Below are 67822 nucleotides of genomic sequence, written 5' to 3'. Positions count from 1 at the left end.
ACATAGAAGACATAATTGAGTAATTAGAATTATAATAGAATAAAAAAAATAAAAAAATAAAAAACCTAATTATATTTTTAAAAAAAGGTCTAAAGCCATACTTGACCAGATGTCCTAAAAGGCCTTAGCCAGTCTTATTTATATTTTATTCTATCATCCTAGACTTTCTAGAATGTTCTTAGATAATGGACTCCACTTAAATAACTGCCTTTAATTCTTTTTAGAAGGTTTTATGGTAGATCTTACGTAGATAACTATCCTAAATTCTTTCTAGAATGTTCCACAATGGATCCTATCTAGTCTACTAACTTAACTTCAATTCTAGAAACTTCTATAACTTCTCAAATATGATTCTAACTATCTATTCTTATGTGTCAATAATACAAATATCTTATCTATACCTTGTTACAACTTGACACTTTTGACTTTTCAAAAGTTGATAATCTTGTAGTAGAAGATTTGACAAATTATTTATTAGACCTATATTCAACAATAAAGACATAATTAAAGGAAGCTCAAGAACAAAAAAAAATTAATATAAATATCTATTACAAAGAACAACTACAATTCAACGTAAGTGACTATGTATAGTTACTTTGTCACTATATTAAAATTAACCACCTTTGTGACAAGTTGGATTATTTTTGACTTGGATCTTTCTCTATTTGTAAATAAATCAATTATGTTGTTTATCAATTATATCTATTTGAGTCTATGAAGATCCATCATATATTTTACTTATTTCTTTTTGAACTATATGAGACAATAAATATCTCAAGAAGAAGATAAATATCACTTTTTTTTTAAAAGTGGATAATAACTAAAAATTTGAGGAAAAAGAAGTTTTAGATTCAATGTAATGTTGTAAAGAAGACAAGCCTCTTTAGGAGAATATAGGATCTTTAATTACAAGTAGGTTACAAGAAGGCATAATATTGTCTCAAATAAAATCAAATATAAAGAATAGTCCAAAGGCTAGATACAGTTTATAGATTAATTTTTTTCTTGTACAAAGATATATCCAACTCTTAACTCTTAACTCTAATCTCAAATCCAAACCTCTTTTTACTAAAATATCTATAATTTATTTTTTACTAATTAAACCTAAAAAAAAATTAGTTTATAAAAAATAAAAATAAAGAAAAAAAATCCAATAAATGGCATAGAAAATTCCAAACCAATCTTAAAATTTACTACTTGAAAACTCCAACAACCTCTTCTCACAAATTTACTTGGATCTCCCTCATTATAGTTCTATTTCTTGCTTGCTATAGCTCACAATTAGATCTTTCCAAATATCAACACAAAAAGATAAAAATGCAAGAAGTGGCATAGAAAAATCTAAACTAGTATTGAATCTCTTTTTTTAAAATTCCAACAAAAAAAAAAAAAAAAAAAAAAAAAAAAAACTATTTGATTCCAAAACCTCTATCTTAACCTTCTCTCAATATCCACCTTGAACCACTATATAGTTGAGTATCTATTCTAAAAGACAATATCTTCAAGCTTAAATAGTCCATTTAAACCAAAAATCTTTATTCTAAATTCTATTCAAATTTATAAATATATTAGAATTATATTCTTCCTCTCCTATCAAAGAAATTAATTACCTTCTAAATAATTTTGATGCACTTAAATTAAGTGCATCATGGCAATGCCAAAATAGATTGAAATATGATGTTCATTAGATTGGATATGATATTAATGAATGTATATAGAAGTTAGCAAAAAAATCTTGCAAATGTAATAAAAAAAATTGAGGCTTTTCATTAACAACATTCATTAAAATCAAGATAAAGAATAGTAAGATCTATAATAGATGATACTCACTACTTATCAAACTTACTCCTAGAAGACAAAGTAATTTCATGGACATATATATTTATTCTAATAATTACCTACATGATTAGGTAAAAGTAAGTAAAATTAGATTAATTTTATAATATCTTATAGACTACCTTTTTAAAAGCTTTATAGACATGGTTTTGATTTTATATATATTTGTAATTAATTGATATGTTAAAAACTTGGTGAAGAAGTTAACCACATGTCACATATATTGGTAGTTTGTGGAAAAAGCTATATATGTGGCATACATGCAAAAACTTGCTTTACAAGTTAAAATATGTGTTTTACAAAGTCAACACATATTTAAGGTCCTATAGAATATTGCCACATAGTTCCTAATAGATACTATATATAGAAATAAAAGTGAAGTCTTTTTCATTCTTATTAATATTTTTTTAATATTTAATCTTATTTCAATATTTTTTAATCTTCTTATCTTTGACAATAGCTATTTAAGTTCAATATATTACTATTCTTGTATGACACAAGAGTATATTGAAGATTTTTTTCTTATAGATTCATGTCCTTGATAATTTATAATAATTGATTATTTAAATTACAAAAAAAAAAAAAAACAAAAACAAAAACAAAAACAATTGGGTTTTGGTAATGAATATCATAATATCAATTCTATTTCTTCAAGAATATTAAGGAAGCATTCAATAGACCTTGAATCTATGTGAATTGATACAACTTAATTTAAGCCACTCTCACTAATAAAAAAAAACATGTCTTGGCAAGAAAATTTATATTTATACTATAGAAAGCCAAATCACAAAGTAACAAATCATCTAAAAAAATTTAGATATTCAAAGCACAAAATATGACATCAATTCTAGAATTCGCTAAATTGGAAAATAAAGATATCTAATCTAGTAAGAAATATGTAGCTGGACACTAAAAAATTTTAGATACTAGAAAAATATTTCTTTTTATATTTAGATCCTACATCTTATTTTATACTTCTTTTATATATAAAAATCCAAAGTTTTAAGATTTTTATTAAAAATCTTTTGGATATACAAGCCTTAGTATATTTTATAGATATATATTTTATAACTAAATATAACCTAATATTTGTGAAGAAGATTCATCTTGCACTTATTGAAGTCATCAACAAACAAACTCTTGCATTAAGAGATATTATTAAAGAAATATAATTCTTAGAAGTGATATTAAGAGATCAAGTATTACATGTTGGCTTCAATATCATTCAATATCTTGCAAATCATGTTGTCATTAGACTTTCTTAATTTAAATTATATAATTTTGATATTGATTGGAATTTGTGCAAAATTTCTTCAAGATCAAAATATTAAAGGAAGAAACAAGCTATATTATTTCTTGGAGCTACTATCTTTATACATGTAAAAAATAATGGTATTACATTTGTGGTCTATGTTACTTCAATAAAAAAAATCCTTTGAAAAAAATTATAAGATATTTCAATTCAATAGAAAAATTTTAAGGATATTTAAAAAATAAATAAATAAATAAATAAATAAATAAATACATACTATCAAAGTATTGATCTTATGGTTTTGCCATAAAATTACAAAAAAGAATTCAACTACCATTTGAACTAATATATAATCTTTTATAAATAGAATTAATGGCCTTTTGAAAATACATCAAAAAATTCTTTTTAAAAACTTCATTTAACATTCAAAATCATGCATTAGAGCACCTATATTTTTTGTAAAAAAGAAAGATAGATCTTTAAAAATATGCATTAATTATTAAGGTTTAAATAAGGAAATAATAAAAAATTATTATCTATTAATATTGAAATTAAAATTCCTTAAAAAATAAAGAATATCATTTATATGATTATAATATTAATGACTATACATAAAAACTTACTTAAAATTTAGTAAATGCACCTCAAAAGGTACAAGATTTTTTTACCAACAACACCCTTCCAAACTAAAAGCAACAACACTTATAATTACTACTACATAATATTGCTATGTTATTTAGTCTATAAGGATGAATATTGTGGTTTCAAAGTTTTCTAGAATTCTTCATAGAAATAAAAAAAAATAAAAATAAAAATAAAAATAAGACTCTACAGACAATATAAGTAGAAACTTAAATCTATTTAATTGTATCTTGAATTTGGTAGTCTACTATATTTCAGTTTAGTAGTTTCAATTATGAATAGTCAAAAAAAAATGATAGTTTTTATTTAAGACCATCTCAACCAAATACTTTTAATTGCCAATCTTAAAAGGAATAATTTTATGAATTGTGAAGACGTTAAAGAATACCTAGCTATTGATCATTAATAATTGTCATTGAAGTAGAACCTACTCATGAAGATCATTCAAAAGTGCTGTTTGAAGGACACTTTTACAATGAAGATACTAAAAATATATATTTGGACTTAAATAGAAGATGTTCATTATTATTATTGGTTGCAATGACCAATAAGATTTTAGACTCATAAAAAAACAACTAAAATATGTTGCATAATCTATAAGGCATATCTTTAATCTTTATTGCCTTTGAGAAATTATAGCTTAATTGCTTCTCAACAAACTTGAAGTTAAAAGAGTAGGTGATGTCACAAACATCCATCTAGAGAAGATTTTTAAAGATTTTTAAAGATTCTAAAAAGTTCTAGAATATCTTAGAAGATTCTTAAAAGCTCTAGAGAAGGATTTTAAGGTTTTTAATTTTTAAGAAATATAAAAATTTATAAAAGAAGATTCTTGAAGTTATTTCATAATGAAGTAATAATCAAATTGTTCAAGAAGCATCCTAAAATGACTTGGATGAAAAGCCTTCTATAAGAAATTATCTAGAAGTTTTTTGAATTCTAGTATATATAGATGTTGACGTTGAGAGGCTCTTTAGTTTCAACAACACATGTCTTATGGTCTAATTTTGGACCTTTTAATCTTATTTTTATTCTATTATTTTGTTATTTGATATTAAGATTCATATATCTTTCATAATATTATATAAACTTTGGACTTTGTTTGTAACAATATCTAACAAAGTCCCGAAAGATATATCTTATATTTTTTGTATATCTTTTTTAGCCATATAAAATAGTTGATATATTTAGAAGAAAAAAATCTACATCTTTGTATTAAAAAAGATGATAATCTAGAATTTAAGATTAAAAATATCTTAGATTTAAGGTGGTATCAAAATGGATTAAAATATCTTAAATATTGGCATAGATATTATATTAATAAGTATACATAAGAATCATCTAAAAATATTGAATATACAAAATAATAATAATAATAATAATAATAATAATAATAATTTCATTAATAACATCTATTAAAATAAAGATACAAGGTTAAGAAATTCCTTACTATAAAGAAAATAAATTTTAATAAAGATAGCATTCTATTTTTTATCTTTCTTTGTGGATTTTATATATTTGTAGTACTAAAAAAATAAAGAATTAATAATTGATAAATTTAAGCCAACAGCTATCATTATTGAATTAGTAAATAAAGCATTGAGATTGTCATATCTTTCAAGATAATATAATAAAAATAAAGACTCTTTAAATTAATATACTCTTCTTTAAATAAATGGTGAAATATAATATATTTGCTATCATGACTATGGAAGAAATTCTTAATATTTTGTGATATTATTAGAGATAGAAACCACCTCTAAAGATATTTCAAATGATTTATTTGAAGGAAGTTACAAAGAACTTAACAATAATCAAATAATAGGGTGTTCTAGTATGAGATATCATCAATAGCTAAGAGGACCTATCAACTACCTCCAAAGGGAGCAAAGACTAGAATATGTAGTAAATATAGCTTATTGCATCTTAAACTTTCTTAACATGTGATTACCACTCTTTAAGGAATTTCTATCTAAAAATAAGATAATATTATAAACATACATATTTACTAATATTAAATAAATTAAATAAAAATAAATATAAGTAATTAAATTTTATAATATTTAAAAAAAATAAAAATAAAAATAAAAATAAATCTTAGAAGCTTAATAGAGACAAGTTTGGCTTTGTATATGCTTGTAGTTAATTAATAGGTTGAAAACTTAGCCAACTAATTTGCCATGTCTTATATATGTTGGTAATTTGTGATAGAAGTATCAAAAATATATATATATATATATATATATATATATATAATTATTATTTAAGTATATAAATAGATAAAAGTTAATAAAAATAGATTAATTTTATAATATCTTCTAAGAAAGCTTCTTAAAAGCTTTATAGATACTACTTTGACTTTACATGTATTTATAGCTGTTTGGTAGGTTAGAAACTTGGTCAACTAGTTAACCACATACCACACATATTAATAGCTTACAGAACAAGCTAACTATTTGGCACCCATATTAAAAAATTACTTTGCAAGTCAAGATATTTGTTATAAAAATTCAATATATTTTAGAGGTCCTATAGAATGTCGCCTTGTAGCTCCTAGATAGATAGTATATATATCTCTTGTCAATTCTTTTCTTACTTTTAATCTAATTTCAAGAAATCTCTAATTTTTTTGTCTTTCAGCAATAGTCATTTTAATTTCTTTTTAATATATTTACTTCCTTATTTCTATTTTGTTATACTTATTTGAAAAAAATTCACTTATTTATTTAATTTCATCAAGTTCTTGCTATTAACAACAAATTAATTATATGGCAGAGATATAAGAAACTTATCTTACAAGTTAAACATGTAACTTGCAAGTTGAATACATGTCAAAGGTCTTATAAAACATTGCTACATAGCTCTTAGTTAGATAATATATATAGAAGCAAGAATGAATCTTACTTTACTCTTATCAATGCTTTTTTTTTTCAAAGTTTTACTTCAAGAGTTTTCAGTATTTTTAGCTTTGGCAATAGTCATTTTAGACTTAATATTATATTATCTTTGAATGAATAGCTATTCTTTTCTAATGACAAAATAGTATATTAAACTTTTGATTTTTGTAATTCATATCTTTAACAAGTTGCTTCCAATATTTTTTTTTTAATCTTTAATTACCACTCTACTATATTACATTATTTGTTAATTTTTCTACTTAAAATCTTCTAAATATCAATTATTTTTTATTATTTTAACACTCAACTATTCAATACTTCAAGTCATTTTAAATCTATTAATATTTGCAATCAATTATCTTTGTTTTTTTTGTCCCTACTTGAGTAAATATTTCTTTGACCATTCTTTCAAATCAAACTTAATATAGGCATCATTAACAAATCTAGAATTTTAAAGAAATGGATTACACATAGATTATACCTCATTTTGCCAACTTAGTCATTTATCACCTCGCAGCACTTTAATTCTATCTAAATACATATTTTTCACTTTGTTTTATTTCAATCTATACATATATTTGATGCCATTACAATTTATCTTATTAAATATTATCAAGAGTGAACATATAGTTAAGACTTCTTATTACCAAATATTACTTGGTATACAAGTTTGTTCAATGTCAAATCAAACTTTTGTCTTAATTCTAATAAGTTATATCTATTAATTGATTGTCATTTTTTAAGTATTATTGACACATATATTTATTTAAATAAGAAGTATTAGATAGAAAATAAATATAGGTAGATTTGATAATATCTTGTAGCTTAATTCTTAGAAATTTTATAAACAAGGCTTTGATTTTATATGTATTTGCAGTTGATTAGTAGGTTAAAAACTTTGCCAAAAAATTATGTACGTGTCACATATATTAATAGCTTGTAATACAAATTAATTATATAACACACATAAAAAAAGCTTATCTTGTAAGTTGGACATGTGTCAAAAGTCCTATAAAACATTGCCATATAGCTTCTAATTACATAATATATATAAAAATAAAAATAAAGCCTTCATCATTCTTATCAACATCTTTTTAATCCTTATTTTTTAAGTAAAAATAGATTTATAACTATTACGAATCTTCACAAGCTTCTTAATACTCTTAAAGTATAAATCTCATATATTTCTAATATCAACCATGGAGGTATTATTTCTATGCTTATAGAAGAAGTCAACAATGAAGTTAAAAGTCTATACTAAAAAGTTGTGCAACTGAAAGAAGCAAGTACATTAAGTTCACTAAAGAATCCAAGAAGTCTTCCTATAATAAATATAAATAAAGCAAGGATAAGTATGTTGGAGAAGTTTAATGGAATAAGTTTAAAGTTTGAAGATTTCTACAATAAGTGAAGCTCTATCTATAGTTGCATCTTTTTCCATACTTTGATGGATTTGCTCAAGTTGAATTCATAGATGCACTTCTATTTAGAAGTTTTATTTTTTAGTTTGTATCTTTAATAAAATATATATATATATATATATATATTCACAACTCCTCTATAATTTGAATTCATTTTTAAAAGTATTTATGGCCATATCCAAAAAAATATGATTGAAAAAGGATAGCAAAAATCAAGCTCTTATTTTTATAATAAGAATTACATTCAACTAGCATATATACTATTGAATTCCAAAACCTTGCTTATAACATAGATTGAAATGACAAAGCTTTAATCAATTAATTTTGATATGAGTTAAAAGTTAATATTAAAGATTTATTGTTGACAATGTTAAGAATAGACTCAATCAAATAATTTATTACTCAAGCTATTACATATAACAATAACTTAACTAAACCTAATATGCATTAAAGAAAGAGATGAATATAAGATTACATTTTAAACCAAGTATAGATATTTTGAATGTAATGTCATGCCTTTTGGACTTACAAATTCACCATCTACATTTTAACATCTAATGAATGATATTTTTTGAGATTTTTTTGATAATTTTATTATTTATTATTTAAATAATATTTCAATCTACTCTAAAAATATAAAAAAAACATGAATTTCATGTTTGTCATATATTACAAAAATTTAGAGATATATGATTATATACTAAGATAGAAAAGTGAGTATTTTATACTATTCAAGTTAACTTCTTAGGATATATTATTTCAAATGATGGCCTTATGATGGATTCTAAAAATATTTAGACTATCATAAGATTAAAAGATTGGAAGATTTTAAGATCAATAAAAGATTGGAAGATTCTAAAAATAATAAAACATGTACAATATTTTTTAGGATTTACTAATTATTATTGCATCTATATTAAAAATATTTTTTAAGTTGTAGCTCTACTTACACGTTTGACTTGTAAAGACAAACTTGAGTAGAATAAAAAAGCAAAAGCATTGTTTGAAGCTTTAAAATACAATATTTATTTTTACACCAATTTCTTATTTTGTCAATTTCTTGAAGGCATTCTTTATAAAAATAGATGCATCAGAGTTTACATTTGATGCAATACTGTTACAAATGGAAGCAAATAACAAACTCTACTTAGTTATTTTTTATTTTAGAAAGTTTTCAACAGCCAAGGTCAACTATGAAATCCACCACAAAGAATTTTTTGCAATCATGGATTCATTTTAAGAATGGCATCATCATCTAAAATGTGCTTCTAGTCCAATCATTGTATATACAAATCAAGAAAACCTTGAGTATTTCATGTTGGCATGTGTTTTGAATTATTGCCAAGGCCATTGGAGTATGTCTTTATCAAGATTTGATTTTAAGATCACTTATTGACTAAAAAAACAACAAGGTTTGTTAAACCTCTTTTTTAGACATTCTTATCTTGTACCATACATTAAAGCAATAACCACTTTAATAATTATAAAAATATATATATTTAAAATCACTTAAAAGTTTAGCTAATCACAAGTTGTTATTAAATGTTGTATTATATGGATCACATAAATCTCTTCTTATCTCATATAATATATATTTTTAAATCCAATATTATTATAAAAAATTAAAAATCATTGGAATTTTTTTATATTATGTAAATGCATTCATGAAATTATATGAAACTTTAAATGAAATATTCAATCATGTATTTGTATTGTGATAGTTTTACAAAACAAAAACAAAGAAAAACCAAATTCCTTTCAAATATTGACTAACTCTTCATGTTCCAAAAAATATGTAATAATTTATATACACAAATACATATATTGATATATGTATACATGACATACAACCAATGGAATTCATTCATCCTACACCATACATTCATCCAAACGGATGATGCGAGGCGCCATCGACGAAGACGAACGAATATTCAACGAAGGCGAATTCGACGAGGCAAGAGCGTGGTCCGGAGTCGGCAGCGAGGGAGCGTGGAGAAGCTCTCGCAACATCGCTTCCAGGGAAGAGGAGAGGGATGGATGGGGGGCCTTATCCGGATCGTAGCGTGATTGTTGTTGCCTTGGTTGCGAACCCCACACCCTTCGACCCTCTTCACCATTTTGCTGTTAGCTCTTCGAGCATTCTCCCCCCTTGTTGTCTCTCTCCCCTCGTACCCCCTTCCCTCGTCTCGGTAGGGTTTTGTTGCCTCAGTTTCAGCTATGGCGTGTGTTGCTGATGTGAGTCGCGCTGCAGTGTGCGCCTCGGGGGCCTCTGTTTCCAGCAGCATTGTCAAGGCCAACGCCACCCCCCGTGTGTCCATCTCGGCATCGCCCTTCTTTTGTCCGGGAGTGAAGTCGCTGTCTGCTTCCGCCTCCCCTGCTCGTGGCGTCGTGCGAACTGGAGCACCCCTGGTTGTGGAGATGGCGAAGCGCGAGGAGGAGCTCGTGGCCATTCGGAATATGAGCGACGAGGACATTAACCAGACGGTGGTAGACTTGAAGGGAGAGATGTTCTTGTTGAGAACCAAGCAAGCTACCCGACAGGAGTACAAGAGCAGCGAGTTCCGCCGCATTCGTAAATATGTACGTGATGGGACAGCACATCTTGCTTCTGAATTTGATTGTGAATTGTTGGTTTGAGACTTTGCAGAATTCGTTTTGCACTCCACGTATATGTAGTGGGTAGTGGGTAATTGAGTTCGGCTGGTGAGCATTGCGTCAGATTCCGACTGTCTGTCGGATTACTAATTCATGTATGCACATTGTTACCTCAGTGACAGCTAGCAAGTTCCTTGCTTGCCATATTAATATTCCCGGCAGCAGGTCTGTCACGACTTGTGCTATTACGTAGTGGGTTTTCGTGTAGCCTGATTATACAGTAATGTGTAGGTTGATATTTTTGCTTAATTTGGTGATGACAGATTGCAAGGATGTTGACCGTAAAGCGTGAGAGGGAAATCGAAAGAGGCGTTTCAATTAGGGAGTCGAGGAAACTCGACAGGGAATGGAAGAGGAACATTGTTATCAGGCCTCCTCCATCGTACGCTGCCAGCTTAGCTGAGCAAGAGAAAAAGTAAATTTTTTCATCTGATGGGCGCAAGGCCTGCATAGCTGTATTAGTTGACATTCATTAGTCACGTGTTTCAGAATCCATGACGCGAAGCATTCTCATATTTCAGTTGATTGAATCCTGTACTACTTGTATTCTTGGAGAATTCTTCATTATCCGAAGATGATGCTATTGCATAATAGCCCATTGCTTACGATCTCTTTTAGGTCGAAATCCTTTTTGCAATGTATCTGATGTCATACAGTGTGTTTCCCAAAAAGCATTCATGAATTCCGGTTATTGGCGGTTTCCTACATGGCTCAGCGTTCGATATGGTTTTTCATGTTCCTAGCGACAGCGTGAAGAGTCTGCTTTAAATTTGTACGTTGGCTCAAGGGATGTGTATCTGCTTAGACTGTGGGTACAGAAGGAAGTTCATTGACTAAGATGCATGAGTTTTCGCTTTGGAAACGAGGTTACCATTGTTCTACGGTATATTATATTGCTACGTATGCCAAAGTCTATTTGGAACATGGGTGATAATCCTCAATGAGTTTGGAGGTTTACGAGGTCCGACCTCCTGCTCCAAATCTTTCTGAATACCCATGAGTAATACGCATCGACTGTGCTGGTCAACGAAAAACCCCGCCAGTGATTATTATTTTGCCTTTGTATATGTAATTTAAGTTGCAGATATTAGAACTGCGTCTCGGAAGCGGGGCAAATACACATCTCCGGGACCTGGTGAGAAACTTGCAACGAACTAGCAAAATCATGGAAATGAAACGGCGAACTACGTCAGCAGACCTCTCAAAAACTTGCTCTAAAACCGTGCAATCCAGGGTAGTTGGCAATGCCGCCGCAATCACTGTTCTTCTATAGGATTTGTGTCAGGCGAAGAACTTCCAGTGCAATTATACAAATAATTAGGTTCTAGCCTTTCTAGCTTTTCACTTGCAAATAACAGACACAACACCTCTTTCTGAAAACAGACTGGAAAATGGATAGTTAAACATCCTCATGATAGACCAACCAGTGTTACTTGACAGTACCACCGCATTTACTGCATTCAAAGTGTGCACATACGTCCCCAGAACATAATTATGCGAGCAGAATCAGTTCTTATGAATACGATTAATTGGGGTAACAAACAAGTCCATCGGCTCTCTTAAGAAAAACAACAGTATGTAAGTTAAGTTTAGAGTACACAGAATATTTTTGTTTATCAAATGCAAGGACAGTAGGCAAGATTGTTCGACCAATATTGCTTTGAATATATATTCAACGTATAAGAAATATTGCTGCTACAAAAATGTGGTGCTCTATGCAATCTTATGACGTGTCTCCATTAGGAAGAGATTCAGTGAACTTGTCGAATGTTCACATTAATTCGTGAGCTTTCAAGATACTTCACGATTGATCTCGGTTGAATTCCGTCCACATCTGACATAGATGTAAAGTCTGGCAACTCTGATTCCTTCGCTTCACTAAATATACGAGGTACACCTAGACAGAGAAAGAAATAGGTATTTATGTTCAGACAAGGTCAACATACCACCACGTACTGCATCTTCTTCTGTTGCTCATGAAGTTTCTGCAAGAGCACTCAATAAGACAAGGGCATAGACGTACCGTGAAAACAGTGTCGTGCGGGACCAGCCATGAGCACAACATCTCCACTTCTTACGAACATGGCTGCTGGAGGTTCATCCCGTGTTGTACCTCCTAGTAGAAATATAGCTTTGCATCCCAAGCTGTAAGCTCCCAGGAGTTTACAAATCTCAGCATCAGTACGAAAAAATACATGGATACAAAATCGAATTTAATATTTTGTTCACCAGTTCCTGCAACCGCAAGATGGAATCTAAATGGCGGAGGCTAACAAAACTCTCAAATTACACCAAGGCGAATTAATCGAATAAGCAAGTATTCAAGACATGCCGCTCATTGCGATTACGAAACTCGAGTTGGGAGTCACCTGATACTGACGATGGGCTTACTCATGTCTGCCTCCATATCGTCAACATGCCCCCCCAACATATCATCTGCCATCCACGTCCAGCATCACTCATGAAATGCTGTGCAGACAATCAAGCTGTACATTCTCAACCATTCAACCAATACACCAATTGCTCGAAGTGTACTTAAAGCTCAAGGAGCTCTCATTCCTACAAGAACCCTTCTCCAGATGAACCAATGCTACAGAAACTCTCGAGCGCACCCTTGGAAGGCTATAATATTTTGCATAAACAGTCGAAGCAGGCAAAAAAGAATGTGGGTTCTTATTGTCATTGCATTTCCTAACATGATTCTATAATGTTCATTATTTAATGTACAAATCCAGCGAAATTTCAGATGATCATTCAAAAAGTCTACAAATACCAACACATACCAGGACCATAAAAATTTACGATAGCTGCTTCTGCTTTGAAGTCTTCATTCTCCATAGCTGGCTTGGCAAGCCGCCTCGCTAAGTCTGCCAGTTTGGGAGGAATTTCTTGAAACGGAAGAGCTTCGTTGTATGCTCGCTGCCACAGTACGAAACCAGTTAGTTGAAAGTATCCAGACGCATCATAGACACTACACTGTCCTCATACGACTGTTTCTTGATTCACAACGCGTGTAAATCCAAATCTATAGATGTGCTTCAAAAGAAGCTTAGCAAATAATTCCATATTAGAAGCGAAGTGCAAAACAAAAAGTTTGCACATAACACTCATGTTCTTAAGCTTACGTGCAAGTAAGACCACCCTATCTCCTCATCTGTCTAAGCACAGAAATAAACAAAATGCGGTTCTCCACTAGTTTGAACCGTATAATTGCAATAGGAACAGTTGGAAATACTTTGGACCAATCGAACTGGATGCCGACTGTAGCCCATCTCAACTTCCTCACAAGAGTTTCCGATGAAACCGTTTTTGCTGATGACGTTTTCAGAAAATCTGTGGAACAATCACGAAACTCCCAGCTATTTCCACCATCTGGCACAACATTCATATTGTAATCATTAGATGCTATGCAATTAGAACATCCAACTATAACCAGAAAGCATTGCAAATTTCAATTTGAAGAGACAGAAGTATCTAAGTATTAAGAAAGCACAAAAAACACATAATCTGAGCAGTCACACACATATGTCCTGATTTATAACATTTGAGCGCATTACCTCCTCCTGAAGTTGTGATTCCATTATCGTGAAATCTATTCTTTTCAACTACCGTGATGTCATCAGAGACTTCTGCTCTAACACTTTCAATACTGTCGGATATCTTCTCGTCAACACTACGAGTTTCTGCTGAGTTGGAAATTAAATCGCGTTCTTGTTTTCCAGAAGCAACCTCCACAAGTATTTTGTTCTCTTGAAAAGCCGCCCATAGATTAGCGATTGGACCATACATGGCATTGTGGTTGGTACGATTTGGGGGTTGTGGAAATGTTGTCAAGCATTCAGTAGCCCAATAAAGTTGTTCAGCCTTGTTTAGAGCTTCAGGGATGAAGTAAAATCCTGCAATTCCATGAATGAGATTGACGAAAACAGTCAGAATTAAAATCAAAATAACACATTAAAAAATTAAAACTGCCACCTCCAGTAGAAATCCGTGAAAGCGAAATGTCAGACACCAGAGCCCTAACAGACGGAGAATTCGGCATCACTCACCAGGATGCTTATCAATAGTATAGACAGGCCATCCAGATCCTTCCACACGCGACACTCCTTCAATGTTGTACTCCCCATCTTCGCCAAGCTTCTTAAAATCTAAAACCTTCGAAACATCCGTTGCAGGAACTTGTGCCCTATTAACATCCTATCGTCAGCATCTAACAAGTGGCATCTAATGCGCTGAATTCCATTCAAGAGACACATAAACTACTGGGAAAAAAGAAAAAAAACTAAAACTAAAACTAAAACTAAAAAAAACTAAAAACTAAAAAATTGAAAAAACACAAACCAAGCTCACAAACCTAAATACCAGGGACCTGCGCTTGCAACAAAACAGTACATATTACAGGAACAAGTCGAGGCGTAAGAAGAATACCGGCGAGAGTGCTGGTTGCGAGACTTGGCAGACGAGACATGCGTGTAGCGTTTGTAGGCCTTTTCGGTGGAGCGGAAGGCAGTTCGAGAAAACGCGCCTTCCTGGGCGTCAGCGTAGCCCATCACTCGAAAAACTTGCCAATAATCAAAACCCAATTCAATATTCAATAAAATAAGATGGAAAATCTCAAATCACCACCTTCAGCGAGGAGAGACAGCAGCAACCCCAAAGCACCAGTGCAAGTGACGACGAGGCTGGAACATCACACCCACCACACAATGGTAGACATTGAATTGACTGAGTTTTACATGGAGGGACTGAAGCAATTGCAGCTCCGCAGTTGAGCATCGCTTCCGACGCTCAAGCCTCACCAGTCCAGATGCGATGCGACGAAGCATAAGCGGTTATGGGGTTCCTCGGTCAAGGGTTCCTCGGTCAAGGGTTCCTCGGTCATGGATCACACGGTCATTATCGGTGTTGTGCAGGGACACCTTTAATTAATGTGGCTTATAGTTAATTAAAACTTCAGACATTCCACTCCACTGACCCTCAAGCGTGTGGAAGTCATCCATTATGGAACCTCAATAGCTATTCACACCACTTTCATAGTTTTTTTTAGTGCATCCTGTTGTGACTTTTTGGAAGTAAAACACTTAGATTTACATTTTGGGGAATTTTATTTTGTGGTTTTTATCTACCTCTTTTTTATTCTCTCAAATTTAAAGATGTCAATGAGTAAATAAATGAAAAACACACTTCTTTTCTTCTTTATTTTCTGTGATAACATTTCTGTGTAGTTTTTTTGTGTAAGAAATCCAAAATCGTAATTTATCTGATATTGCTTCAAATGACACAAGTAATGTATTTGTTGTAATTCTGTACTTTTCAAATGAGTCTTATTAAATGATTGTTTAAAATCATCATCAACTTTGTGGCTTGTGCTTTGACTAAGACTTCTAAGTAATGCCGCATTGGCATTCTAAACTTTTGTGTTTATTACAATTTAAATTAGTAACACTCTTAATATTTTGCAAAAATAATAAGAAATAAAAAAATTATTAAATATATATAAATATATATATAATAATAGAAATATTATTTCATGGCTAATGGAGTGTTAAGAGTTTTACAACTAAAAACTTGAAAATTGAAATTCAATTGTCTTGTATCATAAATTATTATTATTACAAAATTTGTTGATCTTATCACTCTTTTTCTGTTTAAATTATATGTTTTTAATAACTTTTTCTTGTCCTCCACGTTTATCAATATATATATGTATATATATATTCTCTGTAAGTAATATTAAAATACAACTGTAAATACATCCATTTTTTATTTTAAAAAATACATTGATAAGTTTTGTATGGGAAGATCCATCTTGTTAAATATTCCCTCATTGTAACAAGTATTTTTTAAAAGATTAATATGAATACAATTTAATGATGAATGTTAAGCATGAAATCACAGTATATAACATTTATTTTGAAATTCATTGTTAAAAGATAGAAATTACAAATATGAGAAATATACTGATATATTCGAACATTCAATTGTAAACTAGAGTTCTCCTGCCATAGCGCTTGTTTGTTTCATGTTTATATTTACTGGATCTGAAATCAAAACCCTTCACCTTTTACACATAATACTTGTAGTGAATGATGGGCTTGTTTAATACCACAGGCAATTTTTTAAGCATCAAAATGTACATTCATGGTAATAAGTGAAGTCTCCAATGCATTTGTAAAAAATGACGAAATATGCAAACAATGAGTAAACATCATGATATTTCATCCTTGGTAATAATAAACTTATTAAGAGCTTCAATTGTTAATAAAACATAAGGAAAATTCAAGATTTTCAAAAAGTGTTGTGTGTTAAAGGGATTGGTCATGCTTTTAGAAACTAGAAGTGGAATCTTAAATACACATAATTTTTGGTGCTTACAATGTAAAAAAATAAAAGATAACATTATTAATTTTTATATAATTTTATTAGAAAAATAAATAAGAAAAAAAAACAAAATTTAATTTGTGCTTATACAAGATTGTCAATTTTAACATGACAATTGTTAAAACAATCTTAAAATCAACGTAGCTACTTCACCATGCAACAATTCCAAGACTCACAACAAATTACACTACTATTATACAAATAAAATCTTGGTAAAAAAGTCCAAATCCACATCCAACTGAACATAAATAATAACAAACATTTATGAATTGAAAATAAATAACTAACAAACACAAACACCACCCCTACCCTCCTCCCTTTTCTTAAGATTTCAATACAAACATTCCAAACAAATCAAATTCACATCAACTCCACGACAAAAAAGAAAAGCAACCCCAGAATCACAACATTCACTCACAACCCACAAATTTCAATGTATCTTGTTGTGCAAAATCATACACACCTACATACATCATAATAATACTAATAACAATAATACCACCACAATAAGAGCAGCAGTCCGACCCCAATCACACCACCAATTAATACGCAACCGCATACATAGAAAAGAAGATACACATACACAATGACGACGAAAGACAGAGACGTACGAGTACGTAGCTCCCCCGATATTGGTACGCGTATGGAAGAAAGGAAGGAAGGGAGGGCCCATGCAGGGCAAGGAAGGGCCAGAGGAAGAAGAAAAGCGAGCGAGAGAGCGAGGGAGGGATCGAGTGAGGCATATACACAGAGAGACTGCAACGCAGAGCGAAAGGAAAGGCAAGGGAGGGAGTGAGGGACCAAGTGTGGGAGAAGAAGAAGCAGAAGAGCAAGAGCAAGAGTAAGTGCGAGAGCAAGAGCGAGAGCGAGAGGGGTTTCTTTCTCTTCACAGTGGCAGTGGAGTAGAGTAGAGGAGCATCACTCACTCACTCTCTCAGGCAACGCAACGCACCGGACAGTTCTCGTCCTCGGCCTCGTCCTCGATCTTACACACACACTCGCGAGTCATGTTCATGTCGTGAGGGAAACAGAGTGCGAGTGCGAGAGAGAGAGAGAAGTTGGTTACTCGACCGCATCGATTCCTCGCTGAATCGATTACCACTACTTCTGCCTCCCTCCACAGGCAGTTTCTCTATCGCCTACAACGCGGCCAACTTGCTTCAGGTTTCTCACTCTCTACCGTAAGACTGGTAGTTGGTTGCCTCGGGTGCTGCTAGTGGGTGTTGATTGGTGTTGTGTGCATCGAGAGAGAGATGGGTCGCGCGTTTGTTGTAAATTTCACTTGATTGGGGATTTTTGTTTTTGTTTTTGTTTTTTTGGGTAGGAGTGGTGTGACGGTTTTTGGCGAATTCGATTGTTGGTTTTTGGAAGGTTTGTGTAAGGGAATTGATGCTGGAATGGTTTTGAGCTGTCTGGTCGATGTGTGAAGTGGGGTTGTTTTGATTGGTTGATTGGTAGGGGAGACTGTATCTGGAGGGATGAGAGATAGGTGGGGTGGAGCATTTGCTAATTGGTTAGGTGGCTTTGAGTTATCTATTTAGTACTGTTGTTATAGTTATTATCGTTTTTGGAGGGGTGACGATTGGAGTAGAGTGGTTGCGCGAAGATTGGTTGATTGCTGTATGCAGGTGATTGTGTGGGGTGTGTTTTCATGTGCGATTCAGAGATGTGGAGATGGGTTGGTTTGCTCTTGCCTAATTCTGGTGTTTCTAGTTTTAGGGTTGCTGTGGGTTTTTAGGGCAAAAGTTCAGGTCACTTTGCGCTATTGAGTCATTTCAAAGCTGGAAATGGCGTGAATTAGGGACATGGAATGCAGTTGAGCGCATGAAACAGCGGCGTTTGTCTTTGCCGTAATGATCGTTTTATTTGCACGTTTGTTATGATATGATCGAAATGTTACTTTTGTTTGTCTTTCTTGTCTGAGGTTGATTGGCGAGCTGGACGTCAATCAATTGAAGTTCAATTTTGGAAAGGTCTTCAGGGTTTCAGTGGTTCTACTCCATAGAGGAAATTTAATATGGGATATGAGGACACAACCCTTATTTTTATTGAAAGAGTTTGAGCAATGAGTATGTCTCAGCTAAGCAGGCTGTATTGTGTCTGGTGTAATGTTGGTTGGTAACCTGTCGTCGAGCTTGTTTGTGTAACTTTAAAATTCAACAGGCTCACAGTCATGCTTCTTTCCTCTTGTAGATATGGCGTATCTGTTATCTGAGCCTGGTTATAGGTAACACGCATCGAATCCTTTCTCAGTAAAGCATAAGGTCAATTTCCACTCAGGCTCCTCTCAAGTTAGAGATTGAGCAAGCAAGTGGTGTCTGGCGTTGGCTGGTGGTGGTTGTGCATGCGGCTGAAGCCATTAGAAACATGGCACAGCCCAGGGCAGGAAGGAGTTTGGCGGATCTCGAAGATGCAGTTCTGCGACGGGTGTTGCTAGTCACAGTAAGACCTGGAAGCGAAGAGGGCTCTGGTTTACCAGTTTACTTGGAACAGCTTTCTGCGGAGCTGATGAGCGAAGGGCGTCAAACTCTTCTCTCTCGAGATGTTCTTGAGAGGGTGTTGATGGAAAGATTGAGCACTCTATACGAGGGTTCCGAACCGCCCTTTCTGTATCTTGTCAACTGTTATCGTCGAGCATTTGGAGAGAGCCGCAAGGCACAGACAATGAAGGATAAAGCAGCTCTTGCCGTGATCCAGGACGCTTTGCAACAAGTAAAAGACTTGTCAGTGTCTTACTCTGTGCTCATGTTGGTGCATGCCAAGGACAACATGTTCCCCCAGCCTCCTGATGCATCATTTTCTCCAAACGCGCTGTTACTTGCTTCGTTGCTTGCTGACGGATCTTCAAGTGCTGGATATTACGCCACCAGCAGTGGCGTAGAACCATTGCCTCCTGGATTTTTTGAAGGTCTTCTGATGAGGTTCGAAGATGAACCGGAAGGTTTCAGGAGCACTTTTGAACACTTATACAAAGATTTGCAAAGCATGGTGATGAAGATGTCTCCGTTGGGTCCGTTTCAGCGATGTGTGAGGACTCTGGTCATGTTGGTTTCGTATCCTCGTCTAGCGAAAATACTGGTGGAGCATCCAATGTGGAGTCCCAAGGGTAATCATGTCAATGGACGGGTTTTAGAAGTTAGCAGTATTCTGGGACCTTTCTTTCACATCAGCGTCATACCCGATCATCCGGTGTTTGGAAATGGAGAACCCAACGCGAGGTAATACTTAATTTCTTTTCAGTCCGTCAAATAAAGTGTGCTCTGGAATATGTATACTTAACTTTTGATTTTCTTTATCTTTCTTGTGCAGTTTACTTGATCGAGTGGTTGGTGGATAGGTTGCAGCTTCGGCTGAATACTCGTGGTAGATCTTGAGGCAGATACTTACTGGGTTGTCTGGTGGCTATGGGTTGCTTCAGGCAACAGTGTTTTTCTGATGTTTCAAGCCGCCGGGACTTGGCGTCTTCATACACTACGATAAAAACTGTTTTGCATCAGCTTTACGATGGTATGCACGAGGTCTTACTGAAGCTTCTTCGAACATCTGAGACACGAGAGTCTGTGCTTCAGTACTTAGCGGATGTCATACAGAAGAACGTCAACCGGAGTCAACTTCAGGTTCACTCTTGATGTTCATTTGTGTTCAGTAAGCTTTCTCCTGCGATCTTTCATAGGTGGAATCTTATAGTTTTACTAGTATCTTGCTTCTTGACCATGACAACTTGATGAACATTTCTGGATGCTTATTGCTAGATAAGCTCCTCATATACTGCAGTGCAAGGCCGAGAATGAGTATTTGACGATCTGCATTTAAATTTGTGTATTCAGTCGAATCCATTTGCAGTTGCGAGTAGTGGAATGTTTGTAAGCTTGAGTGCAGTCATGCTCAAACTTTGTGAACCATTTCTGGATGCTTCTTTAAGCAAGAGAGATAAACTCGATCCGCGTTACGTTCTTCAAGGAGGTCGGCTTGACTTCAGGTTTGGAATACCTTAATATTTAAAAAAAAAATATGGATGTGCTATGTATGTTGTGGTTTTCAGTCTTCTTTTATTTCGATGAAACTAATTGCACTGAGCAGCTACAGGATCTTCTTTAGGAACGATATCTGTTGTATTTGAAGAGTAATTTTAACGGAGTTCTACTGATAATTGTGCATCTGACACAATATTATTGGCAGTGGATTGACAGCAGTTTTTGCCACATCTGAGGAGTTGGGGAAATGGGTGGATAGCCGCAATCACTCCCGCGCTGAAGGTTATCGTCAAATACAGCAGTTCGGGGAACAGGAAGAGATGCGGCGTTTACAAGCTGAGGAGGCTTCCACTTCCATGATGAACAGTTCGCAATCTCATCCACTGAGGAATATTGCATCTGCAATAGACAGTATGAAGTTTACATTCATCTGCGAATGCTTTTTCCTGACAGCAAGAGTACTTAATTTGGGACTCATCAAGGCATTATCAGATTTCAAGTCTTTGTTACAAGTAAGCACTTCATACAAGAATCGCTGCTTTTTACATGACGATGTTGACAAAGGATTTAGAGTTTGGTACCATTTCAACTGTAATTTTGCAATACATAATGCTATGGATAAAGATGCATATTAATACGTGTGCTCTTTACATTATAAGTTTTAGAGGACTGTGTAATGTATTCGGAGTGTTCTTGTTGCTACATCGTTTTTTAGATTTTTTTCCTGTTCTGATTTAAGATGTCCATGCTCTGACTCGAAATACAAAAATTATCTTTGACGTTTGGTTCGACTCTCTGATGCTCGCGTTCATATGCTACTTGATCGTAGAAACTTTCTAGGCGGAAGGATGACCTCGCGGCATTGAAGAACATGCGTGGTAATGGAGCTCCACCAAGTATAGAACAAGACATTATTCAAGCGGAGGCAGTTGTTGAGCAGCTATCACAGGATCGTCTCTGTTATGATTCCCAGCTCCTCAAAGTATGATTAATCTTTCCTTGACATTTTTTCATATTTTAAGTTGAAAGGCTCATATATTTAATCTACTTACAAATTCTCCTTTTGGACAATAACTGCAGTTTGCAATGCGATAGGAATTTTATCTTGAAATCTCTGATAATGCATAGACAATATCTTCCTTGACATGGTAACTGTCCATCTCTGCTCAACCTTTGGTATGATTTGTATCTTATACATATGGTCGTGTTGATGCAGGATTTGGACCTGCTGCAAGAAGCTTTATCTTACTACAGGCTCATGGTAGTGTGGCTCACAGGCTTAGTCGGTGGTTTTCATATGCCGCTTCCGGTACCGTGCCCAATGGAGTTTGCTTCCATGCCCGAACATTTTGTAGAAGACGCTATGGAGCTGCTATTATTTGCTTGTCGTATTCCAAAAGCTCTCGATGGTGTGAATTTGGTGAGCTAAAATCTCTTTGCATGATGTAGGATACAGTTGATTTGGTGTCTGTTACTTTTATTTCTTCTAGTTTAGTGGGTGGACAGAAAATGGCATGGAATCATGTAGCCGTGGAACGTACGCAGCTCTGTGATCGATTGCTGGTGCATGTTATTCCTTCTGCAGGACGAGTTTATGAGTTTCATAGTGATGTTTATGGGAAGCCCACATCACATTAGAAATCCGTATTTACGAGCAAAAATGGTTGAAGTGTTGAACGGGTGGATGCCTTCAAAATGGTGGGTCCTGTTTCTCGCATGATTTTCCCAAAATATATCTATATGTAAATGTGTGTTTGCTGTGGTAAGGATCTACTCATGTTTCTTCAGCTTTCGTGTGTTGGAACTTTGTCGTTAGTTTCAATAATCAAGTAAGGCAGAAAGCTATTATCTCGGATGCTTTTCTCGCTTCTTTGATATAATGGAATGCCTTCGCTGATACTCGTATTTTCAATTTGTGTATGCAGCACTTCTCCAACCTTGGTCAGCAGCATGTCATCTCTTTTTGAGGGACATCACCTGGCTTTGGAATATTTGGTGCCGAATCTGCTCCAACTTTATGTCGACATTGAGTTTACTGGAGCCCACAATCAGGTGAGTCTGTTGTTTCGACACTAATGTTTGTTGCAGGGTTCTGTTTTCTTAGTCGCCTTGCGCATAGTTGTCAGATGCATACTGTATGGATTCTGTTATCTTTGTGCAGTTCTTGTTGCTTAGTGTATTGTTGTTGTTTGACCCTTAGCGTGCGGGGGATGCTTTTTGTACATCTATTTGTCTATGCAGTTCTACGACAAATTCAATATTCGTCACAATATTGCGGAGCTGCTGGAATATTTATGGGGTGTACCTAGTCACCACAAATCGTGGATGCAGGTGCTGTTGAGTTTGTTCCCATCATCACTGTTTTCTCCTCTAGGCAGTCTATGTTTTACTGCATTTACATTCACATTTATTTTATGTTGTGCTTTGCTGCTTTTATGAATGCATACATTTACTTTTAATATATTCTGGGGCATGAGTTTAGTGTGTGCTATTTAATTGCAAAGAATGTCTTTTTGAACAGGTTGCTGTGAGGGAGGAGAAGGGTGCTTATTTGAAGTTTCTTAATTTACTTATTAATGATAGCATCTTTCTCTTGGATGAGAGCCTAAAGAAAATTCCCGAACTCAAAGAAATGGAAGCACAACTGGCTGACACTACTGCATGGAGTAGGAGACCAGCTCAAGAAAGGCAGGAGAGAGAGCGACATTATCATCAACAAGAACATGTACAATCTCTGTCCTATTTCAAAGCTTTCGTCTTCTGATTTTTAGCCAAAAATATTTCTACTAGATGTGGTTTGCTTTTACACTCTGGTCTTACACATGATTATGCTGTTTACGTTGAGGCTTGTGGGCTGAATTTAGATTGTTCGAATTGACATGATGCTGGCCAATGAAGACGTTAAAATGATTCAATATACTTCTGCGGAGATTACTGCACCATTCCTACTTCCTGAGATGGTGCGCTTTCCCCTCTCGTATCTCCTTTTTTGGTGTAGGTCGAGACATTTGACAGATGAACATCTGAAGTTAGAGATTTGCTAAGCACATCCTTGCGTAGTCACATATTTGATTTTATGTCCTGTTTTAAGTGAGTGACTGTGCCATGCAGGCAGAGAGAATAGCGGCAATGTTAAATTACTTCTTGGTGCAACTTGTTGGACCTCAACGCAAGGCTTTATCTGTGAAAGATCCTGAGAAATACGAGTTCAGGCCTAAAGAGCTTCTGGCACAGGTATGGCTGGAGTAAATGGGCTTCTGATTTAGTTAAGTACTAAAACAGTTCATCTAATTTGAAGTTGAGAGACGGTCCATATTTGTGACATGTAATCAAATCGACCAACTTTGCATATAATCCAAACAAGTTTTGTTGGTTAATCACCTGACTTTATTTGTCATTATGTGCTGGTTGGGCACACTGTATGACAGATAGTAAACATATATGTGAACCTGGATAGAGGCGATTCACAGGGGATCTTCGCAAGAGCAGTCTCTAGTGATGGTCGCTCATATAGGGATGAGGTAACGCTCCTTTGCTATAATGTGCCTTTTTATGACTTGTGTTTTTACGTCTTGTTTTCATGCTCCCTTCAACAGTCAGTTGTCAAGTCAACGTATGAAGTGTCACTTGTACCCCTCGATTGCAATTTGATATTGCTAGTTCCCTTCTTGAGTTCACTTCTCTTGTTACAGTTGTTCACAGAAGCTGCTGGACTTCTGCGCCGAATAGGTAGTCTTCCTATGCAAATGATCGAAGCGTTTGAATTACTAGGTGCTAAAGCGAGAACACAGGCGCAAGAGATGATGGATGCGGAAGCTATGCTTGGTGATATTCCTGACGAATTTCTTGATCCTATTCAGGTAATGGGAACCTGCTGAATTGTTCTGCAAGTATATATGCCTAGGGCCTGACCGGTGTGACTATCATAATCCTGTCCTCTTTGTGCTTAAGTCATTCATATTGAATTGTGCAGTACACATTGATGACGGATCCTGTCATTCTTCCTTCTTCAAAAACTATCGTCGACCGATCTGTTATACAGAGGCATCTTCTAAGTGATCAGGTATGTGTGGAGCAGAGCATGTTACACATTGTTGAATACCACAAAATTCTTAATTGTTTCTTCTCTTTGAAACACTGGTCTAGTTTCATGATTCTCAGACCTATGCTACTGCCTGTGCAGACGGATCCATTCAACCGATCGCTGTTAACTGTGGAAATGTTGATACCGGATCACGAGCTTAAGAGAAGAATCGACGATTATCTTGCGTCCCACTCAAAGAAGTGACGTTTCTATATTGACCTTGTGTTAATTTAGTCTTAACCTGAGTTGGCTTGCTGCTATGCCATAAGCATGTTTATGATCTGTTCTAAGGTACATAGTTTGGATGAATTAGGCAGGGAATGCTGCCTCGTAAGATAGGCACTTGCGAGAAGTTTATTCCAATTTTGAGTTGGAGTAACTGAATCATTCACATGCTTTATCTATTTGTGCCATTCGTCTGTGCTGCACGGTGATCTGAACCTGCACCAATATTGAATAGTAGACGTGTCATAGTGTTGTAATCATCAACTTTTCGTTGTTTTGGGCATATTTAGTAGACATACTGATTGTTGTCGTGCCTTTTGGCGATATCAATTACAGATTTAGAAGGGCATGGAGCAGGCCAAATTGCTGATCTAAGTAGTTCTACACCTTACCTGATTGTGTACAGATTGGCGGCGTCAGCTTTTTTAGGTTTAGAAATAGTGGGTCGATCAGTCCAATTTACACTTCTTTTGGACAGTGGGTGACGCTATTTGATCAAGTTTGAACTTGGAGCAAGTTTCTAGCCCAAGTCGGATGTATGTGTTATAACAACCTGGTGTCAATCCAAAGCTGATCAGTGAGAAGTATCAAATTCTTAGTTGCTATCTGCTTCTTACTTTGTCATTTTGTGTACGCGGCTACATGAATATTGCAGTTCATACAACACGACAGGAACAGAACTTGTCCAGTACCTGTTGAAGCGGGGAACTAGAGATTCAGCAGTAATGAGGAGAATGTGCATGAGAACGTACAGATAAGGAAATAGAAGTCTCGCTTTATTAACCTTAACAACCCAACTTCTCCTAGTCCGTGAAATTTGCCAATAAAACCGTACAAAGAATGCAAATTCCCTACGCTGAACTACTACACCGAATAATTATATCCATACCCATGCATTTCGACAAACATATACAGCAGCTAACCATATTACATTCAAACCAACAGATTCTTGGAGGTACTTCCGCTGAAACACTACCACTCAAACACTGCTTCGCATATTAACAAATGCGTTCTTATTTCAGAAACAAGTTGGATCGGCTTGTCTCCAATCGTGTGCTTTTCTATCATGACATCCGCTCCAGATAACAAGCAAGCCAAAAAACTATATTCTAAAGAGCACAGAGCTGCTAAAAGAAACTCCTCAACCTGTCTACATTTGACCATTGCGCCTCAGAATGCAGTCTTACCTTTTTTTTTTTGCTCATTCAAAGCCAACAAAGGCATATCAAGAATCACTTTGCACTGGTGTTTCTCCGAAACCACGCTTACTTGTTCCACCACAACGTCACGTCCTTGCGCCTGTTGATCTTCTTCTGCAACTGAAGCAATCCGTATAGCAGAGCTTCCGCGGTTGGAGGGCATCCAGGCACATAAATATCCACAGGTACAATGCGATCACACCCACGTACCACTGAGTACGAGTAGTGGTAGTAGCCTCCTCCATTCGCACAGCTACCCATAGACACTACCCACCTTGGCTCTGGCATCTGATCGTACACCCTGAACACCACCAACCACCCCAATTCTCGTCAGCTATACGTTTTCTGTTTCGTCATGCTGACCCGATATTATCTTTTGAAACAACAACACTCAAATTAGTCTAACATATTATGGAGGAGCTCGGGTCAATCCTGATTACTTATATCATGGCAACCAGAGGCCACTGAAAGCTGAAGCCCCAAAACTAGAGTAGAAGGCTCCTACCCTGGGGTAAACACACTCTAAACCAAGAAGTTTTAAAGACACGATACACATCAAAATGCACATATCTGACATTCCGATGCGGATTCTAGACTCCACAGATGCTTCCAAAAAAACAAATTGAATGAACGAACATATGACAAAAAAGAGAATTACCAATAAGATCCACCGTGCCCTGACCGATTCGAAATCTCTAAACTACACACCCTAAATGGGAGGCGTAAACTTACTTGCGCAAAGCGGGAGCCATCTTGTTCGTCAGAGTTCCGGCCACAATCATGCAATCCGACTGCCTGGGACTGGGACGGAAAATGATCCCAAACCTATCCAAGTCGTAGCGCGCAGCACCCGTGTGCATCATCTCTACAGCACAGCACGCCAGACCGAATGTCATCGGCCAGATAGACCCCGTCCGCGCCCAATTCATGAGCGCATCTACCTTCGACAACACGAATTCAGCCCCAGGCCCGCCCTTCGATGTCGTGCTCGACGTAGGCGCGTTCAGCGTGGTTGAGGTCATCAAAGCGGGGGCGCTCGAGTGCAGCATCCTTGTCGTCACATTCCGCGACACAGCCTGCGCTGCTCTGGGAAGCAGCGACATCTTCAAACACCTTGGAGACAGAAAAGAAAAAGGCCTCTACACCCCGAATAGCGTGAAATTTCTCAAGCAAAGAAAGCTCTAGTAACGCAACCACAGACGACTCGACCCTACAAACTCTGTGTGGAATGAAATGCTCCGCAACCCTAAAACTAGCTCCGAGGCCCAAATGCAACTTTGATGGAAGAAGTGAAGCGAACGACGTCGAGGAAGACGAACGCGAAGGACACGAGTTCCGTCCAGAACTGTCGACGTCAGTCGGTTCCGTCCACCGCCTTCCGTAACTTCGACACGGTCATGGATAGTGGCCCCCACACTGTCACCTGGCCGCCTATGACCATTACTGCTGCTTGGGAGAGACCCCCTGTAATCGCGCCATCAGATTATTTTGATTTTTGGAAAACTAATTATTGTGCTACTTTGGCCTTAATGTTGGTCCTGTGAATTTTGATTTCAACATGAAAATTTGTAAAATGCCAATGATATCATTAGTTACTTTTTTCAAGTTGAAGTAATACATAACTTTTTCCTCTGTAAGTGTTGGAATTTTTGTTATATATGAGTTGAAAATTACAAATGCAGTTTCCAATTTGAATGACCATATGAGCTTATGGTGTACATTATAAAGTCTTAATGTTTTATTTTTTTCTCGTAGAATGCCTCTTTGAAGTTGAATTGACACTCTTAATTATTTTTATTTATTTTATTATTATTTTAAAAAATACACATTACATATAAATTGTGCTTAATATTTTTTGCACCATTATTTAACTTTTATATCTTTTCACATTTTATTCAAAGAAAATTTGCAAGAACCATGAAGTTAGAATGGTTTTTTAAAGATTTGAAAAATGATTTAATTCTGGCATCAAAACAAAAAAAGGTTGATATTTTTATTTTTTATAAATTTAAAGTAAAAGTAAAAGTAAATATAATATTTTTAATTTAATTGTGCCCCTAAATTTGATTTTGATATGAATAAGAATCAAATATAATAGATGTTCGTTTTTTTTCTTGTTACAGATGCTCTCTTGTTAAAAGGTCAAAAGAAAACTAAGAATAGTGCTTATTGTTTGTAAACTCTTGCTAAAGTAGAGTGTAAGGTTGATTATTTTAGAAAGCTAAGAAACAACTCATTTGAACAAATGGTAAACAATACATAAATTACAAAAGAGGTTGAGATAAAGGGGAATAAGATAGGATATTGCTAATACCACCATAGTTTTTCCTATCGCCACCGCAACTTGTCATGCACACAACATGTTTCTATATATATATATTTTTTTTTCTTTTTCTAATTTTTAAATTCCAATCAAAACAAATATTATTATTACTTAATTTTAAATTATTTAAAATCATATAGAAATTAAATTTAAATTAAATAATATAAGAAAAACTAATAAGAATAATTATTTTTTATTAAAATATTCAGTAAAATATTGCTCAATATTCAATAAAATAATTTCAATTTTTTCTATCTTGCAAAAATCATCCATCCATGGATGATTCTACAGACCGAATCCAAAATGCCCCACAGTGTGAAAGCTAGTCGAGGGTAAGAACTTTCGAACCCGGATCGGCTTCCGAACTGTGTTCAAGGAAAGCCGGAAGGACCGGAAGCCCCGGTGGCCACTATGGAGTCGAACGAAACCGTTGGAAGGAGGAAACGGTTAGAAGCACCAGTTGCGCCGTTTCCCCGTGCAATCGGCGTCGTCGTCGTCGCGCAATCTCCACCCCTCCGACCACGTCCGAAATGTCGTCCTTTTGTAACTGATATTGTGCCTTACGTGCGTTTTGAGTCTGAAATTTGCGGCAATTGCGTGCGCCTGTTTCAATTGAGGTCCACGAAGAGAAGTTAGCCGGCACGCTGGAGGTTGTGAGACGAGCGCAGCTAGGTTTCAAGTTTTTTGAAGTGAAAGAGTGTGTTGCGAGCGAGTAAGCTGCAGCAATCGCCGGCTTTTGACTCGTCATGTGAACTCGCAGAGATGGTGAAAGCGACGCCTGCTTTAACATCGTCTTTGGAGACCCGGACTACTGTAACGTACAGCAAAACGCAAAGAGGCAATTTAAGGCAAGAGCATTCCCGTGTTAAAATTGAGTCGAACGATATCGACACCAATCCTGGGGATGTGGTTGAAGCTAAGGAGCCTAACAGCCGCCGTGCATCTTCAAAAGCTAGATCAGAAGCTACAGGGGATGACATCACCAGAATAAACCCTGGAGCAGGTTGCATGATGTCTTTCATTTCATAACATTGTCATCGATTGTTGATTAGTGCGACATTTGAAAATTAAGACGCGAGTGGTTGGTCCGTACTGAACCCCTAGATTTAACTTCATCGGCGACTTCTGTGGATACAACTTGGTAATCTAGAACTTACTCGTTGAACTCTCACTTGGATGGCCTGGGTCAAGCAGCCAAAGGAAGGCTAAACTTGAGCTTGATAACAGGAAGGCAACCCCGCAGTCACTTGCGCTTAATGAATCTCCTTTCGTGAATTCCAGAGGAAAGGAGCCACCTAAAAGTGGCAAGAGCAAACCTCGTCTTTGCTCATCATACAGTCACGGGAAACATTTGAGAAATTATTCCCAGAATGTAGGCCCATTGTTGTATACTAATAAAACAATGTCGTCGTATTCCCTAACTCCTTCCCAAGTTAAAAACCAACTACATGAAAATTCAAGATCAGTCACATAAATTCGCAGAATATTAGGGAATGAGACTGTCTTCAAGCTGCACCTTTCTTCTGATCCTTGGCTATGTTTCGCACAGATTTTAGTTAATGGATATGACTCAGCTAGAGGAAACAGGAAAAGGAAAAGGAAAAGAACTTCCAAGAAATTTTATGCGTCTAATGCATCGGGACATGTTTTTAAGTTTCAGCCTTCCTAAGTTTAATTGTTATTGTTTATGCTTTTCTTAATAATTAGGACCAGGCATGCTGTCTCAGCTTATATGAATTTGAAAACTTGATATTATTTCACCATTCACAGGTCTCTTCTGCATGATACTGTGTTTCAATGACCAAATGAATTAGTAGATAATCTTCTGTTACTGGGTAGTATGAATCTTAACGAGTTGGTGCAATTCTGGGTTTAGTACTAGGGATAATCACTCAAGTTCTGTCACTGCGTTGTCTTATCCAGATGTCCGAAGGCACTACACGATCCGAAAGAGCAGGGAAGAGATGCAAGGCACTATTAGCAACTGATGCTGTATTAGGTACACTGCGTTTGAAAGTAGAGGGCGTGTCTTTAAAAACGGAAGGCCTCAGTGATTCAGAAGCTAGTTCAAAGCATCAGTCGAAACGTACCTCCAAGAAAAGCTCTAAACTATCGGCACAGTCGAACATTTAAAGCATATCAAAATCTAAAATGTGTACACAATTGGGGAAGTTCTCTAGGAAGAGCTCAGTGAGATCAATGGAATCCATGGACGGCCACACTGAGTTACTGGAAAGCCTAGAGCACGCCGCTCTTGTGAGATTGGTCTTCTATTTTCTAATGTCAATTGCAGATCTTTATTTAAAACCAGTGTTAAAACACAATTAGCAAATGATTGAAAGCTTCCGTTTTGTTTCGTGATTTTTTGGTCAAGATTAAAGCCGCACTGGTTCAGATCCTTTTGAGTTGGTCATGAACTCATCGATGAATCCCAACTGAAAGATGAAAAGCCTGTTCCTGCACTGCCAAGGCTTCACAAGAATCTTTAGAGCGTATTGTTCAGGATACCGCATATGGTACAGGCTGTACGGATGATGATCTTCATACGATCCTGAATAGAGAGGTTTCTCGAGAAACAATAAGCAGCTTGCGTGAAGTATACAACAAGACAGTTGAAACCCATTCTCGACAAATTCGGGTAGCAATTTCGGCACGTATTCACAATATGATTTCGGCAGAACCAAACTGTTCAATCCTAGAACCCTTCCTTCCTTCGAGTGCTAACTGGTGACCCAAAAACTCGACGGTTCAAAGACAAATACAGGTAGAATTCCTTCCTCACAAATTTAAGAATGCTATGCGTTCTACTTATAATTCTGCATGTTCCCTCAAGTAACTAAATGATCATTTCTAGGACTGACATGCAGGGTACCAATGTAGCACTGAAATCGGAACAATCAAACTTTGAATGACCATTCTGAGGACATGTCTGTGGTGCAGGACAACGGTGGCTGAGTATGATAGGATGAAAGCCACTTGAGATCAAACAAATACAAGTCAAGCAGAAGGAGATGATTCCACACAATCGGTTGGTACTAACAAGGTGATTAAAACTATCAGCATTGTGTATTCTCGTCGTCCTGAGGAAGAAAACCGATAGATATATTGCAGCCGCGTCCTGCCAATGGGCCTGATCATCACAAGAAACTCGATAATTGCACCGAATGAGCGCGATGAACCGAAATACAGGTCACACCACTGGAAGAAAAATCTTCAATGTTTTCAAGAGAACTTCGTTGCTACTTGAACAGCGGCAAAGTTTAAGGAATGGGAGAACTATGAGTTCGTCGGAGCCGGTTCCTTGTCTTGAAGTCAGGCGGGGGCCTCGGCAGAAGCAGAACAGCAGCAATGGCGCCCAATAGAGCGGCTCCTGCACCGAGTAAAAAGGCAGGCATGTTGCCGCCTCCGAAAAGCTCATCCCAAGGTCCACTCCCTACCGATACAAGAACCTGGGGCGTAACAACTGCGAGGTTCAGTACGCCTACAGACAGCCCTTGACCACCTCCCACTTTTTCTGTGTAGGTTGCTGTCAATGCATACGGGACAGAGTATGTCACAGCAAGTGGAGCTCCTAGAACCGCGAAGATTGCGAGAGAAGAATAGACGATCCAATTTGGTGGCCCCTCCCCATTGGCCATTGCGTTTTTGGCGGCATGAGTCACCAGACCAGTTCCAATGAAGCATACTGTCATAATCGTATTTGCAATGCCCCAGACATAGCTGGACCCCAATTTCCTGCAGACGAACTCGATACACAGGGAGGAGAGACCTAGGACAACGGAGTTGAGCAAGAGACCCAGAGATCCCGCATGTACACCGTCAGAGTACCACTTGCTTTTGTTGGGGTCCGAAGGATCCCCGCCGTATACTTCACGGCCCATCCAGTCGGTGTCGAAGAGGAGGAAAGGGAACCAAGCAATCCAGGTAAGCGCGGTGACGAGAAGGATGTACCACATTGGTCGTGGAAGATCCCTCAAAGCACCCAACATTTCCGTGAATAGAGCTTCGGATTCCGCCTCATCGTCATCATCATCGTCTTCTTCGTTGGCGCCTGCCACACTGGACGAGCTCTGGTTGGCCTTATCAGACAAGAGGGGAGTCGCAGCCTTCACCACCGAGTGTTTCGGCTTGACAGGGTCGTATGGGATCTCGGAAGCTGCCGTTACACTCAAGAAAGTGGTCGTCGCTAGCATGATCACCCCCAGCAGGAACGCAGACTTAAGGTTTGCACAGGCGATGTCACATGCTTCTGTGTACGTGAAACGGAAGATCTTCCACCATCCATCATAGGCCCCAGTTGCAAACCCCAGGATGTTTCCCAGGGCCATGAACAAAGAGAAGAAGGCATTCGCTCTTCGGTTCCTGGTCTGGTCTTTCCCTGTAAAATCAGCCAGCAAAGCCCTGCAAGGTCCCTGAAGTGTGTTGTTGGCCAGGTCAAGCACCCAGAATCCTATCACGAAGATCGTAATTGCGAAGGGACGGGATTGCAAAGTGTCACCACATAGGTATCCCAGATCAGCAGAAAACCCTATGATGAGAACTGCGATGACCACAAGAGCAGCCCCTCCGAGGATGAAAGGCCTTCTTCTCCCGAATGAACTTGTACAGCTATCACTGTAATGGCCAATGATGGGTTGTACAATCATGCCCGAAATAGGCCCGCATAGCCAGATTAAACTAGCCCATGCATGTGGAATTCCAAGCTCTTGTACGTACGGGGTAAGTAACGAAAGCTGCAACGCCCAGCCAAATTGAACCCCAGCTGCAACACTTGCGACCTGAATCAATGCCCGAATTGGAACTCGATTCTTCTTTTTCCACTCTCCCTTATCCATCTTTCAAACTCGAAATAACCCCACAAGCTTGTTATACAGGCTCAGTTCACCTGCAATGCACCACCCTTATTTAAGTTACATAAGCAGGCGAAAACACTACATAATTTTACAATACAATAAGAGACATCACAAAACTAAAGAACTAAATTTACAAATCCGATTCAGACTCAATCAGAATCGTTACCATCCCTCGCTAATTCCAAGGGATAACACCAGGATGCTTCGAGACATATCGTCGTACCTTGCCCGTTGTCAAGATACGACTATTAATAATATACTAACATACAGCCTGAACGAAACTTTGATTTTAACAGACGTGACAAAGTTTCAAGTTCGTACTGGTTTTTAGATTACCAATTCACTGCAGCAAGATTCAAGCAAGAGAGCTTTTCGAAGGCGGCAACATCACCAAAAGTAGGAAGTGCGTCACGAAAATTAAGCGCGACACAACACAATAAAACTTTACCTTGATAGCAAGAAAGATCTGTCAGGACGAAAAGTCACGCACAACCTATCCCAGCACCCTAAATTTTGAGAAGCCCTCTTCTCCAGTCTTTCTCCGCAGAGAGACGACAATCGCACTCTGTTTTATGACCATGTCATATTATGAGTTCAGAAGGTTCAAACCTCAGTAGTATGAGGTCAGGGAGTTTACATGTTCATTCGGTGATATGTCATAAATCCGAATTAGCAAGTTTTTCGTGGTTTTGTGAGGGAATCGTACTGCTTCACTTAACATTGTATAGCGTGGTTGAGAAGTCATGCACAAAGTGCTGAAATTTTCACACGTGATGTGGTCATAGAGACCATAGGATCAGATCAATAGCGATCAATACCCTATCGCCAAGATGATAAAATAAATAGTTTACTGTAGACGTGAGAAATCAAGTCTAAAACGACCTCCCAGAAAATTTAACAAAACCTTCGTTACAAATAAGAAATACAGCACACAACATAACCTGCGATGGGGAAACAAAACTAAGAAAAAAAACGGGAGGGAAACCGAAAACCATGTCCCGTTTGCAAGTCAAAAGTAGGCAACTGAATGAAACGAGGCAATCCACTTAAAACGTCACTACACCCAATCAATATTACACAACGAAAGACCAGAAGTGAGCATTATAAAACAGGTCGCAACAAAAGAAGCCACATCACGCAAGCACCACACACCACTGCGAGCAACGAGAAGAAACTAACACCTCCGCGGAGAAGAAAAAAACAAAAAATAAAAAATAACGTCACCGCTGTAGGCTGCAATCGCGTGCCTCAACTTCAAATTGGCTGGCAATGAAACGCAGCCAATTCCCACACGGATGACAAGAAATCTCACAGGAGAGAGATCCCAGCTTGTCAACCATCCAAACAACCCACCTTCGCAGACTTCACAAAGCGGAAGATGCTGCTTCCAAGGCCAAACCCCGACTCAGACGAAATTCAAGCGACTTACCACACGCCACCACAACAACAAAACACGAAGAAAAAACACCCAAAAATAAACCCAAACCAAAGCCAGCGAAAAAGGCGGAACTGGTTTGGTTCTAAGTCGCAAGTGCGCCGAAGCTTACCTCTCAGCTCATCATCTCCACGCGAAAAACGCACCAGGCTCCGACACCGCAACGACAGAGGCTGCAGCAATCAATCCCACTCCCACGTTACAACGCAACAGCGGCAGCATCAGCAGAGGAATCAATCAATCTGGTGACAGAGAAATCCGCCGAAGCCCATCCATCGCCTTCCCCCACCCCCCAGTCTCTTCACCGCAGCCTTCTACCGCTCCCACACGCTCTCACTCTCTCTCCGCCTATCACCGTTGGATGTAAAAGATGATATATGGATGTACGGAATCTTTCTTTCTACCGCCGCCCCTCCGATCACCGGCACGTGTCGGTCGACCGAAGCGATCGCGGCGTTGCTGATAGGCCATCGAAGGATATTCTTCTTCCCGAAGATGCCCATTCTCATCCGTCCACAATTTCATCCATACATCCATCCATCCTTGGGGTGTGATTTGTGCGTGCCCGAGGTTAGGAACAGTGTTTCGCACACTTCTCCCCCTGGCTTCGGTAGATGCTTTGATTATTATCTGGTTTTCCCTTGTTATTCTTGTTGTTTTTTGTTTTTTTTGTTGTGAGCTGTGTGTGTGTAATGGCCCACTATTACTACAACTCGTATGACAAAGGGAGAGACACTGCACCTGTCTCTGCTGTGCCGTGCTTGGGATGATGAAGAACTCTGAGTCATATATCCCCCCTCCCTTGTACTATCCTCCCTTTGTTCCCTTTCTGTTGTTCCCCCTTTTCAATACCTACGTATATATATATATATATATATATACATATACTAGTGGAAACTTGTGTTGTCTGGCATTGCATTGCGTGTTTGTCCATGTTCCCTCATTTTCATTTTTGGCCAATGAGAGGGTTTTTTTGTCTCTTTCTCTTATACCCAGGTTATATTATATAATAGATGTGGAGATTGAAAAATGGTTGTGAATGTTTCTTATTATTATGATTAGTGATTTTTAGTATGAAAGAAGGAGAGTGAGAGTCAACATGGTTGGAACTTGGGTAGTATATTGATTAAAGTCAATATAAAATTCCACAACTTTTAGCATTGAGTTTTTGATTGTTTTGTACGTTTGTGTGATGACATGTCTTTGGTTAACAAAAGAAATGCAAGAATGTCTCATGTTGTAGAATATATTCTAGTTTGTAATATATATATGTATATATATATTATATGGATAAGAAAGGATAGAGGGTTGTGTGTGTTGTACTTAAAGTGTGTCACATCAATTCCAAAAGGGGTGTTGGAAGTGATGTCAAAAAATGGATATTGTAATTAAATGTCATTCTTGAATTCTTTTTTGTGAAGTGTTCTCAACAAAAGGTCTAAAGTCTTTTGAAATAAAGAATTTCACACATGTTATACTTGTGGGATTTTGTAGCAAAATAAAATTGTTACTATTGTATGTTGTTATCAAGCTTCAATTAAATAGTTTGCCATCTTAATTTATTTGAATTAAGTTTGAATATTCTTTCTTACTAACACATATTTTGTATATATCAAGGGATGACGAAATATTACTAATACAACAAAAAGAATTAAAAATTAAACATCAACAATGAAGCAGAATAGGAGCCCTTCTTGTATGAAAAATAAATACAATGTTTAAAATATTTATATACAATCTCAAATTTAAATTATCTACAAAACCACTATTTAACTAAAGGTAATTATAAAAAGCGAAATATAAATTATCTATTATATACAATGATGTTCAATTTTGAAAAACCACATTCTAAAATATGTACATTTTGATTATTGAAACTCTTTTAAAAGATGAATTTTGCAAATCAAATTTGCTTGTTTGTAATGCAAATAAGTATAATTTACATCATTTTCTCAACATCCTTGACCTCAAAAACAGCTTAAAAAAAATTGTAATTTTTGAAATTAAATTTAATAAAGTAATTCATAATAGTATTAAACATACTTGTCAATTGTTATTCTGAATGAAATAATAGTCTTTTAGGAAAGAAATTGTTACTTATGTTTTCTATATAATTTTATTGCTAAAACATAAAATTTGATTGATTTTAAACAACACCCAAAAAGTGATCCAAAAAAAATAAACTACCCACATTAGTTTTACTAGTGTGTTTATGTTTACAGTATAGGGCAAATTTCTTACCACACAATCGAGTTCCCTTTTCCAAAGCATAATTTCACATTCATTCATTTGGCAACTTCTACAAGATAAAAATGAGGTGTATCTGTTGTTTCCCAACAAAGACACATCACACATTCTTTAGGAGGTTAACGCTTGAAAAACTGATAAGCATATGGAGTAGTTTCAGTTGAAAGTTTAAAATTACACATCTTACAATGATAAGGCAGAATCTCCAAGACTCTTGTGTGACTATAATGGAAATTTTGTGGGGTTAATTCCTGTAAACGAGATGAAAAACTTGGCACTCTATAGTGAATAGAAAAAGATGTAGATTTCAAAATGATGAGAACCAACTCGTGGAACTAAAGCAGGTTGTGACTCCACAATCAAAAACTAGCAAAGAAATCAACATTTCAAGCAGCTATCTACAAGACTTTGCTATAAAGCATAACCCAATTCTCAAACACAGATGTGGATGTAGTAGGAACTGATTATCAGACCAGATCAACGCCAAAATCATTGATTTGTTAACAGTCGCTGGTGGGCTGCAGCAGAGATGAAAATATCATTCATGCTCTACAGAAATATACAAGATTCCGAAGTGCCTCAAATAATGAATAGCCGAACAGCTTTCTAAGGAACTTGATTCCCCTACCTAATCATGGCAACATACTAAAACAAGACCATGGCTCTGACCTTCATTTGTGTGAGCAGAGACTACCTGAGTACACCTCCAAAAGAAGCCGCTAAAAGGATCTTATTCTCTGAAATTGGGACTCTATATGGGCAAAAGAACCTGCGAAGCCTCAATGGTGCATAAATTTGCTAACAGGGGATTGCACTAGTTCTGTAGCACTAACAAGGCGTTTTCCATACCGAAATCGAGATAAGGGACCTGAATTATGCTCGAAAGATAGGAGCAATATCACACAAAAGCATAAACGTTCCAGGAAATATGTGAGGATCTTTGAAAATGCTTGGAAAAGATGGCATCTTAACAGCAGATTCCGCAGATTTTCACGACCTAATCCAAGGCAGCTTTAGCACGTCGGTACGCCTGTGTAATACTTTCTAGTACACTGGGAGCACCTCCTGCGGATGGAGGCAATGCTCCAGTTGAAGATTTCCCACCTTCTGGCATCGTAGCTGTGCTGGACGATTGAAGTACCTTGGATATAAGGCCTTCCACAGCTCCCTTTCCACCAAAGAGAGCGGCTCCAATGGTCTTCACACCGCCTGCCACCAAAGGTCCTTCTCCAACACTGTGCCAACCGTTTGAGGGGAGAGAGTTCACGGGACGGCTGTAAGTAAAGCCAGAGTCTTTTGGTTTTGGACCAGTAACTTTCTCAGGAAAATTTACCCGGTCACCATCAAGGGTCTCGTCGCTGCAGGAATCGCCTCTTGTCCGTCGTCTAACGGGTCTTACAGGGATTACTTGTGGGTCAGTAGCAGTAACTACCTGAATCTCTCCAAATTTGTCTCCTACTCCTAATGGATCTCTACTGGGCTTTAAAAGGAGTTCAGAGGATGCTAAAGAAGGCTCCAAGCTGTTATCCAGCCAACCTGAGCCTGTCGGATTGTTCCTTGTTTTCAAAGACTGATCAAAGCGGCTAGTCTTGAAATTTCCAGTTGAGAATCTTCGAGATCCAGCAGTATCTGATGGGCGGAACATCGGTGAAAATGGTTCATTGTCTTCTGTGATTTCATTGTCAGAGCAGAAGGTAGCGAGTTCTGAACCTTCTCCTTCAGTTCTGGATGGAGGCAGACCATAGTAACCTCTCAACAACTCCATCGCTGACGATCGGTCTGCGTTCTTACCTCCCTGGTTGAGATTTGAGTTTTGGCTCCTAACACGGTGCAAGCCAGGGCGCGATGTCAGCGTCTCCCATCTGCATAATTCAGCGAAGCTCATCGATGTCAACAGATGCTAATTTACCTCTCAAAGATACCTTCATCATTAGCAGTGAACTTTACTAAGAAATGCAAAGTCCGTTAACATTCATCCACCGCAAGCATACCAGATTAATGCCCAAAATAAAGAAACAAAATTAAAAATTAAAATAAATTATCTAAGTCACATGTCCACATAGTCAACTTAAAGTTACCTGGAATTGCTGGAGTCCGCTGAGGCAGTTGTAGGAGGATGCCTGCCTGGAGTTGGAATTCGTAGTGTTTTGAGCGCAAACATTTGCAAGTCAGTTGTTAATCCATTCAAACGCTTAACGTCTGCCACCTGGAAAATAAAACTCGGAGCGGAGGTCTATGTTACAAAAGAGAAATGTCAAATCAGATTCCAAAAAGAAACCATAAAACTTCCACTTTCAACTTCTACCGCAGTGCATGGTAAAGACGAAGCAAATCTCGGTAGTAATCAAGGCAATTACAATGTTTCATATGGCTAAGCTAAGGTCCATATATACACGTCTTCAAACATTCAGAATACCCAACTCAAGAACAACACATCTCTTTCTTATCCCACAAGCTGTTATGAATACAAATCTCTTTTCTTAAAATAAATACAAAAGAGTGGGCAGTGCTTGAAGAACCGTTTTAATTCACAAGTAGGCACAACTCAATAATATTGGGGGACATATGAAAACAACAGACAATTGATGTACGATCAAACGAAATGGTCACTGGGAAGCAGATGAATAGACTTTACCATACATAAGCTGGGCAATCGGCAGACCACCAGCCGAGCGATATTCATATAGCATCTTTAAGACCAAGAAACAATAGAAAAAAGATATTAACTGAAAGCATAGGAAATCCTGACTGAAAATGAACAGCAAAAAGCAAAAGTTTCAACAATGTCCCTCCACAAAACAAAATTCCAGTCATGAAGTTTCCATTCGTGAGATCTTAATTTCTTAAAAAACCACACTATCTTAGATCCCAAAAACTGAACAAGAACGAAAACTCCTTCCGGCAGGAAAATGCAAACAAAAACATTGTAACTCGAAACCAATTGAAGCAAAATCAGAACATTAATAAATCTGCAACCCAATCGTTTCGAGCAGCGGAACATGAGGAGCATCCCTTCAAACACAGGTGGGAGGTGTGAAATAGGGAGGATTCTAAGTCTACGTAACCGACGTAGGGCAACAAAATGCAAAAACAAATCCAGTGCACCACATCGAAAATGCAGAAAATCGTTGGAAGCGTATTTCGACACCCAAACCACGTCTTTGAGACACTTAAATCTCCACACAGAAAAATCAGCAGAGAGGGATAGCTGCTGATAGATGGAATCATACAGAAAAATCAGCAGAGAACGCAAGCTACAACTACGCACGTACAACGAAAAACACACTACTGATCAGGCATACCTCAACGCCGTATTTGATGGCAACACCGGCCAGAGTATCGAGCTTGGAGACGGTATGTTCAATGTAGACCGCACTGCCTGATGTGTTCGCATCGCTACTGGACTGTGATCGATCGGCCATGTTAGTAGGAGAGGGCATTCCACCCAAAATTTTGCTGCTTCTGAGGCGTCAACTGATCCGAGTAAAAATAACTCTGCTCGGGTAACACAATATTCGTTTAAAGGGGAAACACTTGTAGCATGCAGCTTGCCCGCGAAAGAGAGTACGAACACACCGGCTATTCATCAACCTGTGATGGATCCTCCCTTGATGGGAAAATCAAGAAGCGAAGTTTCAAATTCGCGCTTACTCCCACACCGAAGCACGCACAGATCCTCAAAACCTGCCGCATTTGCACATTGCTTTGCTTATGCAACTCCGCCACATGCACCCCAACGAGACGCAACACTATGCCTCACTCCTCAACACCTAAACAAAACATTTCTCCATAATCAAAGCTCCTCGAAGATGATGAAACTTCACGCCCCAATTCACCGACCCGACATGTTCCACTCCAAACGCTGCCTCCCCTGTGCCAGATCCAGGGGAAAACCAAGCAACCCCAACAAACAAAACACACAAGTGGGAATGTCACAACCGACCCATCTCAGCACCTCCACCGAATCCACCTCCTGCAACATTCACTCATACCCCTCGAACTCAACCAAACCCTACTGCCACCAACGATGGCACCTGCACGACCTCCAACGGTCTTCGAAGCCCAAACATTTGCCCAGATCCACCCAAATCTCCACGACCAGCATAAGTCTCACACACGAATCGCACCTCCAGAAATCATTCCAACCCTACCAATAGCAAACTGACTCCGTAAGAACCCCAATCATCCCCTTCGTCCTGCCATCCCTGCCGCATCTCGCACTGTTTACCTTGTCCTCTTCTGACTCAGTTCCACTGTAACAATTTGCTACACCCAGCACCATCCTCGAAGCAATCCCCCACCCGCAAAAAGGACACCCCGCCAGTGAACGATATTCATCCGCTGGTCGAGTCTGGGAGTAGGTCTGCGTGACAAAAAGACACGCAGAGGGGGAGAGAAACGTCGTAAAGAAGACGTGGGTGACATTGGCTCACGATTTTTTACTTCACTGGGTTGCGAGGCTACAGGGGGAACAAACGGGATTGCAAGACCTAGTTCACCGCACAAAAGGTTTGACCATCTCTCTGTCATGCTTGTGGTTCCGGTTCTTACATGTGGGTGCGCACATGCACACCACCACCGTGTTTTTTTACCAGTGTTTCTTACGATCGCCGGAGCTTCATCGGACGACGATGGAGGAATAGGAGGGTCTGGAGGGAGATGTGTTGATCGGGAACTCCGTTTGTGTGGCTGTTGTGGGCTCCTCCGAGTGATGAGCCTTCTCATTCATGCCGCAATCACCGCCAGGCACTCTGTCACCCACCTCCAATCCATTTCACCAGCGGTCTTCATGACGCCCTCCGCATTCAATGCCTCCAGCATCAAGTCCAGTTCGCTTTCTTGCATGTTCTAGTATTCTGATACCACATAGCATCATCTGAGCTTCCGGGGCGTACTCGTCCCGATTTTCGCGTTTCTGCCTATTTGCGGCCTCCGAGTGCCCGCTTCGAATCGTCACTGGATAGAGCTGCTTTTTCCTCCCACTAAATTCAAATCGGTTCAAATGTGCCTCCGTCTGGCAAACCTTGGAAGATGGTGGGATTGAAGAGACGTAGTGAGTAGATTGCTACTCTCGCCCACTGTATTTGCTGGCATTTGGGTGTCGGGTTTCCGATAATTCCTCTTCGCTATGGTTGCCCGCTCCCAGGAACGACAACCTCTTGACGGTGATTTATGTGCAGGAACATGCAGTTGAAAGGAATCACTAATTTCCATGACATTGCTGAAAGGAAGTTGAACAGTTGAAGCAGAAGGCTTTATCAATGGATCGAGAACAAGGCGATCGGTGACATTTTTCCTAAGTTTTGGCAGAAAGAGAATTAATGCTACCATGGTCGGCGTCATTTAGTTGCTTCTCTGCAGAGCCATGGTGAAAACGCGTGTGACAATACAGCGAAGGAAAGTCTTAAGATCACAACACTCCTCTGCGAACCTAAGTGAAGGCTTTTTGGTTTTTTATCCTTAATGACTGACAATAGCACTTAAAAGTGGCGCTATGGGAATTAAATTGTACTCTTTAAGCGCAGATCATTCTCACTCTTTCTTGCGTCAAAAAATAAGATGTTCGCTGCTTGCACTTATCGATGAGAGAATGCAGACAAACGTGGGCTTCGTTGCACACGACCTTCATTGACGTTCTGGAATGAAGGTCAAAAAGTTTCAATATTCTGTCAAATCGTTATGAGCTCACTGAGAACCAAGCCACTTTCATCTTGATACGGTTCAAAGAGCTGTTGCTTCCTATGCGATGAGCCTGATCGCGACATGCACGTTTGACTGCACATGGACAAAATCCATGCCTACGTTCTATAGTAAACTAGGTCAATTAGTTCTACACAGATAACAGTGGCCAAAGCCATGTCGCACGTTCCATAATTTCAAAGATGGCACACACAAGAAGAGAATTCAATAGAAGAGTCGGGGTAAAACAAATCGGAAAGACTCCACTCAATCGATCACAGAGATTGAACGGATGATATCGCTAGATACTGTTCAAAGGAGTGATTACAGCTGACGTTGGAACCAAACAAACATTTGACGATGCCCTACATAGCAAAAATGTTTACCAGACAGAACTTGGGACTAAGTTTTACAGAGCTACGTCACCAATGCTTAGGAATTTACACTGAGAATTAATGATTGGTTCGCACAAAAAGAAGCTTATAGCACAAGCTTCAGTGCACGCTTCAGGGGCATCTGAACGTGGAGCTAAGACTAAAAGAATTACGTGATGAATTTAATTGGTTTCAGGTTAAAAAACCTGACGTGTTCAAGAACCGCACTGGGAGGCACTACTCTTCACAATCGAAGTCCTTCGACCTTTCTTTTCAGCTAGAAGTAAAAAGAAAATGGGGTGCGTGGCTTCTATTGAAAATTAGAAGCTCGTCAACCTCTCATTGTCCAGTACTGCTCTCGAGCTGAATTGTTACTAATTCCTGGTACAGATGATTGGCTTGAAGACAAACCATCCCAATCACTGTAAACGGCAGTAAGCCTTTATCAGCATTGCATCCTTCTGCAATGAAGGCTTCGGTGTAAGGAAGCTGCATGAGATTTCTAATCAGCTTGCTTGTTGAGGGTCGCTGGACATGGTGGAGCCCTATTCTTCTCACAGAGAGCAAGTTCGATAGACTTGAAAAAATGAACTACTTTCGTGTAATACCTGAGATCAACCGGTTGGCTCTCCTATAAGATCTAGACCAACCACAAGAAACGAGATACCTTGAAAGAGAAGGAAGTAAAAGTGGATTCCTTGCGCTGAGAGCAAACTCCTGCCCGCAGCAGTCAAGAGTAGGAAAGACAAAGTAAGCTCCTTGCGATACAAACGGCTTCCTTTCTTCTTCGGCACTGGCGCTGGAGCGCTTGATTCAGCTTGTTGTTTCAACGTATCTATACCAGACTCCGAAAAACCTCGTCCCAAAACAACAGGTGCGGTCTTCACTTCCTTGACCTCGTCTAAAAGCTCTGCCTCTGTTGACGATGGAGCGATGTCCGCTAACCCTTTTGACCCTGACTTCTTGGTGACAACCCACTCGTGTGAACTACGCAGTTGGAAGAGACCCGATATCATGGCGTTGAACTTAGTGACGGACATGGTGTTCTCGAATAGCAGAAAAGGTACGAGGAAAGGAAAGGACTTCGGTGACGGGATGACGTTCAGGAGTGACATGAGGGCAGGAATGTAGCACACAACCCAAGCTGGTAGGGTTGCTTCCGGGACGAACATGGTCATAGGTAGGATGATGCAGAATAATGTAAAGGAGTAAAATGGTAGGATGAGCTTTCTCAAGAGAAAGAAGAGAAAGATCATGTTAAATTTCTTCGACCATGAAATCTACACATAACAAAGAAATCAAGTCAGGACGCATAACCATCACCGCCAATCCTAAGACCAAATCATTACATTGAATGGAAATTACGAAACTGCAATGATACTAAAAGTGGACACCCTTGTCGATAGAGCCGGAAACCAACCTGAGCGTTGATAATGTCTGGCAGAGCTAGACGGAAAAGTTGCATAGGTCCAGAATGCCACCGATGTTGCTGCTTGCGGTACGCTTCATACGACTCAGGAAGCTCACACAGGGACTGGAGGAGAAAACCCGGAGCCAAGTTCGAAAGATTAAAAAACGCTCAAAAAAACTAACATTATACAGCGGCATTTTATTATCGAAAGGCACGTAATCCTTCATTATTACCAATAAATATTCAGCGCAAACCAACTTTATAAATGCCATGGAGCGAGAAACACTTACCCGAACATCGTTCAGAAAGATGAATTTCCAGCCTTTGAGATGAGCCCTAACAGCGATGTCCATATCCTCCACAGTGGTCCTGTCCAACCAACCACCAGAATCTTCCAGTGCTTTGATTCGCCACACGCCCGCGGTGCCATTGAAGCCAAAAAAATTGAGAAACACTCCATTCACTTGCTGCTCAACTTCGAAGTGAAAGGACAAGTTGATATTCTGAAGCCGTGTCAGCAGATTCTCATCCTTATTCACAAAGGCCCATCGGGCCTGCACAAGGCCTAACTCCGGATTGTCCTGCAACCAACTCAATTCAAGTCACTGTGAGTGACTGTTGATTCACCTAGACTAATTTTTAAGGGACAAATGAATTCTAGATCCAAGGCGGACGTTACATTAACAAATTGCTCGGACTCCCAGCTCAGAAAGCCCTGGGCTGAACCATTATGCTCATAGAGTTACCTTGAAATGGGGGATTGTAAGCTTGAGAAAGTCAGATTTTGGTTGAAAGTCGGCATCGAAGATGGCCACAAACTCGTAATCCTTGACGTAGTCACATTCCATACCCGCCTTCATGTTTCCAGCCTTGTAACCGGTACGGTCAGTCCGATGCCTGTAGATTATGTTGATTCCTTTTTGCTGCCATTTCTTCACTTCTGTTTCGATCAGCCCCGCCACCTCCTCATCAGATGAGTCATCCAGCACCTGGATCAAGATCCGGTTCTTCGGCCAGTCAAGCTGGCAAACTGCTGAAATCGATTGCTCGTAACACTGCAAACGAGTACAGTATGTCAGTCCACACTACGGACTAGGTACATGTTAGAACTCTGCGGTCTACCACATACACTCCAGCGAAGCAGGAGATGGTAAACAGACAAATTTGATTCCTTCAGAGTAGGGAAAAAGAAGGATTGGTGACAAACCTCCCGCTCGTTGCACATGGGTATTTGCACCAAGCACATGGGGTGGCCTTTATCCGGTTGCTCGATGTCATCAGACTCCAGGGAGGGACTCACAGGCGTAGGCTTGATTTTCTTCCACTTGATATACACAGCGCCCATGCACAAGATGATTCGATCCAGGGACTGAAGAAGGAACAACCAGATGCAGAAGTCTGTCACCTTCTGGAGCGCAGGCGCAATGTACGAAGCACGAATAAACAACCATCCCATGAATAACGCATGCGGAAGACTTGAAACATTAAGAGTGGTTGGCCATTGTGGCACGGAGAATTGCCAGCCTAGGGTGTGAGCTCCCACTTCAACGCACAACATAATCAACGCAAAGATCAGAAATCCGATGATAACCCGGGATAACTTTCCCTTCGAAGCGTTGATGACATTTTTGCGGAGAATGAGTCGATCCTTGATGGCGTCCAACAATATCATAATACCAGATGCTAACCACGTCAAGCATCCAACAGCCTTGTTGGCTTTGAGAAGCAGCACCCAGGTTAACTGCTTCGCATTTTTGCCCTTGCCTTTGGCTGCCTGTCCACCACGCATCGCAGTCGTGGGACTATCAAACTCCAGCATATCGAAGTTGGGATTCTCCATCTTCACCACCACTGGTGGTCCCCGATTTGACTCCTTACCAAATAATTCGGAAAATTCAAGCTTCGACGGCATCCTGTGAGGATGAAGGTGTAGATTGCAGTTGTCAACTTGTTGACGGTCGGCTAAAGCTAAGGCCTACTATAGCCAATGCTGCGGACTGATGATAGTTAACGGGAAATGTAATCCATCAGGAGTCACAAATGGTAGCAAGTTTGAGGTACTTCTGTCGCCCCCTTTAAAGCCACCTACGTAAACAGCACTCTTCTATGTAACAGAAACGGTTGCAATCTCTCGGTGCCTTCCATGCATGAAGATTAGGCACGTACACCACTGAAAACTGCGCATCAAAAAACTCAATCAATGGTGCGAATGACTTCAAGGCTTGTGACTTAAAAAACTTAAGTCCCTCATCTAACCATCCAAGAAACGAAGAGCATTGTGTAACTCATCTTCAATCTTCGTCGACATTCATCTACAAGCCCATTTAGATTAACTTACAATAAGATACCAAGCAATGTACCTTGAAAAAGAACTGCTCAATGTGTCCCTAAAGGAAAACCTCAACAACCGACCAGCATTCTAAATCTGTGAACAACGAAGTGAACAATGTTGGAATCTGTCCTACAGCTTTCGAGCTGTGGTGATGGTAGCGCAGAAAGAGAAAGCAGAGGGAAGCCGTGGCATATGCTTCAGACATAATACACAACCAGAAACCCTGCAGTGGCTCCTAAACCAATCGCTCACATTCCAAGACACCCTGCGACACCACTCATTCAGTCCCCAGGGGAAAGTGTGATCTCCCTCCCCAGCATTAGCGCGTCATCCCGTGCAGGGACTCCACGCAAAACTCGGTATGAATACAGGGAGGGCCGTCCAAAGCCTGAACGTTCCGGTCGTGGCTGATAATCGCCACCGCCTGACATTCACATCAAAAAGCCCCAAATGGCGAAAACCCCGCCCAAAATTCGCAATACTCGAAACACTCTCCAGAAAACAGTGGCAAAACTACCAAAAACTGCTCACCTCCGCATCATCCCTGGACCCACTACCCCCCCCCCCTTTGTCAGAAGATTCCCACCATCTCTCCAACCCCCCGATGAAATCTCCGAAATCCACAAAAATCTTTGACCTATTTCCCTTTGTTTGCTCACCTCGACAAATTTTAATGAGTGCCCTGTTCAACCAAATGTTTCACGCCACGTCCTGCTCCTCCACTCTCCATCACTCTCCCTGTCGAACTAAGAGCCCCACCTCGACTTGATTCATCACCCTCCCGCTGCAAAATTTGCAGCAGTGGCTGCTTGCAACAATTGATTATCTCTTACTCTGCGGACCCACCACACCTGCATTGAACTTCTGAAGCTCCCAAATGTTCGTCACCCCCACATGGCCTTTTTTCCCCCGTAAGCACATCCATCAGCACATCTGCAACAGAAGCAAAGCAGCATTAACTCTACCTCCAATTTCCCCTCGATTTCTCAAATTTAATTACAATTTCCGATCCTAGGACCTCCCGAATTGTTCGAGTGCTCGGCGTGGCCATTCTTACTCGGCGAGTTAGGAACTCTGATGCTGTGTCCGTTAGAAAGCAAATTTCCCGCATCTGCCATCATGTGCGACGATCTGCAATGCTCTGGCCCCGCAACAGTCTATGTGGCAACTATCCATGGTGGCGGTTTCTCATTGATGTAAACTACTTTTCTTCTTTTCAAAAAAAAACTGACGCCAGCAGCGATGCGGAATTTCTGTTTTAACGTTCCTTGCGAGGAGTCCATTATTTAGCTTGGGGAAATCACTTGCCATGCATCTTTGTAATTTTCTTCCCTCCACCTCCATACATACAGTGACACATGACTGCATTTTTTTCGTCGTACATCGATTCAAAGTTTCGGAGCAAATTAATCTCTGCCAAATGGCTATGACATCAAAGATTTCGTAGAATTTCGGACTCCCAGCAATAACCCTTGAAGGAAACATCTCAACTCCCTACTATTTTTATTTTATTTTTTTGCGTGTTATTGATTTATTTATTTGTTTGTTTATTTGCTGTCGTCCAGGAAGATCGGTCCCTGATTGCAAACATCAAGTGCTAGCTCGAGCTGTGTTACAACCTGGATCATTGACAAAATTACAAGCATTTCCACTCTCGATCTTGTGCAAACTTGACAAACTCTGCATGCCTACGTACTGCAGCTTACAGAAAGACATTTGTACGGGCAGAACCCATTCTAGTTGACTTCTTCGTATAACGAAGACATATAAAAGCATTGCGGGGCGAAATCTCGTAAGCTCCAGCTAAGCCCTGCGGACTCTTGATGTGAACGGGTCGTTTTGTTTCTGGAAAACGGAGGATCTTCCTTCAGAAGGGCTTCGAGGAAGTGAGAAACTCCACACACCCCAATCAGTTCGCGATCATCGTACTGTGAGATCCACCGCCGATGAGGCTTTTCTTCAGCGTTGCCATGGCGCACACGACGCAGGGTGAATTTTTTTTAAGATTACTACGGCACGAGGCTTGTGTGCACCAATGGAGGCCAGATTTACGCTCCTGACAGCCTGACACAATGCAGTTCGGGGGGCATGAATCCCCGTGTTTGAGGCGAAAGATTACCACGAACTTGTTATCTTAAGCGAGGCACAAATCACGGGCTTGCTTGCAATCGAAGACAGATCAAGGTCTGGTCTCCGCCCAGGATAGAAGAAGCAGCGGGCCTCGACTCATTCACTCACTCACATGCACGCTCGCCTTCGCAACAAACAAACAGCCGTTCCATGATTTCAAAAGCCCACCGGCTGATTCCATCGCGGCTTTGCAAAACATTAGGGTTTCACGCTTCCACTGGGCTCTGCAACCACACTGTCTCGGTTTTCGGGACCCACAGTTATATGCACCCGCGGTTATAGATGGTAGGGGTCGAAAGCGGGGCCATCACAGCTCCATGTCATCACTTCTAGAGCATCCAAAGCGTCGTGGTAACTTTTTTTTCTTTAGGCCCCCAAAATGGAATATTGGGATATTCCCCATGCAATGAGATGTTAGGATGGATGAATTTTAGTGGGTATTGTTCATCCATTTTAGGGTTTAAGTGTACCAAAACCCCCTCTCTATTGCCCTAATTGCCATGAACTTTTATCACCTTTCGTTTTGTGCCACTTGCACTGTTGTTTCCTTATGAGGTGATGAGCTTGTTTCACCCTCGTACTCTTCGAGGTTTGTAAAATGAGGGCATTGTGAATATGGTTTTGGATTTGAGATTGTGGGGTTTTTGCTTACTAGCAAACCATAAGTTACAAAGCATTCATCCGAGATGCTATAGGTTTCATTCATTTTCTTGTGAATATTGAAATTGGGTAATTCCTTGCTTGTAGCTATTTTTTCTTTTTTCAATTTTATTTTTATTGAGAATGTTGTTGGTTTTTTCATTTATTTACTTTTGGACATTCTTTTAGAGCAAACAATCCCTGGGTATGAAGGATTCACATATTTATTGTTCTGTGGGTTTGCTTCATATACACACGTCAGCACAAATGCCATTAATGAATGCAAACTGATAAAGAAGATGGGTACATAACTATTGCACCAACTACAACTTATTACTATTTAGATAGGTTTAATGTAATCAGACCAAGCACATTACAATTACGCCTGCACTATATATTAAAAGCATTTATTTGACAAAACAACATAATATCAATTTCGCTACTAGTTTTTTAACAACTATGATATAATATTTTTTTAATCTAAAATCTACAGTGTAAAATCAACTAAACTTACAAAACAAATAAATCAACAAAGAACCTAGTTTTTGAAATGAATTTGTTATAGAATGCATTTGTCACCTATGTATTAATAAATATTATATGAATAAACCACAAAAGAGGGATGGTTTGCTCCAAGAGAATGTAAAAACCAAACAAACAAAAGTAATAATAATAATTTACAACCCTCAAATGGGCAATGAAAATTTCTTATTTAACACAACTATCTAAGTCAAGTTGGAAATTAGTGGAAAACACAAGCCTATCAAGAAGTGAATCCCTTTTCAAAAATCTCACATGGATAGATTTTCTTATGTATAAGAATATTACACTCTTATAAAATTGGTTGTTTTAAAGATGGTTAGTGGAAAAAAAATGTAAAGTTTTTTCACAAATGATAGAAAATTAAAACTAAAATAAAAACAGAAATCTACTCTTGACACAAACATTGTAAAGGTACAAATATTTTGGATACTCATTTTCATTTTGTTTTTAATGTTTTTATTATTGTGATATTTTGTATTTATTTTGATTTGTTTGTTTTGGTGTCTTGTAAAAGCATCTGAGATTTTATTCAATTTTTCAAATATGGGAAACTAAAAACAAAATTTAAAAAATAATACAACAATGTGGGTATACAGATGTATGTATATATGTATATATATATATGTAAGAAAATGTCTATTAGTTGGTACCCACAAGGGCATGTTTGAGGCCTTATATTATATCTTAGAAGGTTTCTATACTTTACAAGAGAAGGTGAGAAGACACAATTTTTAAATACTTTGATCGTTTGAAATTAAGCAGCCTTATTTATTCTATTGTTATACTTAGAAAAATTAACAAAAAACCCTAAGAAAAAAAATGAGGTGAAATGCACTCTTTTTCTACATAGCATGAAAAATGTTGTTATTCGGAATTTTTGTCAAATATATCTTAAGAGACTCTTCATAAAAAATAAAACTATAGAAGCTATGTCAATACATGCTAAAATAAAACTATAATGTATATATATATATATATATATATATATATAAATAAATTTAAAAATTAAGATTTAAGTTTACACACTTGAAATTGTAATAAAATAACATTCAATCCATTTCATGATCTCTTTGATTAGCTCAATATTTGCACCAATTTCACTTTTTACTAACTCTAAATACTCTTTTATATTGAAGATGATGCTCTTGCATTTTTCTATTTTGTTAATATATCTTGATTAATAAGTTTCAATAGGCATTGGAACATATGCTTATATACATACTTCACAATATTAAACCTATATCATTTACTCATTTCAATTCATTCATCCATGTTACAAAATGGTGAAAATTTGGATAACTAAATAAACACACAATGTTCTCTTTATTAATTTATATTGGTTGTAACAAGAAAAAAATATTAATTACCAAATGGTATTAATCATCAGAGAAGGAATATTAAAGACATGATATAAATCATCTTGACTAAGGCCTTAAATCATCTCCACTAACTTCCTTGCTTTATCCAATTATAAAACCCCATAGCCTCAGTTATTTACCTCTACTGATTAATAAAAGTCATTAAAAATCAATTTATATATAGAAGAAATCAAAGATTATTAATTATGCAGCGTAGAATGGAACTAATCCCTAAAAGTTTGATGAATTACAGGGGATTATTAATTTTAGAAGGATTAATTAAGAGTGGAACACTACATATATATATATATATATATATATATCAATTTTTTTTCCTTTGCAAAGCTCTGGATATGGATGGAATGGGAGTTGAGATCCGTTAGGAGATCTGTTCTCAATTACAAAATATATGAAAACTCCATTTTGACCACCAAAGAGGCTCTTGAAATATATATATATATTTATAAATTAAATTCTCGGAATCGGTACCAACTTTGATTGTGAGAAAGCTGCATCGATGGATGAATTCAGAAACCGACAAAAAACCCGGCTTTGATGAATGCAGCTTTCATGGATTGCATTCTTGCAGGGCCCAACAGAAAGGTTCTGACAGAAAAGAAAAAAGCTTCACCACAAGCACATGAAACCCAAGTGTTCCCTCTGTCGATCAAAACATTTTGCCCTTGCCATCTCCACCTTGTAAGACTGTTTCAGCAATTTTAAAGCGTTCCCACTTGCTGGTCAATGGCTGCAATTGCTGCACCTTATCGTACATGCCGAGCAAGCCACCTGTGTGAACAAACAGCACCTTCTTCCCCTCCCACTCGGAAGGATTCTCTGCCATATCCTTCAACATTCCAATCAGCGCCTTCCCACTGTATACACCATGAAAACCCAGTGTCCCAAAATCAACCAGCCTGTTTCATTCTCGCTGCAGCAAATAAAAAACAATTTTTGCAGCAAACTGAAAGTACTTCCATCAATTTAATACAGCCAGAGCACCGATAGCTTTAAAAAAGAGAAGTTATACACAGTAAGATTGAAGCAACTTCTGAATAACCAAGAAGACAGAGGGCTAACAGCTCATAAGCATCGTGGATATGCTTGATAAGCTGTAGAGGTTATCAATTTGAAAAGAAAAGACAGCCAGATAAATGCCTCTAGAAATTCTACAGACCAGCATAAGAGAGCTGGATGGGCATTTGAACAAAAGAAGAACACGCAGACTCAATGAAAAGGGTGATTAGTAGAATTAGTTAGTGAAAAATTCGAGCGACTATTGTCACCTGTATACAGGGTCCAGGATGACTCCGGTCAACTCTGCAACTTCTTTCACAAGCTTCAGCTCCTCTGTTGTGCTCATTGCATACCCCAATCCTTTAGCCTATTTAATCACAGATGCTCCCATTCAGCAGAAGTGACACAAATACCAGGGTGCGATAAATCTCAGTAGTATTTAGACACAGGATGATAATCGGGACATGAATGTTACTGTAATGATCAATGGACAAGCCTTTGCAATGAGGCCCTACAAGATAACATTGCTGCACAACCACACATGTGAGCTTTTGAACAAATCACGACTTGAAAGCTTAACAAGCAGGTTTGATGCAAAACACATAATAAGGAAAGCTGGCGTACATTGACTACTTTGACAATGTCTTCAGACTTAACGCCAGCATCCAGCCCATCAATAAGCCCCTGCACATACTCGTAGAAGTACTCTGGGGTATCGCAAACTGCATAAGCGTGAATCTGAAAAGAGGCAATTTTTCCGTCAGAAATTAGAGGTAAATTTGAATTTCGACCCAGAAAACTATCGTAACTGGAATGAAGTCCTAAATATCTTCATTGCTTATGCTACAAACATGTGATGCTATCTATACCTCGGTCCATTATAAGCTTCATTACAGCCCGACACCTGAATAGTCTGTTTTTCATAACAACACAAGATGTAATACCACCTGAATAAAGCCAAATAAAAACCACTCAATTACTTCAAGTAAAATCGCGAATCCAATTGGTCACACAAGAGAAGGAGAATATTCAACAAGGCAAAACACACCTTTGTTTGAAGGTTGCTCAAATGAGCAGCCAATGCAAGCCCTGCTGTCGTACCGCCACTGCAAGCAACTCATGTTTTCAGAGGTCGAAAATAACGACCTTAAAATCCATTTCAATAAAAATATCACCATTATAAAAATAAAAAAAAAGGTACAGAAAAAAGAAACCGAACCAAAACCTATTACTTCCTGTGACCATTGTGACTCCAGCAGCACCCACCTTCCACATGCCATGACAATATCGTCAAAATGCTTGATACCTGAGACCTTACCGCCCTCCAGTTGACCTTGAAGTTCTTTCACGAACTCTATGTACCCCCTGTCACCAACATAAGTCACATGTATAGCAATGTAAACCATGTAACCGTGCCAATTAGAAGTACTCCAGAGCAACGCCCCCCAAATCCTAATCTGAATTATAGAGTTCATTTACGCCACTAAGTACAAGTTATAAAATGATATGTGGAGGGCATACCAAGTACCAAGAGAATTAGATCCACCCACAGGAATCACATACGGTTTCCTGCCTTCAGCTTTCAATTTCTCTGTGAGAAGCTTTCCAAGGCCCTGAAACACAAATTACGAATTTAAAATCATTATAATAGAGCTTGCTGCAAACGATCACAAGAAGGTACCAAATGACAAGCTTGAGAGGCCATATATGTATCACAAAGTGATGGATCACTTGGCCTAGAATCATTAAATCTAGAAATAAGATCTGATTTGGGACTTGTGAAGAAAGAAGGAAAGTGCAATCACCACACTACCAAGCTGAACATATTCTTCCTTCGACACCAATGACACATGAGCCCCAACCATCCGCTCAACCAGCAAATTTCCTTCCAATCCTGGATCCTGTTCTACAACCGTCTGCAATACGACATAGAGATTTTAGGACAAAACCTTCAGACTCGGACGCATGGAATATCGGGCACGAGAAAGATGGTTCACAATGACTTAGCAGAAGATTATGTCAAGAGAATAGAGCATATCAAACATCCCAATAAAATCAACAATTTCAAGGCAATAATACAACTAGTTCCATGTAAAGCTGCCATTCGCACATTTGCTGCGGTCAAGGTGGGCAGCAGATGTAACTATGCCGTCATTTATGAAGATGACAGATCGACGAGCTTACTCGACTGGTACGCAGTATGAGGTAGCAATCGAGATTAAAATATTTGGCTGCCACGGCTGTGGCGCGACAATGGTTGCTTTGAATGCCTCCAATCGTAATCACACAGTCGGCACCCTGAGCTTTAGCATCTGCTATGAGAAACTCAAGCTTCCGAACCTTGTTGCCGCTCAACTGCATCCCTGTCAAATCATCTCTCTGCAAAGTGCTTCAGCTCAACCTGAACTAGAAACGTCCGATACATCAACTGAACGGACATATGCAATATCCATATCCATCAAACTATGCCAATGCAAAATCCAATGGCTTGTCGTAAATATGAACTCCCATTCTAATCAAACATCCGAAGAGAACTAGAACGCTCATGTAGATCAACATAGAGATAGTTTTGTTGTGTTTCTCCAATTACCTTGATCCAAACCTCAGTATCCTTGGGCAAGCCTGGAAGATTCCACCGATGAATTGGTGTTGGGAACTGGTGAAACGAAAGGAGCTGCATTAGCTGGGATTCTTTCATCTTCTAAAACCCTTAATAAGCCCGCCTTGCGTCCAACAACATTCTTTGAAATCAAGAAATTCTTGTCATCTCCGCCAATAAATGAGGTTTCATGCAGAAGAAGTAGAAGAAGAAGAATTAGAAGTAAAGCTTGTGAGAAACACGAATGTTGCGCAAGGGGACACTTCTCACCTGGCCCAAAGTACAAAACTGCGACGGCAAGGGGTGCAATTTAGAAGCCCACGATGGCGGAGAGTATGACGCTGTGGTCAGCATTTCGGGCCTGCCCACTGATTCTCCTCCCCGAACCTCCTGCTCCGAACTCCCAGCCATGGATCGTGTCACAGACAACCCAAACCCCCTTCGCCGCGCCCTCCTCACTCTTTGCCCTCGCCGCAATTCCCCACCCCCCTCGCCAGAAAACTGATGAATGCTCGCGATTCTCGACTCTCCAACAGCGCGAGAATTGCAGGATTTGTTCTGAAGAAGGCTCGCAAGAAGGACAGAGGGGCGGTTGGGGCAATGACCGATGATTGACGCCATAGCCATAGCCTACACATCAAAGCTTATCAAACAAGGCCGGGTCATGCGACATGTCCTTCGAAAAAGATGCCAGCCCTGGTCTTCCCCGACGAGCTCTGTCTCGGCCGTCGTGCATGCTTTATGGATGACGTGGCTCTTTCTATTTGTATAAAGGGGCACATTAACATTCTCATGCTCCGCCCCTCTTCTTTCTTACCGCAACTCTGTGCACATCTGTGTTCTCCCGCCTCCCACTGCGCCTGTGATTATCACTCCGCCGCCATGCCAAATTCTTTGCAGCCCCATGAGGCTGCAGCTGCTGCGAGTGTAGCCGCTGCCGAAGCGGAAGAGGCCGCCCCTGGCCCGCCTAAATCCGACATTTATGCTGGTATTTCCACCATTCCTATCAGTGCCGCGCTAATTGGCTCTGGGGTTGACGCCAGCGACCTCAACCTGAACGTGGATATTTCGAAGCATTCAAAGAAGCGCAACAAGCAGGTATTGTATGATTGGAGCTAATTCAATTGAGATGGCTTTGTGTGATTGTGGATGTTATTGAATGTTTTGAAATGGCTGATTGTGGCACTTTGGACGCAACCGAATATCAACTCTCCTCACAGCCTTTCTTTTGTTGCTGTCATTCGAGCATGTGCCGTAATTTAGGGGATATTCAGATCCTCGGTTTACATGATTTCGACCCTATGGACGAAACCTCAGGCATTCATGGGTCACCTTAGTACATTTAGATGGCGAAGCATTTGCTCTTACGATAAAATTTTGGAATCTCACAAGTTTCATGTTGAATTACGTTCTTTACCGTAGTTATTCACCTAATCTTGAAGAATGTAAGGTTCCAGAAGTTCTGTTTTTTTGTGCCAGGTTCACCTATTTTATTGCGAAGAAACAGAAGAACTTGCACGGCGAGTAGCTGCAGAGACTGAATCTATTACGCTCAACTCAATTAAATGGGGGTTTGTGTCCATTTCATTTCACTTGGGCAGGTTTCAGGGTTGAAGGGTTTAAGGCTGTTATGGTTTGCGTTTAGAGCTGGGCACGACAATCAATCTGGATCAGAGTGCGTTGTCTAATAACATCCTTGTCCCGTCGCGATAATCAATGTCGTGTAAGGAATTGATGAGTAAGTGATTAGGTGGTTCCTTCCTTGTTTTGCGAACTGGTAATATGAATCTGTGGGTATTTGGAAGGGGAGTCTTTGGGTCCTAAATTTCTCGATCGGGTGCACTTCTAGCTTATGCCCTGAAACGCATCCACAAAATCATGCGTGTGTTTCATTCGAGGTTCATTCAAACGAAGTCATTTGATGCTCCTTGATACTTAATAGAAATGTCTGTCGTGATAAAACAGAGCATTTGCTGATGGTTTCCCGAACCTTTTCGTGCCGGATGCACATGGGATTCGTGGTCAACATGTGGCGTTCCTGGCATCATTTAGCTCCCCAGCAGTTATTTTTGAGCAGCTCTCAATAATCTATGCTTTACCTCGCATGTTCGTTGCATCTTTCACTCTGGTGTTGCCATTTTTTCCCACTGGGACGTTGGAGCGCATGGAAGACGAGGGGGATATTGCAACTGCATTTACGCTAGCAAGGATTCTTTCCAACATTCCAATTTCAAGGGGTGGGCCAACAAGTCTTGTCATCTTCGATATCCACGCGCTTCAAGTAAGTTGTGCCAGCTTTTTGGATGCTGCGTTCAAGAGTTTCTTATCATTAAATGTGCATGAAATCGTCTCTGCACACGTGAATTCTGTCTTTTTTTCATAGATTTGCTAGAATATCATCGTCCTTTTGTTTCTTTAGGATAACCTCTTTTTTAACTAAGTTTCAATTTGTCCTCGTTACCCAAGTATACATGGGCGCATCTGATATTCAGTCCGAGTAATGATTTTCAGGAAAGGTTTTACTTCGGTGACAATGTGCTACCATGCTTTGAGAGTGGTATACCATTACTTATACATCGCCTCCAACAGCTTCCCGACTCCAACAATGTGAGTGGTTTTCTCTGTTTGTAGTGTCAATTGCTTAAAATGTGTATTGTTTATCTGTACTTGCGAAGGTGAACATTCTCAAGATTAGTCTTTGTTTTGGAATTTTGTTTTGATTAGTTCAAAGTTTTTGACGTCCCTGTGGAAGCCGGATCTGATTGTACCTTGTCGCTGGTGTCAGGTGACCATCGCATTTCCCGATGAAGGTGCTTCGAAACGATTTTATAAGTCAATGGAGCACTTCCCTATGGTATTAATACTTTCGTACGAAAGTTCTTTGTTTATACATGCTCATGTTTAGAAGCTTTAACTAGATTTTAGTGCAATCAGGCTATAGTCATATATACTATATCGAGTTCGAAGCTTTAATTTGACAAGAAGTGCTTGGATTTGGCCAGATCACATGCACGAAGGTTAGAGATGGCAACAAGAGAATTGTGCAGCTGAAAGAGGGAGACCCAAGGGGGCGTCATGTTGTAATTGTAGATGATTTGGTGCAATCTGGAGGCACCTTGATTGAGTGTCAGGTAAGTTTAGTACATTCCATTATCTTTTCCTGTCATAGTATAGGATTTTGTCTTTTATTTTTCATTTTAAATATTATTACTTATTTACTTTTTGCTACTTTAGCGAAAGTTCTCGACTGTGCATTTGATAGATTTTGCATACATGGTGACTTCACAGTATTTTAACGCGGACCGTGTTTTGATTTCTTCATTTGGGGATTGGTTGCACTCTGCAGATGCTTCTAGCATCCAAGGGAGCAGCCAAAGTGAGTGCTTACGTTACTCACGGGGTTTTTCCAAAGAGATCATGGGAGCGGTTTAAACACGATAATGGAGGTACATGATCTTCACAAGCTCTACGTCTGGTCAACTGTGCATGCTAATGATATTAGACCTCACTCATGCTGTTGCATGTGTAATTTAGCTCTGAACATTTTGTGTAATCTGGGTTGCTGGATTCAATTTTTTGGTTACTTTTATTATTGATTGCTTTTGGTTTGGGATGTGTTGCAGAAGGTGCTTCTCAGGGATTTTCCCACTTCTGGTTGACTGACTCGTGTGCGAAAACGGTCAAAGCGGTTATAGGAAAGGCACCTTTTGAGATTCTGAGCCTTGCAGGTTCGATAGCTGTTGCGCTTCATATCTAGAATAGACACTCCCTGGTGGAGGTACTTAGTATTCCCACCATGTCGGTGGTTGCTGAAACCTTTAGTATTTCTAGCATACTGCATAACTTAAGCTTCCAGAACCCGCCTTTCTGTCCAACTCTAGAGGCTTATACTTCTCTTCCTCGCCTGCACTACTTGCAATGTTTCATATTTTTGCAGAATACAAAGTCTTAAGTCGCATTCATCCTCCCGGAATGGTGTTTCAAAACTACGAATTTTTATCTTTAGTATGCAGCAATTAAAAACCTTGACTGTCACATGTTATCGGCAGCTTTCATCCTCATTTTGTGGAGGACTTCCATCTGGGTCATGTGGATCAGCGGAAAACTGATGATTCTGAGTTAAGTTAGACAACACTGATGAAAGAAAGCTCAAAGAGTTTACCATTTAGGACAGGATTCTACACTGAAATGCCTGTTTACAGACGAGCTGGGTCGAATTCTAGACTGGTTGTATTAGCCTCTCATTCCCTATTAACAGCAATTCTCTTAAAAGGGAACAGCAAATCAGCAAGATGTAAAATTTTAATTACATGAAAATTTGATAAAGAAATATAAGTCATCATTTTTTCTCTCAGGAAAAACAAAACTTGTTCTGTTCTATTTTCGATGGAGTAATTTTGCATAATGTCATATGTAGATTTATCGTTTTTTGAATGAACTACATCTATTCTTTTCATAACTTCTTCAGAAAATGAAAATGAAGTTCTTGTATTTTTTTAGTTAGAATAATGATTTGAAATGCTCTTTATACATTACAAGTAAATTTATTTGTCAGTGTCATAATGATACATTTATTGTAATTGTAACACATCAAATGAGTCCCAGCTACTAATATTCAAATCACAATGCACATTGGTCAATTTCATTTTTTCCCAAAAATTATTATTCTTGTGAACTAATTTTATTTGGCTTTTTGGAATTAATACTATCTACTTTATAATTCTATCAGAAAAATGTGAAGGACATTAGCCAGATTATTAAAGCAAATAAACAAAGAATCTTTTATTAAAAATTACATTATTTATTAGCAAGCAACTAGAGAAAAACAATAGTTATTAGTAGGTAATAGATACAATTTTTCTTTAAAAAGGAAGACAACATGTCTTTTAAATTATTGGTAGAGCGTATCTTGCTTTAAAACTTTAAAGCTTATTGGTAGAAAGACTTTGTTGTTTAGAGGTTAATCTTAAAATGCTCAACAAGCACAGGGACTCAATAAACACACGCATAAGCTGTAAGCAACACTAGTGCAAACTGTAGGAAACTGGAACAATATAGGAGTAGATCAGAACACGACAACAGAAACGGGCGAGAGACAAACGTGCACGAAATGCAGTTTCAAATAAACATTAACACCAGCGGCAGAAATAACATTGCAAGTCTAAACTGTTATGTAGTTAGTTCAATCAAACAGCATATGCCATAAAACTAGACTTAGAATAAACGGATGATGCTCTGGAGAGTCATTGAGCTAGTAATTTCGCAGTTACAGTAGATGTGTGTACAATTTATCATCAGGGCAAAAAATACATAAAGTGGGATTGACATCCGCGTCACTGACTTCCCTGTGTGGTTAGCGAACAACCCTACCCTCTTCACACGGCTACATAGATGGTAAAGAGACGTACAGAAGCTCAACACGAGTACTACAATCGCTTGATTGTCATTAGAAAGTTCCCCTGTATCACTGGTTGCCGTAAGGAAGTCATACACTGCACTGGAAAGAATTTGGTCTTTACCTAAAATACCTGACGAGGATTCAAAATACATAGCTTCTCAGCGGCCTACAAGGCCTGCTTTGCCGTCTTTCCGAACAGCCAAAGCCAGATTCAGATCCCATAACTCACACCTGATGGGCATTTCCACTTCGTAAAATGGGTTCTTCAAAACATAATCTGTATAAATCTCGTAGATAGTTTTCAGCAAACTATCTATGCCTGGAGTTCCTGGCTCAGTAGCCACGAAGATCTTTGTGCCTGCACCATTAGTGGTAAGAATAAGTAAATGCCTCACCTGCTCATAATACTAGACAACGTTGCCCAGAATGCTAAAAAAGTGGAATCTCCAAGGGAAGGGTTCTGTCATGATTCGACTGGAATGGGTTGCTTTGATGCACATTTCGATCTTAACTTCAGAACTTACGAATGTCGAATTGTAATTAACTAATAACCTCCATAAACATTGTTTCGGTACTGCTGAAATGAGTCGAAATGTTGACGATCATGTTCATACCTGCAACGTCTGGGAAATATTGTTTTAGAGCCTTTTATCATACCTGTGAGGGCCTGGAAGCAATGGAGATCAAAAGTGTCGGCCTCTAAAACTTCGATTCCATTGCAGCCGTTCACCGGAGACAACTCCTTCGAAATCGCGTGCATGGAGTGCCAAAGACTCGCAAGTCTCAAGCTGTCATTTGTGTCAAGTCGGCCTTGCGTTCCATAATCCTGCGTCAGTTCAAAATCCAGAATTCATCGTTACACTTCAAGCACTCATGCACATGAAAATTGATGCATTTTCAGTCCATCACAATTATCGTTCTAGTCAACTTTTCCTGAAATGAACAAAAAGCATCATAATTATTAAAAAAATAAAAATAATATCGTTGTACGACCGAAGACGAGACACCATTTACTCAAATCACTGCCCCTTGTCAGATGAGTTTTAAATTCAGGGTTTAATTGATGCCATGCTGCAGCACTTGAATCTGCGATACAAGAGACTAAGAGCAGAAACCCACAACCCAAATCATCACAGAGAGTCTCGCAAGGTGACGCGCTCCATTAACACATCGTCAAACTGACTGGATCGGAAGTGGTCCAGCCAAACTGATGTGATATGTGGCGTAAAATTAATGTAACTAGCCCACGCCAACTCCTTGCACCGCAATTAAAACCCTAGAAAATTACGAAAAATTAAGAGTGCATGGTTTAGGTTCAACATCCTACTCCTCCCACTGCCTGAATCCCTCAGGACTGTCCATAACGATTCAGGGTCGAATCGGAGACACCACTGACAATATGATATCGTGCAACCCCTACCAGCAACCCTGATCCTACCTCCCACAAAAAGAACAGTGTCCGATCCCAGCGTTAAACACACAAAATAAAAAATACAAAAAAAACAAAAAACAGAACTGATCTCTACACGGCCAGCTGCTACATCGCACCCCTAACCCACCACCACAAAAACAACAACAACAACAACAACCCATCTCACAAAACTACACTAACAACACGGCAACAGTGCAACTGAGGGGAAAGGACGAAAACCTTGTAGAAGATGAGTCCGCCAGACTTGTTGATGACAAAGAGGTTAAAGATGATAGCTGCCATGGCTAACAAATGCCCTCCGAAACAATCACCAACAAGCCCAAATAATCTCTGCTACAAACACTGAACACACACACAGGCAGCTCCTCAAACCGACAAAATAAAAAAAGCAACACAGAATGGAATTACGTTGCTATAGTTTCAAGGATCGCAAGATTAGTTAGCGAATCGGAAGCCACCGGAACTAAGTAGGTAAGTCCACAGGAAGAGAAATTGGGCATCAACGCTGTTTTCTTCGCATTTTGGTTTTTGGGTTATTCTTTTACTGAATGGCAGTCAGATTTGTTGCATTATGAAGTGTGTGTGTTTTTGTGCACAAGATGAGCTTTCGACGACAGTTTTTTTGTGCATATCTTTACATGATGGACAGTTTCATTAGTGATTTGGGGATGGGGTGAATGAGATCACATGTGCACCGTAATTACTTAGAGTGCTAACTTAGAGTGCCTTGACGGGTGGGAGCATCTCCACTGGGCCACCTCAGATCAACACTAGCACTGTAAAATCTGGCCATCCATTGCTCACCACTAGCATCTGCATGCTTTGATTTGTCTTGATCATATTATATTTAGAGGCAATTTATGGTTGGGGGACAAGGTGAGAGCTCACTATTTTTAAATGTTTTGATTAATTGAAATAAAAAAAGCCTTCTTGAATTGGTTTTTTGACTTAGAAAAATGAATTCAAAGGTCTTAAATGGAAAAGGTGAAGTAGAAAGCATTTATTTTTTTATTTTTTTCCTACATAGTATGAATAGTATTGTCTTACATAATATTTGTTGAGTTTTTAGAAATTGGATGAAACCTTATATCTAGTCATCTTGTATTCATCTATGAGTGATTGAGATGTAATCAATATTAGCCAATCGACTTAAACAAGGTTTTAGGATTAAGCTTCAACTATATAAATACAAACAATTAGATAAGCAAACTTTCTTCAATCACTTGTACTCTCCAAGATCCAACATGGTATTAGAATACTTATTAAGGTCTTCAAACCAACTCCATGTCAATATAATGCCCTAGCTACAAAAGTTGTGTGTAGTTTTTTTTGAACATAGATAGCAAGAAAACATGGTAGATACACACTAGGAAGTTGTGAATGGTAGTGCCTCCAAAGGTCCTCTCAATATCCATAATATGACAATAAGTAGACAAGTACTCAACACAATTGTGTACAATGGTAGAACCATAGATATATCTATTCTTCATTAAAGCCAACTAGAAGGACTTAAGAATTATAGAATCTAGTCCCTCTACATAAAGCACATACTATAACTTCAAAGACTTTGGATCTATTGCAGCACTTTGGTCATTTAAGTAGACATCATATAAATTAAAGTTGAAGGTAGAAAACTAATCTTATTAGCAATAGAGAAATTTGTCAAAGACATTCTAGTTATTGTTGTATGTAGATTCTATAATTTCTATGAATCTTGGAAGCATTTGCTAAATCGTTATGAGCCATAGTTTTTAAACAAAAGACTCTTATTTCTCAAGATGCTAGTTTATTCAAAACTTGAGGATGGAGCTACTATAGAATAGGATCTAAAAGAAGTCAAGGACACACTTGATCAGTTGATAGACATGAACATTATTATTCCAAAAGTTCTAATCATTTTTATGCTTTTATAAACATTGCCTTGAGAATATTACTATTTCAATTATGTTCTAGTGAAAACAAATTCCAAGTCAACTTTGTGGATCAAAAGTAACCTAATATAATATTCATTTCAAGCAGTTCAAAAACTAAAGCTAAAAGCCTCATCATGAGATATCTTGTTAAATCCACCAAAGTCAACTCACTCAAATAGACACTTGATTTTTTCTACGAAGTCTTGTTGGAAATTTTTTATAATGCCTCGTATCAAAACATTGTCAAAATATTAGATGTTGAATGGATACTTGATTTGGATACCACATCATATATTACTAATAACCTTCACATTATTACAAATCTCATTCTAATCTTTGTTGCATCCTTAATTGATGCTAGCGGAGAGCCACACCATATAATTAACAAAGATTTAATTTTTATAAATTATTTTGTTGATTAGATTAAATATGTAGAAAATGTCCTATTCATTCTTAGTATTAAACACAATCCTCTCTTAGTTGGGCATATTTTAGAAAAATGGTTGGACATATATTAGACAAAATTGACTTCTTCATATATATGAATTCCATAGCTAAATCTTCCTTTAATGGAAACCTATACTACATTGTATATCAAGGAAAAATGACAATTCTTGTATTCTATGTCAATAGCCTTCATATTATACACAATTCTCATGAAAAAATCACTTGGCTTTAAAACCAACTTCACAACAAATTTTACATGACTAATTTTAGACTTTTTCAAAAATATCTTCGCATTGAATTTGAAACATACACAAAGTATCGTCTTTATATTTGGAATAAGTAATGCCAATCCATAGAAGATGCTCCTATCTATAGGTCTTTAATTTTGCAAAGACACAAGCACTTCTCCAATCAATCACAATCACTATATACATATTATAGATAAAATGGTTTCTCTAACAATTACATACCTTGACCTTAGGTACAATGTTAACTTACTCTTCTAGTTTATGCAAATCTTATAACTAATACATATGAATGTAAATAAATACATCTTACAATATTTTTAAGAGACAACCTTATTTCGCCTATTTTATCCTTCTTCAAACACATTTGAACTCATTAGCTATGGTGACGCTAAATGAAGAGGGAATTTTAACCAATGAAAATCCATGGAAACATTTGTCTTTACAATTGGTGCCACATCTATCACTCGGTGTACCAATAAACAAACATATATAGCATTAAGCCCTACAAAATCAAAATATTAAGTATTACTTGATGCATCCAAATAAACTATATAAATTCAAAAAAATTATCTAGAACTAAGATTCATAGAAAATAAAGTCATATATCTGCATTATGACAATAAAAATACAATCAAAATATCCAAAAATCCCATATACCATTCCAAGACAAAGAATTTCAAGATCTACTTGAATTATGTCCAAGATATGATAGAATGGAAGAAAATTGAAATTTTACATATACCAACAGATTAACAATATGCTAATATACTTACAAAAGAATTATGCATTATTAAATTTAAAAATTGCTGCAAGCTACTAAACTTTACAAACACTCTGATATCAAGACAAACTTAAAATTATAATATATATTTACTATCACAAGATCATATCAATTCTATAGAAATAATTTAGCTTCTATATGCTTCAAAAAACTCTTATAAGCAACATTCTTAAAATCAATTATCATGTACTGACAATCAATCTAAGAAGTATAAATGCTTAGGCACTTTTCTTAATGAACAACATAAAATTTCTTAAAAAATACAACAAGCACATTTAGCTTTCAAAGATCCATTTCTTCAACAATTATGGCAAGGATACCACTACTTTGGTTTGAAAAAGCAAAGGAGCAATTGAATGGTCAAAGAAGGGGCTTTATGCACTTACAATGACAACAAAATTCCAAACTTACAAAGTAAAGACTAGAAGAAGCAATGACTATCAAGAGTTTGTCAAAATCCTTGAAATTAGTTTAATCACTTGTAGCAAAAAAAATGAGCAATTTAAAAATGATACAAGACCTAATTGTAGTATGTCCAAAACAAAATTACTACAACTAAAATACTTGTGAAGAATACATCTCATTGTTGCCAAATTAAACCAAATTATAAGTTGATAGAAACAAATAATAATTTAGAAGAAACTAACTATAATAAAACAAAAATCACAAAAGAAAAGAATTATAGTATTCAATTGTTCTACATAATTCCATATATTTGACATTCTTAGGAATATAAGAATGAATCAATATGCATGTGTTATCACCAAATTATAGGATTTAAAAATTTAAAAAATAGAACATATCAATTACTTTAGATTTAAAAAGTGTGTAACAATTATATAAAATTATATATCTAGTCATCTTGTATTCATCTATAAGTGATTAAGATGTAATTAATATTAACCAATAGGCTTAAATCAATTTTAAGATTAAATTTGAACTATATAAATACTAATAGGTAGATGAATAAACTCTCTTATACATTCTAAGATTGAACAAAGTTTTAAAAAAGAGATGATTTTTAAAAATATTTAAGAAGATATATTTATAAATGTTTAAAAAAACCATTCAAAATAAACAAATAAGTTTTGTATATTACTTATAACTATTAAAATAAACACATAAGTTGACATAATTAGACTTGTAATAAAAAAGTGACTTGGTCCATTTTATAGCCTCTTCTCACTTTATACTATATCTAAAGTCCAAAGTCACCAAAAGAAGGTTCTTTTTCATTAAGTAATGGGACTTTAATAAAGCTTTCGAACTAAGGTCTTTCAAAGTGGACTTCTATGTATAAAGTGTCTCTTAATGTGTGTCACAACTTGCTATTCCCTCTATTATTTATATATATATATATATATATATATATATATTTTTACATCAAATGATTTAATGAATATGTATATCTTGTTCTATTGTATTATGAATAATGAATTTCCTATAGCTTTGTAAGTATATTAATATAATTCAATGAATAAACCATTTAAAAAGTATGTGTTGTTTTGATAAAGTTCCACTACTAGAGATATAATAAAATATAAATATAAACAATAATACACTTATAAAATAAAAGACAAAGATTATTCTAATAAGTAATTAGTAATAAATAAAACTATAAGAAAGATATTATATTAAAACAAAAAGGTGGATTATAATAGAAAAATAATAGAATATCATAACCATATGTAATTTCTACATTGTTTTAACATTCTTTTATAAATGAATTTGATATTCTAGTCATTTGCATTAATAATAAATTTTATTAATTCTACCAAAATTATATTATAATATTAGTTTAATATAGTATACCTATAATATTACTAATAATGTGGTGATAAAAAATAAACAAAAAATCACATCTTGATAATAATATAAAAAAGTAGACAATAGATAAAAAAAATCTAAAAAATAAATAATAAATAATTTTTTTTGTATCAATGAAATTGTTCAAACAATTGATCCAATTGTTTATGACAATGAGCTTCACATGAGATTTTTGATATTAATACATTGCAAATCCACATATTCACAACAAATAATCACTTCAAATCAAGTATGCATATGTATGTTTAAGTATTTGCATTAGTTTTTTTC

General features: G+C 37.8%; 11 protein-coding genes and 1 long non-coding RNA gene across 21 annotated transcripts; 4 read left to right on the top strand and 8 right to left on the bottom strand.

The window, feature by feature from the left end:
• Positions 1-10167: 10167 nt before the first annotated feature.
• On the top strand, positions 10168-11328 carry LOC112292477 (large ribosomal subunit protein uL29c-like). The gene is made up of 2 exons (XM_024541006.3): positions 10168-10628; positions 10967-11328. The coding sequence occupies exons 1-2, from the start codon at positions 10266-10268 to the stop codon at positions 11120-11122; spliced, it is 519 nt and encodes a 172-aa protein (XP_024396774.1). The 5' UTR covers positions 10168-10265; the 3' UTR covers positions 11123-11328.
• A 934-nt stretch (positions 11329-12262) lies between these two features.
• LOC112292474 (DNA N(6)-methyladenine demethylase ALKBH1A) lies at positions 12263-15587 on the bottom strand. Of its 2 annotated transcripts, none has more exons than XM_024541004.3 (9): positions 15440-15587; positions 15132-15264; positions 14753-14889; positions 14261-14599; positions 13939-14075; positions 13487-13622; positions 13073-13139; positions 12727-12848; positions 12263-12600 (listed from the first exon to the last, which is right to left on the bottom strand). In XM_024541004.3, exons 1-9 carry the CDS (start codon positions 15477-15479, stop codon positions 12455-12457), a joined length of 1257 nt encoding a protein of 418 aa, XP_024396772.1. In that variant the 5' UTR covers positions 15480-15587; the 3' UTR covers positions 12263-12454. The 2 variants fall into 2 exon arrangements, with proteins under 2 accessions (XP_024396772.1, XP_024396771.1); XM_024541003.3 differs by having other exon boundaries at positions 15404-15520.
• A 2229-nt stretch (positions 15588-17816) lies between these two features.
• On the top strand, positions 17817-25972 carry LOC112292473 (putative ubiquitin conjugation factor E4). Its single transcript, XM_024541002.3, has 17 exons — positions 17817-18248; positions 19278-20302; positions 20503-20701; positions 20912-21063; positions 21264-21570; positions 21888-22040; positions 22275-22478; positions 22644-22756; positions 22984-23110; positions 23300-23389; positions 23580-23783; positions 23923-24018; positions 24170-24292; positions 24487-24579; positions 24751-24918; positions 25032-25121; positions 25242-25972. The coding sequence occupies exons 2-17, from the start codon at positions 19452-19454 to the stop codon at positions 25344-25346; spliced, it is 3075 nt and encodes a 1024-aa protein (XP_024396770.1). The 5' UTR covers positions 17817-18248; positions 19278-19451; the 3' UTR covers positions 25347-25972.
• Positions 25973-26122: 150 nt separating this feature from the next.
• Positions 26123-27790, bottom strand: LOC112292476 (uncharacterized). Its single transcript, XM_024541005.3, has 2 exons — positions 27299-27790; positions 26123-26867 (listed from the first exon to the last, which is right to left on the bottom strand). Exons 1-2 carry the CDS (start codon positions 27667-27669, stop codon positions 26633-26635), a joined length of 606 nt encoding a protein of 201 aa, XP_024396773.1. The 5' UTR covers positions 27670-27790; the 3' UTR covers positions 26123-26632.
• A 1548-nt stretch (positions 27791-29338) lies between these two features.
• Positions 29339-31613, top strand: LOC141046290 (uncharacterized). The gene is made up of 2 exons (XM_073539262.2): positions 29339-29892; positions 30813-31613. The coding sequence occupies exons 1-2, from the start codon at positions 29652-29654 to the stop codon at positions 30875-30877; spliced, it is 306 nt and encodes a 101-aa protein (XP_073395363.1). The 5' UTR covers positions 29339-29651; the 3' UTR covers positions 30878-31613.
• On the bottom strand, positions 31529-35475 carry LOC112292465 (sucrose transport protein SUT2). 4 transcript variants are annotated; one of them, XM_024540982.3, is made up of 2 exons: positions 35290-35475; positions 31529-33774 (listed from the first exon to the last, which is right to left on the bottom strand). In XM_024540982.3, the coding sequence occupies exon 2, from the start codon at positions 33722-33724 to the stop codon at positions 32150-32152; it is 1575 nt and encodes a 524-aa protein (XP_024396750.1). In that variant the 5' UTR covers positions 33725-33774; positions 35290-35475; the 3' UTR covers positions 31529-32149. The 4 variants fall into 4 exon arrangements, with proteins under 4 accessions (XP_024396750.1, XP_024396752.1, XP_024396751.1 ...); XM_024540984.3 differs by lacking the exon at positions 35290-35475 and adding an exon at positions 34191-35247; XM_024540983.3 differs by lacking the exon at positions 35290-35475 and adding an exon at positions 35096-35239.
• Positions 35476-37903: 2428 nt separating this feature from the next.
• LOC112292458 (uncharacterized) lies at positions 37904-41931 on the bottom strand. 2 transcript variants are annotated; one of them, XM_024540960.3, is made up of 4 exons: positions 40727-41575; positions 40060-40114; positions 39503-39630; positions 37904-39286 (listed from the first exon to the last, which is right to left on the bottom strand). In XM_024540960.3, exons 1-4 carry the CDS (start codon positions 40816-40818, stop codon positions 38422-38424), a joined length of 1140 nt encoding a protein of 379 aa, XP_024396728.1. In that variant the 5' UTR covers positions 40819-41575; the 3' UTR covers positions 37904-38421. The 2 variants fall into 2 exon arrangements, with proteins under 2 accessions (XP_024396728.1, XP_090112649.1); XM_090256523.1 differs by lacking the exon at positions 40060-40114 and having other exon boundaries at positions 40727-41931.
• A 1594-nt stretch (positions 41932-43525) lies between these two features.
• Positions 43526-48143, bottom strand: LOC112292455 (putative xyloglucan glycosyltransferase 9). 2 transcript variants are annotated; one of them, XM_090256522.1, is made up of 6 exons: positions 47880-48143; positions 46096-47764; positions 45635-45943; positions 45179-45469; positions 44898-45011; positions 43526-44757 (listed from the first exon to the last, which is right to left on the bottom strand). In XM_090256522.1, the coding sequence occupies exons 2-6, from the start codon at positions 46798-46800 to the stop codon at positions 44092-44094; spliced, it is 2085 nt and encodes a 694-aa protein (XP_090112648.1). In that variant the 5' UTR covers positions 46801-47764; positions 47880-48143; the 3' UTR covers positions 43526-44091. The 2 variants fall into 2 exon arrangements, with proteins under 2 accessions (XP_090112648.1, XP_024396723.1); XM_024540955.3 differs by lacking the exon at positions 47880-48143 and having other exon boundaries at positions 46096-47065; positions 47249-47733.
• On the bottom strand, positions 48012-48412 carry LOC149987757 (uncharacterized). The gene is made up of 2 exons (XR_016506756.1): positions 48278-48412; positions 48012-48153 (listed from the first exon to the last, which is right to left on the bottom strand). It is a non-coding gene; the product is annotated as an uncharacterized LOC149987757 (long non-coding RNA).
• Positions 48413-52327: 3915 nt separating this feature from the next.
• LOC112292456 (D-cysteine desulfhydrase 1, mitochondrial) lies at positions 52328-56152 on the bottom strand. 2 transcript variants are annotated; one of them, XR_002972757.3, is made up of 11 exons: positions 55777-56152; positions 55498-55563; positions 55092-55286; positions 54713-54823; positions 54429-54520; positions 54174-54272; positions 53956-54013; positions 53777-53820; positions 53532-53645; positions 53177-53274; positions 52328-52765 (listed from the first exon to the last, which is right to left on the bottom strand). XR_002972757.3 is itself a non-coding variant. In XM_024540958.3 (10 exons), exons 1-10 carry the CDS (start codon positions 56131-56133, stop codon positions 52558-52560), a joined length of 1398 nt encoding a protein of 465 aa, XP_024396726.1. In that variant the 5' UTR covers positions 56134-56152; the 3' UTR covers positions 52328-52557. The 2 variants fall into 2 exon arrangements, 1 of the variants encoding a protein (XP_024396726.1); XM_024540958.3 differs by lacking the exon at positions 53777-53820.
• A 169-nt stretch (positions 56153-56321) lies between these two features.
• LOC112292457 (ribose-phosphate pyrophosphokinase 4) lies at positions 56322-59479 on the top strand. The gene is made up of 8 exons (XM_024540959.3): positions 56322-56604; positions 56986-57077; positions 57472-57787; positions 58018-58113; positions 58292-58360; positions 58509-58637; positions 58853-58952; positions 59130-59479. Exons 1-8 carry the CDS (start codon positions 56389-56391, stop codon positions 59261-59263), a joined length of 1152 nt encoding a protein of 383 aa, XP_024396727.2. The 5' UTR covers positions 56322-56388; the 3' UTR covers positions 59264-59479.
• Positions 59480-60752: 1273 nt separating this feature from the next.
• Positions 60753-62715, bottom strand: LOC112292093 (uncharacterized). 3 transcript variants are annotated; one of them, XM_024540247.3, is made up of 4 exons: positions 62556-62715; positions 62024-62180; positions 61562-61730; positions 60753-61262 (listed from the first exon to the last, which is right to left on the bottom strand). In XM_024540247.3, the coding sequence occupies exons 2-4, from the start codon at positions 62033-62035 to the stop codon at positions 61063-61065; spliced, it is 381 nt and encodes a 126-aa protein (XP_024396015.1). In that variant the 5' UTR covers positions 62036-62180; positions 62556-62715; the 3' UTR covers positions 60753-61062. The 3 variants fall into 3 exon arrangements, with proteins under 3 accessions (XP_024396015.1, XP_024396014.1, XP_073395510.1); XM_024540246.3 differs by lacking the exon at positions 62024-62180; XM_073539409.2 differs by lacking the exon at positions 62556-62715 and having other exon boundaries at positions 62027-62161.
• Positions 62716-67822: the final 5107 nt, after the last annotated feature.

This window comes from Physcomitrium patens, chromosome 15 (genome assembly GCF_059467195.1).
Source record: "Physcomitrium patens ecotype Gransden chromosome 15, ASM5946719v1, whole genome shotgun sequence".
Taxonomy (NCBI): domain Eukaryota; kingdom Viridiplantae; phylum Streptophyta; class Bryopsida; order Funariales; family Funariaceae; genus Physcomitrium; species Physcomitrium patens.
This window is presented reverse-complemented; position numbering and strand designations above follow the sequence as displayed.

Bases quoted from the DNA above. Each gene is read 5' to 3' on its own strand.
- LOC112292477 (XM_024541006.3), top strand. From the start codon at position 10,266: ATGGCGTGTGTTGCTGATGTGAGTCGCGCTGCAGTGTGCGCCTCGGGG. The intron at 10,629-10,966 runs GTACGTGATGGG...TGGTGATGACAG, and splicing joins TCCGCCGCATTCGTAAATAT to ATTGCAAGGATGTTGACCGT.
- LOC112292474 (XM_024541003.3), bottom strand. From the start codon at position 15,479: ATGCTCAACTGCGGAGCTGCAATTGCTTCAGTCCCTCCATGTAAAACT. The intron at 13,140-13,486 runs GTATGTGTTGGT...CGTGGATGGCAG, and splicing joins CGTAAATTTTTATGGTCCTG to ATGATATGTTGGGGGGGCAT. The intron at 12,601-12,726 runs GTACGTCTATGC...TTCTCTGTCTAG, and splicing joins CGCACGACACTGTTTTCACG to GTGTACCTCGTATATTTAGT.
- LOC112292473 (XM_024541002.3), top strand. From the start codon at position 19,452: ATGGCACAGCCCAGGGCAGGAAGGAGTTTGGCGGATCTCGAAGATGCA. The intron at 22,041-22,274 runs GTATGATTAATC...GTGTTGATGCAG, and splicing joins ATGATTCCCAGCTCCTCAAA to GATTTGGACCTGCTGCAAGA. The intron at 24,919-25,031 runs GTAATGGGAACC...TGAATTGTGCAG, and splicing joins AATTTCTTGATCCTATTCAG to TACACATTGATGACGGATCC.
- LOC112292476 (XM_024541005.3), bottom strand. From the start codon at position 27,669: ATGTCGCTGCTTCCCAGAGCAGCGCAGGCTGTGTCGCGGAATGTGACG. The intron at 26,868-27,298 runs GTAAGTTTACGC...GGTGGTGTTCAG, and splicing joins ATGGCTCCCGCTTTGCGCAA to GGTGTACGATCAGATGCCAG.
- LOC141046290 (XM_073539262.2), top strand. From the start codon at position 29,652: ATGGTGAAAGCGACGCCTGCTTTAACATCGTCTTTGGAGACCCGGACT. The intron at 29,893-30,812 runs GTTGCATGATGT...TGTCTTATCCAG, and splicing joins CAGAATAAACCCTGGAGCAG to ATGTCCGAAGGCACTACACG.
- LOC112292465 (XM_024540982.3), bottom strand. From the start codon at position 33,724: ATGGATAAGGGAGAGTGGAAAAAGAAGAATCGAGTTCCAATTCGGGCA.
- LOC112292458 (XM_024540960.3), bottom strand. From the start codon at position 40,818: ATGCGAACACATCAGGCAGTGCGGTCTACATTGAACATACCGTCTCCA. The intron at 40,115-40,726 runs GTATGCCTGATC...TTGGTCTTAAAG, and splicing joins CCATCAAATACGGCGTTGAG to ATGCTATATGAATATCGCTC. The intron at 39,631-40,059 runs GTAAAGTCTATT...TTTATTTTCCAG, and splicing joins GATTGCCCAGCTTATGTATG to GTGGCAGACGTTAAGCGTTT.
- LOC112292455 (XM_090256522.1), bottom strand. From the start codon at position 46,800: ATGCCGTCGAAGCTTGAATTTTCCGAATTATTTGGTAAGGAGTCAAAT. The intron at 45,944-46,095 runs GTTTGTCACCAA...ACTCGTTTGCAG, and splicing joins CCATGTGCAACGAGCGGGAG to TGTTACGAGCAATCGATTTC. The intron at 45,470-45,634 runs GTAACTCTATGA...AGTTGGTTGCAG, and splicing joins TTACAATCCCCCATTTCAAG to GACAATCCGGAGTTAGGCCT.
- LOC112292456 (XM_024540958.3), bottom strand. From the start codon at position 56,133: ATGGCTATGGCGTCAATCATCGGTCATTGCCCCAACCGCCCCTCTGTC. The intron at 55,564-55,776 runs GTGAGAAGTGTC...TCGTTTCACCAG, and splicing joins AGTTTTGTACTTTGGGCCAG to TTCCCAACACCAATTCATCG. The intron at 54,824-55,091 runs GTAAGCTCGTCG...GTCGTATTGCAG, and splicing joins TCATACTGCGTACCAGTCGA to ACGGTTGTAGAACAGGATCC.
- LOC112292457 (XM_024540959.3), top strand. From the start codon at position 56,389: ATGCCAAATTCTTTGCAGCCCCATGAGGCTGCAGCTGCTGCGAGTGTA. The intron at 58,114-58,291 runs GTGAGTGGTTTT...CGCTGGTGTCAG, and splicing joins AGCTTCCCGACTCCAACAAT to GTGACCATCGCATTTCCCGA. The intron at 58,638-58,852 runs GTAAGTTTAGTA...TGCACTCTGCAG, and splicing joins GCACCTTGATTGAGTGTCAG to ATGCTTCTAGCATCCAAGGG.
- LOC112292093 (XM_024540246.3), bottom strand. From the start codon at position 62,618: ATGGCAGCTATCATCTTTAACCTCTTTGTCATCAACAAGTCTGGCGGA. The intron at 61,731-62,555 runs GTTTTCGTCCTT...GAACTGACGCAG, and splicing joins GCGGACTCATCTTCTACAAG to GATTATGGAACGCAAGGCCG. The intron at 61,263-61,561 runs GTATGATAAAAG...CTAATGGTGCAG, and splicing joins TTGCTTCCAGGCCCTCACAG to GCACAAAGATCTTCGTGGCT.